This window comes from Miscanthus floridulus, chromosome 10, assembly GCF_019320115.1.
Source record: "Miscanthus floridulus cultivar M001 chromosome 10, ASM1932011v1, whole genome shotgun sequence".
NCBI lineage: Eukaryota > Viridiplantae > Streptophyta > Magnoliopsida > Poales > Poaceae > Miscanthus > Miscanthus floridulus.
Window position 1 is genome coordinate 134,564,266 of NC_089589.1, and position 71,943 is coordinate 134,636,208.

The following is a 71,943-nucleotide window of genomic DNA, read 5'->3' on the forward strand; positions in this document are numbered from 1 at the left end:
TCATGCGGTGGTTCTTGTCTGGAGGTTCCAACAAAGGGGACCAAGGAAAGGACACCACCCCACCACGGACGACGCTAATGAGAAGGACGGCGGCTTTCTAACACCAAACATCTGCCTTATGATCTCTAGAGGATCAGCGGCCTACGACTCCAAACGCCGCCAGAAGGTCGCGCGCCACGAGGTCTATATGACCGAATCGGCCACGCTTGCCTTCCTCCAATGGTCAGAGTCCGCCATAACCTTCGATCGGACTGACCATCCAGATAGCGTCCCACACTCGGGGAGATATCCGCTCATAGTCAACCCGATCGTTGGCCTGAAGCGACTGACCAATATACAAATGGATGGGGGCAGCGGCCTCAACGTCATGTACACCAAGACACTCGACGAGATGGACGTCGACTGGACATGCCTCTGCCCAACCCGAGCACCTTTCCATGGCATCATGCCCAGGAAGCAGGCCATGCCACTTGGGCAGATCGATCTGCCGTTACCTTCGCGGATCAGTTCAATTATAGGACTGAAACCCTCACCTTCAAGGTGGTTGGGATTCCTGAAACCTTCCATGCGATCCTAGGACGTCCATGCTACGCGAAGTTCATGACCATTCCCAACTATACATACCTCAAGCTAAAGATGCCGGGCCCCTGTGGGGTCATCACCATCGGCACCTCCTTCCAGCGCGCCTACGAGTGTGAGGTCGAGTGCTACGGTCACACTGCAGCAATCATTGCCTATGGAGAGCTCACCGCCCTCAGGGAGGAGGTCACCGAAGAGGCGCCCGCCACCAAGAAATCGACCGGGTCGTTCGAGTCGGTAGAGGGCTCTAAAGAAGTCCTCGTAGACCCTAGGAGCGCTGAGGGTAAAACGGTACACATTGGAACCATGCTTTCCAATGAATAGGAAGGCGTGCTCATCGGCTTCCTCCGCACTAACAGAGACATCTTTGCATGGAAATCCTCAGATATGCTAGCCAAGCATGGAAGGTTCCAAGCTGGTGAAGCAACGCCCGCGTCGCTTCGATGAGGAGAAACGCAGGGCCATCAGTGAAGAAATAGCAAAACTGTCGGCCGCTGGATTCATCAAGGAAGTATACCACCCAGAGTGGTTAGCCAATCCCGTTCTTGTATGAAAGAAGAGTGGGAAATGGAGGATGTGTGTAGACTATACGGGTCTCAACAAGGTGTGCCCAAAGGATCTGTTTCCTTTGCCACACATAGACCAAATAGTCGACTCTACCTCGGGGTGCAAAACCCTCTACTTCCTTGATGCGTACTCTGGGTACCATCAAATCATGATGAAAGAGTCTGACCAACTCACGACATCTTTCAATACCCCCTTTGGATCGTTCTGCTATGTTTCAATGCCGTTCGGTCTGAAGAACGCTGGGCCACGTACCAGCATTGTATGCTCAAATGCTTTGGGGACCTCATCAGGCGGACCGTTAAGGCCTACGTTGACAACATCGTAGTTAAGTCCAAACGGGCTGACCACCTCGTTGCCAATCTTGAGCAGACCTTTGCAAAACTACAAATGAATGGCATCAAACTCAATCCCGAGAAATGTGTTTTTGGGGTCCCGAGGGGCATGCTGCTCGGCTTCATCGTCTCCGAGCGTGGCATCGAAGCCAACCCAGAGAAAATCTCAGCCATCACAAGGATGGGCCTGATTCAAAACATAAAGGGGATTCAACGAGTCACAGGGTGCCTCGCCACACTTAGCCGATTCATCTCATGCCTCGGCAAATGAGGTCTCCCCCTTTATCGCCTCCTAAAGAAAGCTGACCGCTTCGAGTGGACATCCGAGGCCTAGGAGGCACTTGACATGGTCAAACTGCTTTTGACGAAGGCCCCGATCCTGGTTCCTCCAACCGATGGAGAATCCCTCCTGCAAGTAGTTGAGTGGGAAGAAGAGGGACACGACCTCAAGGTGTAATGCCCTGTGTACTTCATCAGCGAGGTACTATCTTACTCTATGACCCGCTACTCCCAAATCCAGAAGCTCCTATACACAGTCCTCATCACCAAGAGGAAGCTACGCCACTACTTCAAGTCACACCCCATGACGGTCATGACGTCGTTCCCCCTCAGCGAGGTCATCCAAAGCTAGGATGCCAAGGGAAGAACTGCAAAGTGGGCCCTCAAGTTGATGGATCAGGGCATTACATATGCCACCCGAATAGCGATCAAGTCCCAGGTCTTGGCCGACTTCATCGCGGAATGGACCGAGGTCCAAACACCACCGGCGGCCGTCGATCAAGAGTATTGGACGATGTACTTTGATGGATCACTGATGAAGAAGGGTGCTGGCATGGGATTAGTCTTCATATCACCCCTTGGGGTTAGCATGAGGTACATGGTTCGTCTCCATTTCCCGTCATCCAATAATGTGGCTAAGTATGAAGCGCTCATCAATGGCCTATGCATTGCCATCGAGTTGGGCATCCGACGCCTCGACATTAGAGGTGACTCCCAGCTAGTTGTCAACCAAGTCATGAAGGAGTCAAGCTATCATGACGCCAAGATGGCTGCATACTGCCAAGAAGTCCGATGGCTGGAGGACAAATTCAACGGCCTTGAACGCAATCACATCCTAAGGCGCCTCAACGAGGCAGCCGACGCGCTTGTGAAGGTGGCATCCGGCCGAGAGCTGGTACTAATAGGTGTCTTCGCCAGCGACCAACACAAGCCCTCAGTGTGCTACTAAGGGTTGGAGTAGGCCAACGACGGTCCATCCGATCCAGCCTCGGGGGCTAACCAACCGATGACTCCGTCCAGCCCTGAGGTCATGGAGCTTGAAGATAATCCAGCGATAGAGCCCAACCCTCTGGTTGATTGGAGAACACTCTACCTCGACTACCTGCTCTGTTGCATGTTGCCGACGGACAAGATAGAAGCTTGACAACTCGTGCATCATGCCAAGTCCTTTGTTCTTGTCGAGGGCAAACTCTACAAATGAAGCCACACTAGGATCCTGCAGCTCTGCATCCCCATCGATCAGGGGAAGCATTTGCTAGGCGATATCCATGGTGGGGTCTGTGGTCACCACGCCGCGCCTAGAACCTTGGTTGGAAACGCATTCCGATAGGGATTCTACTAGCCCACTGCAGTAGCCGACGCCGAGCGGATCGTGTGCACTTGCGAAGGGTGCCAGTACTATGCTGGGCAAACTCACCTCCCGGTCCTGGCACTCCAGATGATCCCCATCACATGGCCCTTCGCGGTCTAGGGGATTGATCTGGTTGGGCCTCTCAAAAAGGCACCCGGAGGCTACACCCACTTGCTTGTCACCATAGACAAGTTCACAAAATGGCCGCCATGGCAACCCTAACAAAGGCACCTAGACGGGGGGCGCTGCCCACCGGAGAATGGCTGCCATGGTTGATGGATGTTTCTGACATCTCATCAAGCTTCATGAACTAGCCGATCTGAGCGGCTGCAAGGGCAAAACCCCCCATCAACACAGTCCTAGGCGGTTCCCCCACCAACAAGGCTCATTCGGAGAAGATTCGCTGGAAGAGGTCCCCGTACGGCTCCATCCTGATGAAGGCCTCGCGGACGATGATAGAGTCGATGATGCTCAGCACCCTCCAGTGTGCCTCCTCCTTCGACAGAAGCTGCCCCTTCTCGACAAAGACGGCTAGCACCATCTCATCTATGTTGGATGACCTCCAACTCGACATCACGCCCCAGATTCACGAACAGATCTGTGAGTTCTCCCCTCCCTCGCAATACCCTCTCTCACTTAAGAACCGCTGCGACATGTGAATGCGCTCGGCGAAAAGGAGAAAGGAGGAGAGGTAGCAGCTCAAGAATAGGCAAAGGAATGGGGACGATAACCCCCTCCCTCCCCCTATTTAAGGAGGAGATGCAGCAACTGAAGAAAGGTGAAAGGTTGGGATGAAAAACCCTCTCCCTTCCCCTATTCAATGCAGATGGGAAATCGATGCTGACGGGAATTCAAGGGGACGCGTCTAGACCGACGGGACGCGCTCTGATAGACGAGATGTCGCCTGGTCAAACGGGACATAGCCTGGGCATGGCCCACCACTACCATGCACCGGGCGCGAGAATCAGGGCGCACCCACATGCAGGTGACTCTCCACTTCCCCAGGCAGGACCTAGAACAACCCAACGATGGAACCTCTATCAAGGGGAGCCCAACGGGCCTCCTAGGTCGATCGGACTACCCAGGCGGACGTCGAACGAATGGCCACTGAAAGATAAGCACCTTTGTTTATTTACTTTGCATGTCAATTTTACTACTGAGCCTTCAACCCTAGCAACGGTGGGGGCACGGACATCGCTCCGGGGCTACCGAGGGTGTCTACTCATTTAGACATTCTCTTCGCCTGACCCCTCCTTACGTTAAAAAACCGGAGGCACCGGTCGTGAGCGAGTTGGTCCCCTCCGCCTGCACCACCTGTAGGTCAACACAGACTACGCTAAGGGCAACCTTTAGGAGATTGAGCTTGTCACTCTCCACCGAAAGAAGACTCCTCGCCTTGGTGAGATCTGTGGCCAGTCCGGCAGTGGCACCCTCGGCCTCTAGCTTCTGGGCTCTCGTGGTCTCTAGCTTGGCCTAGAGGGAGTGGATCCTCTGTTGTGCTTCGTCATGCTCTCGGATGGCCCAGTCGTGCTGCCCGTAGGCCGTGCCGTGCTTCGAGTGGAGCCTCTCCATAGTATGGCATAGCTCGCCCCGCTCCTCGCGCAGCCGGGCGACCAGCTCGGTGTCTAGTTTTGACCTCTGCTTTAGGGCCGCGGACCTCTCCTCGGCCACCAGCCTAAGATCCCGCACCTTCTTGGCCTCGGCTTGGAGGTCAATGATCCCCTGGTGGGTCTCGGCATCCCACTGGAGCAGCTCATCCCACTCCTTCTGCACCCTGGCGGCCTCCTCCTAATCCTGCCGTGCCCTCTTCGATAGTTCATTGAAAGACTTCTTGGCGAGATGCGCATCCTGGCGGGCCTCGGCCTCCCGCCATCGAAGATTGTCCACCTCCGCGACAAGGGGAGTCAGCTCGGCCATCCTCTAGCGGAGCTGGGTGGTCGTGTCCCTGTGCAGCCATGCCTCATCAATGAGGCAGTCCCAATGCTCCTTATTCTCATGGAGGAACCAGGATTTCTCCCGGCTATGGGCAATAAGCGACTGAAAGAAGACGGTGGTCAGAAAACAAAAATAGATGAAGAAAAAAAGAAATCGGGAGGCACGACCATGTGAATACCTAGTCGGTGGGAATGATGATGTCTCGAAGGGCACCACTGGCCTAGTTTAGAGCCTCCAGCACAGTCGTGAACCCCTCATGGAGCTTCTCCCACTCTATGCCCTCGGCGGCATCATCGAGGGTGAAGGGTTCCAACGACGAGTCCCATGGACTCACCCATTGGAGCAAAGGCTCATCCCACACGGGCGGGTGGTGTCCCACCAATGTTAGGGCCAAGGACAACTCCCTGCCGGTCTCCTCAGCAATCGCCGCAACATTCGAGGTTCCCTCGGCCATGACCCCCTCTGTCCCGCCCACGGCGGGCGTCGTCTTTGGGGCCATCGATGGCATGGCACTCGCCGCTGCCTCAGGCGCCGCCACCACAGCTTCTAGATGTGACCTAGCCATTAGAGCCACCATCACCTCCACCTCCATCGGTGGTACCTCATTCGGCTGCGCCAAACCTGCCGTGGTCGATGCAATGGGTGCGGCTGACGTCTCTGCCCGCCCCGACGTTGGAAGCGATGTCACTTCCATCGCTAGTTGCGCAGCAACCTCCAAGCGTGCCCCCTTGGCCTCGCCAACCGCTTGACCCACCGAGCGCACGGGCACCACCACGGACAGTGCCAGACCAGTCGACAAGGCTGTGACACCGGCTCCGCTCTCGCCCGAAATGGGAGCGATGTCTGGTGATGGCCCCGCCTTGCCTGAAGGGCCACAGTCTTCTTGGGCACCAGCGCTATGGTAGTGCCCCATCCGACCCACCTCCTGATGCTACAGAAGAAACAAAAGGCGTGGGTCACTAATAAAAATAGAGAAAAATAGAGAAATCGGTGACTTACATCGATGTTGGTGGGCGGTGGAGACGTTTGGGGGACGAACCCCCAGTTCCCTGCTCCCCCTCGTCAGGGCGGGACCATTTTGAGCCCATCCCCGGCTCCCCGGCTGGGGGGCTCGCCTCCCTCGTATCTGAGGGCACAGCGGTACAGCCACCCCCCTCTCTCGACACCATGGACACGGCAGTGGATCCACCAGCTCCCGCCGGTGCCTCGGGCGCGGCAGAGGATCCGCTCGCCTCCACCGGCTCTTGGGGCACGACAATAGGTACGACCGCTCCCACTATCACCTCAGGCACAGCGGTAGATCTGCCCACCCCTAACGCTGCTAAGAACGGGCTGATGGTCTGGCCTGTCTCCTCCTCCAGCCTCACGGCCTCACCTTCCCTTACGTGGAACAGGAAGGGTCCCTGCATTGACGAGTGGGTACCTATCAGCGCATCCTCGCCTCCTAGATCACCCCACTCGATGTCTACGACTACCTCGTCATCTTCCTCATCATCGTCGTCATCATCATCATCAGCATTGTCTATCTCTTCACCTTGCTCCCGTGCCTGTTGCTTCTATAGCTTCTTTTTCCTCTTGAACTCCTTCGTCTTCCTCTCCCACTTCACCGCGGTATGATTCGCTGCCGCCATGAGTGGGTCCTTCGGTAGCGGAGTCGAGCTATCCATAAAGACAAGCCTCTTCGGCTGGTCCCACTATCCCAATGTCAGCATCAAGGGGGCAGAAGTTCAACTTAAAAAAGAGGCACGGGGAATGAGAACTTACGAAATCAATATACCCTAGTTCTGGCCGCATTGGAGGATGCCCCGGCACTGGATACATGAAATCAAGGATGATGCTGGCATCATCCTTTGAAGGCTTCGTCACCTCCTTGATGCGCTACGCCACTTCGGAGGGGGAGCGCTTCATTGGCAAGTGTCATCCCATCGAGTGACGCTTCGAGCGCCATCAGGTACAGGGGAAGCGCGTGGCTCATCAGCAGCGCCACCCTCTATGAATGGTAGGCGCCGATGATCCCTGACCCCTTCATGCCCCTCTCCTTCAGAATTTGGAGGGCGGTGAGATGGTCCTGGATTTTATTCTTGTCTTTATCTAGGACCCCCACTTCCACGGGTCTAGGACCTCTTTGATAATGCACCCAGAGAATGCTGGCAAGGGGGCGGCTGCGTCGTCCTTGATGTAAAACCAATGTGAATGCCACCCCTTGTTGGAGGTCGACAAATGCATTGACGAGTATTCATTTACCTGATTGTTGCGGAGATGAATGCCGGCACATCCCACCGGCACGCTCAGCTGTTACCTCTTCTCCCGCTTCTTCAAGAGGTTGACGGCGAAGAAATACCGCCATAGGTCGAAGTGGGGACTAATCCCCAAGAACCTCTCACACAGGGCGACGAATGCCGCAATGTGCTGGACCCCATTGGGAGTGAGGTGCTGCAGCTCCACCTTGTAGTAATGCAATAGCCCCCGGAGGAACTTGTGGGCGGGGATGGCGAATCCCCACTCGTGAAAACAAGCGAAGGACACCATGTAGCCTTCGTGCGGTGATGGTGCATCCTCATTGCTGGGCAGCCGCCACTCCTCAGCGGCGGTCCGTGGGCAAAGGAGGCCACAGCGAACGAGGCCCTCTAGGCACTGAAGGGTGATATCGGATCTGCACCATGGCTCCATTGAACAATTGGGAGGAGGGTAGATGCAAGCTTGATGATGGCTGTGATGCGGGTGCAGGAGGCTTAGGCGATTGGCGATGGAGGTTGTAGATGCAAAGGCGAGGAGGCAAAGTACGAAACCCTGGGGGCGAACCCCTTGGTTTTATAGGGGTGATGAATGCGAGAAGGGTAACCGTCCTCCTAGATCTCCGTGCCAACCATGATACACCACCACGTCACATCGCGGGATATGCGCTCTCAATCCCTATCCTTTCCCACCAAAGTCGCGCCGGACGTTTCAACTTCCCGGGTAGACTAGGACTCTTTTCCTGCAAAGGGGATACGGGTCAAGAAGCATTTCTCCAACCCACCTAGGCCCAGGAGTTTGAGGGCTAGCCCAATAGTTTTGACAGCCGTCCCAACGAGGGATGGGTCCACGAGCGGCCAAAACTCAGGCGCACGAGCCTCAAGGGAGTCTCGATCCATGATCAAATCCCAACCAGGCTGACCCCGGACGAATCCCTGAGAATGGGATACCGGGGTTCCCTTTAAAACTACCTAGTTTTCAAAACACCAAATCTCACAGCCATACCCGCGAAGGGTCCAAATTACCCCCTGGTCGATTCTATCCGAATCACCCAGGGGCTACACCCATCGGGTGCGCTCGCGCGCACCCTCTAGCGAATCGAAATACCCCCCGGGTGACTCTATCCGAATCACCTGGGGGCTTGGGGGCTACACCCATCGGGTGCGCTCGTGCGCACCCTCTAGCAAGTCAAATCACCCCCTGGGCGATTCTATCTAAATCATCCGGGGGCTCGGGGGCTACTGTCGGAGACCGATTACTAGGGTACCCAAAGAGGTGGAACTAATAACCGTCAAATGCTGATGGTTTCGAACAGGCAAGAATGCAACTACACTTCTTGCACATACGACCGAAGGTTAGCTGTGCCTCGCACGGCCCTGACAGGTTGGCTCCTCCTCACCTGAACCTCCAGGGCTGGCTCCGCCTCGCCCGATCGATGAGGGCTGGCTCTGCCTCACGCAACGACCAAGGGCAGGCTCCGCCTCGCCCGATGTCTAGGGCAAACTCTGCCTCGCCCGACGATTAAGGGCTGGCTCCACCTCGCCCGATGACCAAGGGCTAGCTCCGCCTCGCCCGATGACCAGGGACTGGCTCTGCCTCGCTCGACGGCTGAGGGTTGGCTTCACCTCGCCCGACGTCTGAGGGCAGGGTCCACCTCGCCTGATGTTTGAGGGCAGGCTCCGCCTCGCCTGACGTCCTAGGGCTAGCTCCGCCTCACCCAACATCTACACCCTACCCCTTCATAATGATGAGCACAGGGTAAGACAGGACACTTAGGTCAACCGCAATACCGAGGACCATGCCCTGCACGCCTGTAGGAAAGTACCGTGTGGATATGACGGCACAGGCACTTTAAGCCCTCCCAGGCATAAATAGAGCCCGAACAGTGTTGCAGGCGTCGACTTTTGTCTTACAGTGTTGTGGGCGCCGCCGTAAGCCCTCGGACGTGGATCTTGATGCAAGCATATGACAACCACTATAATCTAGGGTGGAACTCACATTGTCTACAGTAGCAAACATGTGGTCACTTCCCCGTCTGCCCCCCGTAGGGTCATAGCTTGGAACCCTGGTACACCGCACCATCCGCCGAAGTAGGATGGGACACGACCACTTGCTGAACGAAGCTAGAGCATGGCCCTATCAAGTTCAGCGAACGTACTATCCCTAGCACCATCTACCTTGTCAGCAGGGCAGGCTCAAGGGAAAAGGAAAACTCGGCACCTTCGAAGGACTTTCTCTACCCCTGGTTTTCCCTCTTTCTCCCATATGTAATCCTTGCAACCCTTGGTCTATAAAAGGGAGGGCAGGGCACCCCACTAAGGGGATGGATCATTTTCACACACAACACATCACACAACACACAACCAAGCAGCAACCGAGCTCTTTGCATCCTTTCGACCTTTCCATCAGAGACTTGGGACCTATCCCTCTCTCGACCATTTATACCCCTACTACGAACCTTTTTCTATGCTAATAACACGAGCAGCAGTAGACTGGACGTAGGGACATTTAGCCCAAACTAGTATAAACCTTGTGTCCTTTAGCACACCATCCGGGTCAAACGTGCAACAAATATAAATTTACTAGTTGGTGTTTACTCGAAACACCGACAGGCACATTGCCGGAACTAGTATAAACCCTATCTCATTGAGTGCTAGGCCACATCCGATCACAACGCACGACAAAACTATAAATATTTACTTGTTGGTCACTTTTCGCATTGACAGTAGGTTCTTGTGGTGTCCAAATTGTGTGGACGAGGTTCGTGCAACACCTCTTAGCTGCCGAACCACCAAGAGTTGGTCGACACAATGGGGATGTAGCGTGTTCGCAAGCACGTGAACTTCGGGAGAAAATTGGTTGTCTCTTGTCCTTTTGTATTCTCTTGGTGATTGATTAAGTATTCATCTTGTGATTGGTTCACTCCTCTACGCGGCGGTATAATCACCTCACTTACTCATTTACATTCCCTTGAACAAGCTATAGCAAGCTCTTTAGTGTAGCTAGAATTGAGAGCTTGCTTTGTAGCTTAAGTTCATCTAGTGGAGCTCTTTATTGTAGCAATTGTGAGCGCTCCTAGTGAGTAGTGACTTAGTGGATTGTGTGCCTAGTGATCATAACAACTAGAATTGTTGGATATGTGGCTTGCAACCCTTGTAGAGCTAGAGCAAATTTGCTTTTCGCTATTTGTCATACTAATCAAATTGCTCTGGTTGGTTTGTAGATTTTTAAATAGGCTATTCACCCCCCCCTCTAGCCATATTAGGAACTTTCAAGTGGTATCCGAGCCGTGGTCACCATTTGATTGAAGGCTTAACAACCTCAGTGTCAAATTATGGCTCAAGTTGTGTTCAACCATGTGGGGGGCAAACCACCATTCTTTGATGGCACAAGCTATGATTATTGAAAAAGAAAGATGAGGATGTATCTTGGTTCAATAAATGATCAAGTATGGGTTGTGACCGAGAATGACTATGCTATCATTGATCCCGACAATCTCACCAACCAAGACAAGACCAACAAGCATTGCAATACAATGGCTCTCAATACCATATAGAATGCCATTGATTCCAAGGTGTTTGAACAAATCAAGGATTGTGAGAGAGCTAATGAGGTGTGGAAGAGATTGGAGGAAACATATGAGGGCACACCGGCGGTGAAGAGTGCCAAGTTGTATATTCTCAAGGACAAGTTGACAAGCTTAAAGATGAAAGAAGATGAGAGCATTCCAGAGATGTTCCATCGATTGCAAGTAATTGTCAATGATTTGAAGGCATTGAGAGAGAAGATCAATGATGATGATGTCTCTCATCGGTTCTTGATGTGCTTACCTCCAAGATTTGAGATGTTGAGATTGGTTATTATAAGAGGAGGATTGAAGGAGATTACCCCTAACCAAGTACTAGGTGATGTCATGACATAAGAGACATACCATGTGGAAAGGGAAGGGGTTGACAAGGATGACAAGAAGGAAGAAGAAGACAAGAGGAAAAAGAGTGTATCATTCAAGGCTAGCTCATCATCCAAGAACAAGGGCAAGTTCAAGAAAGAATCAAGTGATGATGAGGATCTTAGTGACATTGATGATGAGGCCATGGCTCTATTTGTGTGCAAGATGGGCAAATTCATGAAGAAGAAGGGCTATGGTGCAAGAAGGAGAAGAGATCACACCAAAAGCAAAGAATATGTGAGAAGGTGCTACAATTGCAAGAGCTCCCGATCATGTTGTAGAGGATTGTCCCTACAATAGTGACAATCTTGAGCAATCACTTGTTGAGCTCAATGCCACTCATGAGAGGCTAATGGAAGCCCATGAGAAGCTTGGCAAAGCTCACTCTAAGCTTGAAAAGGATTACTCCTCTCTCATTGAGCAAGTCAAAGTGGAGGAAGCCAAGAAGGAGCAAGTGATTGTTTCTTGTGATGTGGGACTAACATGTGATATTTTTTATGAATCTTTTTATAAGCCCAATGTTGTTGCTCCCACTAACCCTTCTTGTAGCACTTCTACTTCAACTTCACCTTTGAGTGATGGTTTCACTTGTGATGCCTCACTAATGGTGGAAAATGAGACCCTCAAGAAGGAGGTGAATGAACTCACTCGTGCCTTAGGCAATGCATATGGTGGAGATGCCCGCTTGCTAAAGTGCTTGGGTAGCCAAAGGTTTTCTCTCAACAAAGAGGGATCAGGCTATACCCCCAAGAAAGGTAAGGCTGTCTTTGTCACTCCTAAAGCTAGCTTTACGAAGGGCAATGGTCGGTTCTACAATAGATGCAAGCAAGTTGGGCATATAGAGCAATATTGCAAGACTAACAAGAACAAGCAACCTAATGTATCCTCAATTAAATTTGATTCTTGTTACATGCTTGTTAAGGGTACCAATGGTGTGAAGGTTAAGTTCATTGGTACACCAATTGTGGGCCCAAAGAAGAAGACCATTTGGGTACCAAAGACCTTGGTAACTAACCTTCAAGGACCCAAGCAAGTTTGGGTACCTAAAAGGAATTGATCTTCTTTTGTAGGTCAATTATAAAGCCGGAGGGAGGCATTGGGTGCTTGATAGTGGGTGCACACAACACATGACTGGTGATCCAAGAATGTTCAATTCAATCAATGAAAATAAGAGCAGTGGGATTGATAGTATCACATTTGGTGATAATGGCAAAGGCAAGGTCAAAGGTATTGGTAAGATTGCAATATCCAATGACATGAGCATATCCAATGTGTTGCTAGTAGAGAGCTTGAACTTCAACCTATTATCGGTAGCTCAATTGTGTGATCTTGGTTTCAAGTGCATATTTGGTGTGGATGATGTAGAGATCATAAGTGTAGATGGCTCTAACTTGATATTCAAAGGATTTAGATATGAGAATCTATACTTGGTTGATTTCAATGCTAGAGAAGCTCAGTTGTCAACATGTTTGCTCACTAAGTCTAGCATGGGTTGGTTATGACATAGAAGGCTTGGTCATGTTGGAATGAAATAAAATTGAACAAGTTGATCAAGCATGACTTAGTTAGAGGCTTGAAAGATATCACATTTGAGAAGGATAAGCTATATAGTGCATGTCAAGCAGGAAACCAAGTTGGTAACACACATCCTAAAAAGAGCATGATGAGCACATCCAAGGCATTTGAGTTGGTGCCATCGACACCCTGTAAAGAAAAGACAGGGTTTCACAGAGTGCACCGGACGCTGGTCACGCAGTGACCGGACGCTGGGGTCCTACGTCCGGTCAGTGGCGCGCAGTGAAGGCCATCCTCGGTCTCTTGACCAGACGCAGGCTATCGGACTCTGGCTGAACACTGTTCAGCATCCGGTCATGATGATGTGGAAGCACACAGAAAAGTGGGCGAGTGATCGGACGCTGGGCGAGTCCGGTCAGGCATGACCGGACGTGTCCAGTCGCGAGTGGAACCTTACTGGAAATGACCGAAAGCTGTTGTTGGTGAGTCCGGTCACTTCGAGCAGCGCGTCCGGTCACAACTTAAATGCACTGATGACCATTGAGATCGGGCAATCAGCATTTGAAGCAGGGGACACATGGCGAAGATCTAAGGACCGGACGCTGGGGTCCTGGGTCTGGTCTATACGACCGACGCGTCCAGTCGCCCCAATTTTTAGTGGACTGAGGAGCCAACGGCTCTATTTTGTGGGGGCTTCTATTTAAGCCCCATGGCCGGCTCAAGCTCACTCTCTTGGCCATTTGCATTGACATAGCAACCTTGTGAGCTTAGCCAAAGCCCTCCCACTCATCTCCATCATTGATTCATCATCTTTGAGAGATTGGGAGAGAAACCAAATGCATTGCTTGAGTGATTGCATCTAGAGGCACTTGGTGTTCGTGTTTCGCTGCAGGATTCGCTTGTTACTCTTGGTGGTTGCCACCACCTAGACGGCTTGGTGCAGTGGAGGAGGATTGGCATGAGTTGGTGATTATTCGTGGCCATCTCCGGTGATTGTGAGGGGACTTGTGCCTTCCCCGGTGGAGCGCCAAAAGGTAACCCTAGTGGATTTCTCGTGTCATTGAGATACCTCACTTACGGGTAGGTTCTTGCAGTGTCCAAATTGTGTGGATGAAGTTCGTGCAACACCTCTTAGCCACCGAACCACCAAGTGTTGGTCGACACAACGGGGACATAGTGTGTTGGCAAGCACGTGAACCTCGGGAGAAAATTGGTTGTCTCTTGCCCTTTGGTATTCTCTCTATGATTGATTAAGTATTCATCTTGTGATTGGTTCACTCCTCTATATGGCAGTATAATCACCTCACTTACTCATTTGCATTCCCGCAAACTAGCTATAGCAAGCTCTTTAGTGTAGCTAGAATTGAGAGCTTGCTTTGTAGCTTAAGTTCATCTAGTGGAGCTCTTTACTGTAGCAATTGTGAGAGCTCCTAGTGAGTAGTGACTTAGTGGATTGTGTGCCTAGTGATCACAACAACTAGAATTGTTGGATAGGTGGTTTGCAACCCTTGTAGAGCTAGAGCAAATTTGATTTTCGCTATTTGTCATACTAATCAAATTGCTCTAGTTGGTTTGTAGATTTTTAAATAGGCTATTCACCCCCCTCCCCCCTAGCCATATTAGGACCTTTCACCAGGGTGAAGTTTGGATTCCCTTGGATAGTGGAGATCTTGAATCTATAGTTCTTTGCACTAGCGGCAAGTTGAAAGGTGTGTCGAAGGTTGGTTAGGCGGCCATACCTGGCGAAGGGTTAGGCTGGCTTTGATTTGCTGAGTGGAGATGGTTGGATGTGTTGGGTTGGGGCTGACTTTGCTGCATGCTTTGTATCTCTGCCCCGTAGGATTGCCAACTGTTGCCAGATGTCTGCTGCCTATAATGATGTCTGGGCTGCCCTTTGGTTTGCAGCGAAAGTTGCCGCCAACCTATCTGTTTCTTGTTGTGTGCTTTGTAGTTGAGCTTGAAGTTGTTGGAGCATTTGCTCGGGAGTGGGGTCTGAGGCTGGCTAATCTTCGCCTGTCGGAGGCTGATCTTCGACCGTGGGCTCTTCTTCAACTTTGTCTTCTAGGACGCTAGTGTAAGCACTACAGACGCTATGCCTGGGTCATCCCCTCATCGAGGGCTCTGCGGGAGTTCTAGCGGAGGCTGCTCTCTTTCTTGCCATCATGGTTTTGCTCGGCCAATATGCGGTGGGCGCCAATGTTGGAAAAAGGGATTTCCAGCAGGTGGGACAAGGAAGGACTAATGGAGGCCTTCGCCTGGCCGAGTGCCCTGGGCGAAGGCGTGAAGTGTGGAGAGTGGCCCCAAGCCTAATTAGGGTTTCATAAATATATTCAACCACCACCCTTTGTATAGAGTTTGATTCCCCTTTTATAGGGCACTGCTAAGGCTACTCTTTACAATTCTTCCCCTTGTCGGTTACAGTACATCCTCGGAATATTCCTATACTAATACAAACTGCTAGGGGTACTTTGGGTGCCTTCTTCTTCAACCGCCTTTGCTTGATGGGCCGCTACCATGAGTCTGTTTACGGCCCATGTCTCGGCACCGCCGCCCTATAGGAAGTCCCTCGGCTCCTAGAACCTTCGCCTGTTGTCAACGAAATATGGTTGGCAGTCTACCTAGGGGTATGCCCAAGGTAGTAGATTGTCGGCAGACAGATGCACAAGCTACAAACAAGATGGTAACACAAGGCAGACACAAGGTTTTATCCAGGTTCAGCCGCCGTGAGGGCGTAATACCTACGTCCTGCGTCTGATTGTATTGCTATATGTCAATGAGAGATGTTTTTTAGAGGGGTCCCCTGCCCGCCTTATATAGTCTGGAGGGCAGGGTTACAGATCTGGAAACTAATCCTAGCCAGTTACAATTGCCATAGGTGGCCAGATAAGGATTCCTATTCTAACCGACCAGGATCTCGCTTGATCTCCAAGTCCGTCTTGATTCCTTGCGCGGGACTTCGAGCAGATCGAATAGGCCACGCGTCATCTCCTGTTGGGCCAGACCTCCTGGTCCGAGCCAGCCCAAGCCTAGCCATAAGGGTATAGGGGTTAATACCCCCACAGCTAGTCCCCGAGCTCCATGTATTCTGACGCGACACGCCTTACTAACCTCCTCCGAACAGTGAGGTTTGAGTTCTTGACACCTCCGACCACCGTTGCCGCTGGAGAAGTAGGTTGTCCGAAGAATGTATGGTGCTCTTTAAAAAGAAAGAAAAAGATTTCCATCCTAGGAAGTTTGCCCACTTGTATTTTTGAAAAGAAATGTAAGTGCGACTTGAAGCATAGCGTCCTTGACCATCAAAGGCGTAGGGGTCGAAAAACAAACACATTCACCGCAAGGTGAAGTGTGCCCACTTAGTCCCCGAGCCTGGTAGTAGGTGACATAGGCACATGGTACCAGGTCTAAAAAGAATTCCCAGTTAAGTTGAGAATCCAATCGTCGTACAAGCGATACAAGATGCACCGGCAGGTGCATCGTACCGATGTAGTCCCCGAGCTTGCTGGAAGGCAAAGCATAAGCCTTGTAGCAAGGTCTAAATAAATGTCTCTCAACTGTATGTGAGTACAGATCACATGTAGCCGAGGAGAGTAGTCTCCGAGCAGTGGTCGGTGCAGTCCCCGAGCACGGCAGTAATCCTGATAAGCAGTCAAAGCATAAGAGTCGTTTTAACAAACACATTCACCGCAAGGTGAAGTGTGCCCACTTAATCCCCGAGCCTGGTGGTAGGTGACACAGGCACGTGGTACCAGGGTCTAAAAAGAATTCCCAGTTAAGTTGAGAAACCAATCGTCGTACAGGCGATACAAGATGCACCGGCAGGTGCATCGTACCGATGTAGTCCCCGAGCTTACTGGAAGGCAAAGCATAAGCCTTGTAGCAAGGTCTAAATAAATGTCTCTCAACTGTATGTGAGTACAGATCACATGTAGCCGAGGAGAGCAGTCTCCTAGCAGTGGTCGGTGCAGTCCCCGAGCATGGCAGTGGTCGGAACAGTCCCCGAGTACGGTAATGGTCGAGGCAGTCCTCGAGCATGGCAGTGGTCGAGGCAGTCCCCGAGCACGGTAGTGGTCGAGGCAGTCCCTGAGCACAGTAGTGGTCCAGGCAGTCCCCAAGCACAGTAGTGGTCGAGGCAATCCCCGAGCACAGTAGTGGCCGAGGCAGTCCCCGAGCACAGTGGTGATCGAGCAGTCCCCGAGCTCGGCAGTGGTCGGAGCAGTCCCCGAGCACGAGATATGTAGCGAAGAATCGAATACCTCTTGTACTATTTATTTGGTATATATATTTTTTATCTTCTTACTCTGTCAAGTCCAATCTAACACGTATGGTCAAAAAGCAGATGGGTATAGTATGTCATACTGCCTTCTTGTCCTTTCGAGGAAACAGCCGCCTGGCACCTATAAGGAGGTGCATCAGTGTGGGCCCTCTCACACTAGCAACGAAGAGGCGCGTACACCGGTAACGAAGAGGCGTGTTTATTGGCGTAGATCTCGAGGTTGCGGAAACAACCATCTGCGGCGCGTGCGCACGTCTCCCAAGAATCTTGGGCGGACGAAACGACGGAACTCTTGGTTATTTATAATATAGAACTGGTAAGTTACTTTTTACCGATCCCCATTACCATTCGCCGCCGTAGCCTTCTTCTTTCTCTTGCCAACCCTAATACCTCCGGAATCACCACCAATCACCCCTCCACCTCCATCAACGAGGGCGGATTCATGGCGAAGAGTGACGCCCAGAAGAAAACCGGAGTCATGGCGAAGGAGTGGTGGAAGTCAAGAAGCAACGAGCAGACCATCGAAGACCTCGTCACCATGGGAGTACTCGACAACAAAGCACTCGCGGGATGGCGCGCGCCGAAAGGAGAAGGGTACCCTGATCCACAGCTAGGTGAAATTGTGGTTTTTGAAGATTTTTTCAAGCGGGGTTTTGGGGTTCTAGTGCACCCTTTCCTTCAGGGGCTCTGTTTGCATTACAAGATTGGGATTTGCAATCTGCATCCCAACTCGATTCTTCTTGTTTCCACCTTCATTCATCTTTGCGAAGCATATGGTGGCTTCCAGCCCCATTTCGACTTCTTTCGCCATCTTTTCTGTCTGCGGAAGAAAGGGAGCGGCGGCTCAAAGATAGCCGGAGGTGTGTACCTCAATCTGCGTGACGGGATGAAGGACCGGTACTTACACTGCCTCTGGAACACATCGTTGGTCAACTAGTACAAGAGGTGGTTCTACATCCGCGAAGAGCCAAACACAATCACATTGTGCGACGTGGGGTTGATTCTGGAGAAGAAGAACAGCTGGTCGGAGAAACCCGAGCACTTGGAACAGATCTCAGCACTTCTTGAGATGATTCCATGGACGAAACTGGATGGTCCAAGCATGGTCGGGAACTTCATCAGCCAGAGGATCTAGCCTTGCCAGAGGAGGATACATCCCGGCTACGAGTACCAAGGAAGCGCAGACCCAACTCGGACCAGGCAGGAGACGCTTGACAAGATAGAAGTCAAAGCCAGGATTGGAGAGCTATTCAACTTAGCCGATCCAAATTACGTTAGGTTGAGCGACATCGAGCACGCTTTCAAGCTGGCCCGACCTCCCCCAAAGGTAAATTATGCTGCCTTGTACCCGTAGAGTTATATTGTAACATAAACTTACTGTGTTGTCCCCTTTACGTTTCCCAGATTAATGGTCATGACAGAGCAGTAGTGTTTGTGTCTCCACCCCCTGGTGTGGATTGGCCTCATGTTGCTGACCCAACCATCCAGACCAGCGCCAGGATTGAGGACATCGACTGGGCCGTACTCGGGGAGGAGGCAACGGCCATAGCTGCTGGCAAGCGGCCAGCGACCAGCAAGCGTCGTCGGGCCATCTTTGCACTGTCAGATGATGAAGCAGAGGATACAGACATCTTCTGACTTGTCCCTCGAAAGAGGAGGAGACAACTGGAGTCGACAGAGCAGGGTGGCTCCTCCGTACCAGTGGGGCACGCCTCACCGACCACGGCAATGGAGAGGACAAGCGGCATAAGGGTCGAGCGTCAAGCCCCGGTGCCGGTACTGGTCATGGAAAGAGACCCGCTGGCACCCATAGAGCACATGGAGCAATCACGAACGAAGAGACGCCCCTTCGCCACAGCATTTTGTGGTTCCAAGCTGTAAGTATCTGTAACCTTGATGTAAGCTTACAATTCATATTGAATATTGTTGTCTTCTGAACTTATCTCTAATATATTAGGTCGGCATCCAACGAGAATCTCGACCAACTAGCCGGTTGCAGCATGGCTCCACCAGTGGTGGCGGAGAAAACTGCACAGCAGCCGGCTACGGAGGAACCTGCAGCAAAAAGTCCATCGGAGCCTCAGCAGACGAGCTGCCAGACTACAATCCCCGAGCAGTTGGTCGAGGGGAGAGCCGAGCCAAGTACAAATGCTCCGAGCACCAACCCTGCTGAGGAGGACACTTCGACGCCAAGGGTATCCGACCAAACCGAGGAGCAGCAGCCGGAAGTGGCACAGAACACGCTTGCCGATGCTACGGCTCATGGGAAAGTCATAGTAATCGCAGAGACTTCAAACTCCAGACCTGCGCCACTGCCCGAACAACAGGCCGAAGAGGACGAAGTAGAAGAGGTCCTAGGCCGTCCCCAGGACAAACGACAACATGTATACGTGTCACGCTGGCGAAACGACCAGTGGGTTGTTCACGAAGAAATCCCAGAGGTCGAAGAGACGGCGAAAGTTGAACGGGCCGCAAAATGTCTGGTGACGGAAGTCTAGGTATGTTTATCTTTACCAATTGATCCTACTGTCCAGTCAAACTGTCAGACTTAGCTTGTTTACGTGCAGGATTTGATGAAGACCGCAAAGTACCGGAAAAAGTGCTTTGACCAGATTGAGGGGATCACAGCAAGCAATAGAAAACTGACGGCCGAGGTGGAAAGCTTGCACCTCCAATTTGAAGCTGCCGACCAGGATAGGACAGAGCTAGAGGCGCAGAAACAAAACCTGGTCGTCCAGCTCAATAACAAAGAGCAGGAAAAACGAGTAAGTTGTTACTTCATCACAGCAAGTACATGAGGCGTGATTTTGCATTGTTGGTAGTAACAACTATAGTGCAGGCTTGGAAGCCAAAATAGTCCGTCTCCAAGAGGAGAATAGCCGTGTGGCCGTAGAGTGTGGTCGCCTGACGGAGGAGAACAAGAAACTGGCACACAACCAGTCGCAACTCCAAGACCACACAACCAAAATGAAGGAAGAGCTGAAAAGTAAGTATTCCAGATCACCTTGCTCATTCTGTTGCCCACGTTACCTTGTCGTGGCGTGACATTTTAATATCTTGTGTGGTTTGCAGTTTTGAAAGTCAATGCCAAAAAGCATCTGGAAGCCGTGATAAAAGATCGTGACGGCTGGAAGGCACAATGCCTAAAGATCACCGAGGATCGGGACACATGGAAGGAACGGTGCCAGGAAGTGGCAACTGGCATTTTGCCGTCCTCAACCTTATCGATCGAGCGCTTACAGAAGAAACACCAAGGATGCCGCAGCTCGGACTGGTCGAGAGATGCCGAAAAGCATGGGAGTGGTTCCAAGAGTTCGTGAAGGAGGCAGGTGAGTACACAGGCGCACATGTGCTAAGCATGGTGCGTGCCCACTACCCCTTGATCGATCTCAAACGCCTAGAAGCTGGGTATCCAAAGGAGGTAAATCCGGACAAGGCTGAGGAGCTTCGAATGGCCCAGCTGAACCTGTCTTCGAAGATAATTGGCGATATTAACCTGTGTGGAGGTGGGACAGCACCTGTACAGGGGACGCCATCAACAAGCCAGCTGGAAATGCCCTCAGCTGTGAGCCAACCGGCGAAGCCCACGATCTCGACCAGCCAGGCATCGACAGGGCCATCCTCTTCAGCTCGACCAATACAAGAGTCCCCAGGACTCGAGCAGGATGTCAGAAATAGCGAGCCGCAGGTGCCGCGTGCCCCGACCAGCCAATAGGATAGGCTAGAGCTGTGGAAGAAGGATGTAGTTGTGTTATTGTAAACTTGTACCTCTTCAGGCAAGCTTGTAATAACGTAACTGTATAAGCTTATTTGTTTTGTATAAAACGTACTTAAGCTTGAAACTTATGTTGGCGTAACTAAGTGAGAACATGCTAGCGTTCTGTTTAGTTGTACCAGTTTACTCGACACGTTATCCTGAAAAGTTTGTACGGCCCTAATTTGGCATGTGGTCGGAGTGTGAGGTGCATGACCTGTGCACACGTAGACGCGGACAAGTCAAACCAGGGGGGACCTGCCGATCTCCCATAGCGTAGAGAGCGGATCTCATGCACGCGTTGAGAGGAACCGGAGATAGGGCCTACTCCAAAAAACCCGTAAAGGAATAGTGGTCGGCTTTGACTGGCTAAGTTAGAATAGCCGCAAAATTCGAAGTGACACAATCATAGTGGTCGAAGAAATCATAATAATTTTATTGAATTAAATCGAAAGTACAAAAGGAGTACATATCTCAGTGGTTAAGCATAAAAATGCCTAAGCTTGTCGATGTGCCATGAATTTGGTATGTCCGTACCATCCAGGTGAGCTAACCTGTAAGATGTTGGTCGTGTGACCTCCTTGATCATGAAAGGCCCCTCCCATGGAGTTGCAAGTTTATGGACACCAGCCTGATTCGTCTTCCACTTCAGGACCAGGTCCCCGACCACGAAGAAACGCTCCTTAACGTTCTTGTTGTAGTACCTGCGCAAAACAGCAAGGTATTTGGCTGTACGTATGCAAGAATCGAGCCACTTCTCTTCTGCACTATTTACTTCTAGCTCCCATACTTCGTTGGCCCTGCCTTCGTCGAAAGTTCTCTACCCGTGCTGATCTAAAAGCTTATATTCTGCTGGGAGGACTGCCTCAGCGCCGTAAACCATAAAGTATGGTGAGACGCCGGTGTTACGACAGGGCTGAGTTCTGAGGCCCCAGACCATGGCATGGTAACTCTTTGAGCCATCTTTCGGGAGCTTTGTCATTTTCTCTATACATCCTCTTCTTCAACGTGTCCAAGATCATACCGTTTGCCTGCTCGACCTGTCCATTAGCTCTTGGGTGCGCCACCGAGACGTATTTTACTACTATGCTCCTTTCATCGCAGAAGTCCCAAAAAGCGTTCCCGGTGAACTGGAGTACCCAGATCAGTGATGATGCTGTTGGGTATGCCTGAAACGGTGGATGACCTGGTCGAGGAATGCAACAGCCTTTTCTGAGGATGCCTGTACCAGAGGCATGTACTCTATCCACTTAGGAAAATTTGTCGATCAGCACAAAGACACATGTAAATTTCCCAGGAGCCGGTCTACAGGGCCCAATCATATCCAGTCCCCAGCATGCGAAGGGCCAAGAGGCTGGTATCGTCTAGATCTCATGTGCTGGTACATGGATTCTCTTGGCGAAGAACTGACAACCCTCACAGTGTCGGACTAGCTTCTCTGCATCAGCTACCGCTGACGGCCAATAGAACCCTGCTCGGAAAGCCTTGCCGACCAACGTTCTCGAGGCTGCGTGGTTACCACAGGAGCCGGAGTGGATTTGGTCCAGAAGAAGTTCCCCATCCTCCCGGGTTATACACTTCATCAAGATTTCCTCCTTTGCGTTCTTGCGCCACAACTTGCCATCGACGAGCAGATACTGCTTGCTGTGACGCATCAGGCGCTCGTTTTCTATCCGGTCAGTGTAACCACTGCCATCTGTCAGGTACTTTTTGAAAGGCTCTCTCCAGTCAGGCTCATGCGTGGTCGAAGGTAGCTCAGTGGTGCTCGACGCCGGAACCGTGGCCACTAATTGCTTGTCTAGAGGCTTGTCGACCGTGGGATCCCCCTCCTTGATGGAAGGCGTGAGCAGGTCTTGGACGAATACGCCATGTGGGACTTTGGCTGGGGATGATCCTAACTTTGACAGCGCATCTGCTGCTTGATTTTTGTCCCGGACCATGTGTGTGTACTCGATGCCATAAAACCTGCCTTCTAGCTTTCTAATTGATTTGCAGTACGCATCCATCTTTTCACTAGTCGTGTCCCAGTCCTTGTTGAGTTGGTTGATTACCATAGCCGAGTCTCCATAGACATAGAGACATTTAACACCGAGCTCGACCGCAATGCGCAAACCATGTAGGCATGCTTCGTATTCGGCGACATTATTAGATGCTGGGAAATAAATCCTAAGGACGTACCGAAGCTGCTCTCCGGATGGTGACATGAAAAGGACTCCTGCTCCTGCGCCGTCAATGTTGAGAGAACCGTCAAAGTACATCTTCCAATACTCGTCGGGCCCCTGAGAGGTAGGCGTGCTTAAGTCTGTCCACTCGATGATGAAATCGACGAGTGCCTGAGACTTGATTGTAGTACGGCTTGCGAATTCCAAGGAGAAGGGGCATAGCTCCATTGCCCACTTTACGATGCGCCCGTTTGCATCCTTGTTGCTAATGATATCTCGCAGAGGGTACTCGGTCATGACCACCACACGATATCCGTCGAAGTAATGTCTTAACTTTCGAGATGTTATCAGTATGGCGTAGATCAATTTCTGGATTTGTGGGTACCTTGTCTTGGATTCATTGAGCACCTCACTGATGAAATAGATTGGTCGCTGTACCTTGTAGACGTGGCCGGGCTCGTCGCGCTCGACCACCATGGCAGTGGAGACCACTCGATTAGTTGCCGCAATGTAAAGCAGGAGTGTTTCGTCTTCCCTGGGAGCAGTGAGGACCGGAGGTGACGTAAGGTATTGTTTCAGCTGTGTGAAGGCAGCGTCCGCTTCCTCCGACCACTCAAACTTCTTGGATGCTTTGAGCAGTTTAAAGAATGGTAGTCCCTTTTCGCCTAATCTTGATATGAAACGGCTGAGAGCGGCCATGCATCCAGTAAGCTTCTGAACATCCTTCACCTTTTTGGGCGGCTTCATGTCCAAGACAACCTTGACTTTCTTCGGGTTAGGGCGTATGCCGTCGTGACTGACGACGTTGCCAAGTAGTATGCCAGAAGGAACACCAAAGATACACTTCTTTGGGTTTAGTTTCCATCGAAATGTGTTGAGGGCTGTAAAGGTGCATTGTAGGTTGTCAACAAGGGTATGTGCTTCCTTGGTTTTGACAACTACATCATCAACATAAGCCTCGATGAGGTCGTCTTTTATCTCGTCTTTGAGGCAAGCCTGTATAGCGCGTTGGTATGTAGCCCCGGCGTTCTTGAGCCCGAACGACATGGTCGTGTAACAGTAGGCGCCGAAAGGCGTGATGAAAGACGTCTTGATCTGGTTGTCCTTTTTTAGAGCGATCTGGTGATAACCAGAGTAGCAATCGAGAAAGGAAAGCAGCTCGCAACCGGCGGTTGAGTCTACGACCTCGTCTATGCGAGGTAAACCGAAGGGGTCCTTAGGGCAGTGTTTGTGGAGATCAGTGTAATCAACGCACATTCTCCATTCATTATTCTTTTTGCGTACAAGAACCGGGTTGGCTAACCACTCCGGATGATACACTTCTTTAATAAATCCGGCTGCCAAAAGCCGTGTAACTTCTACCCTAATCGCCTCCTTTTTGTCACGAGCGAACCGTCGTAGCTTCTGCTTGATAGGTTTGGCCTTGCCGTTGACATTCAAGGAGTGCTCGATCAGGTTCCGAGGTACACCGGGCATGTCGGCAGGTTTCCATGCAAACACATCCACGTTGCTCCTCAAGAACCTAACGAGCGCGTCTTCCTATTTGGGATCCAGGTTGGCCCCGATAAGGGCCGTTTTGCTGGGATCACTGTCGACCAGCTGGATCGCCTTGTGCTCCTTGGACTTGACGTTTTTGCGTGGAGGCTCGAGCTCTGGGATCTCTAGGTGGTCTGCGGAGGTCTTCTTGGCGTCAAGGATGGTCTCGGCCATGCGAATAGAGAGGTCGTGGGCCTCTGCTATTTTAAAGCTATCGTCTTCACAGGTATAAGCTGCGTACACGTTACCCCTGAGTGTTAGAACTCCTTTCTCGGTAGGCATCTTGAGCACCAGATACCTGTAATGAGGTATAGCCATGAACTTGGTGAGCGACGGTCGACCAAGGATAGCATGGTAGGTGCCGTCGAAATCAGCGACCACGAAGTTGACATAGTCGGTGCGGAAGTGGTCTGGGGTCCCAAACTGCACAGGTAACGTGATCTGCCCGAGAGGTGTAGAGCTCTGTCCGGGGAGAACACCCCAAAACTGTGCCTCGTATGGCTTGAGATCAGCTTGAGTTATCTTCAGGGCTGGCAAACTGTTCTTGAATAGTATATCAATGGAACTGCCACCGTCAATCAGCACCCTGTCGAACTGAACCTTGTTTATACAAGGATCGAGAACCAGAGGAAAACACCCTGGCTCAGGTATTGTAGCCCATTGGTCCTTTCTGCTGAAGGAAATCTCGCGGTGAGACCAAGGAGGAAGCCGTGGATCGGTGAGGAGGCTGTCGATGTTGGCCACGTTTAAATAAGCACGGGCGAGCAGCTTGCGTTCTCGTTTGGTCTCAATGGATACTTTGCCTCCAATGATGGTGTGCACACGGTCGGTTGGCTTGACATACTTGTGGCGAGGGTCTGCATCATCATCGTCGTTGTCCTCATTGCGCTGTTCCCCTACGTCGTTAGGCTTGTCGGACGTATCCAAAGCCTGCGTGTAGATAGACTTGAGAACGCGGCAATTCTCCATGGTGTGATTTGACTTGGGATGGAGCTGGCAGGGCCCTTTTAATGCTTTGGTATAGTCTCCTTCATAGTTACGACGTCCGCCACCTTTTTGACGGTGTTGACCTCAGCGTCGTCTTCTCGAGCACGCTTGCCCCTGTAATCGTCACGGCGGTTACGCCGCTGATTACGTTGGTCACGGTGGTCGCGAGAGTCATTGCGCTGGTTGCGGTGGTCAAAGTTGTCGCCCCGACCACGGTTGTCGCGGTAGTCATCGCGGTGCCGGGGGTGGTCGGAGCGTGGAACCCTTGCTGCTTCTTCGACAATTATCTTTTTAGCGTCGTCGGCGTCTGCATATTTCTTAGCAGTGGCCAGGAGCGCTGTAACTGATTCTGGTCTCTTGCGGAGGAGCTTGTCCCTTAGGGCATCGTGGAAGTGGAGACCGGTGACGAAAGCCTCGATTGCCTCGTTATCGTAGATTGACGGGACTTTGATGCGCATGTCCGAGAAACATCGGACGTATTCGCGCAGTGGCTCATCTTTGCGGTCTCGAATCCGCTGCAGGTCATACTTGTTGCCGGGTTGTTCGCAAGTAGCAATGAAGTTGTCGATGAACGCTTGCTTGAGCTCTTGCCAAGAATCAAAGTAGTTCACCGGTAAACTGACCAGCCATTGGTGGCCCGCATGGCCGACGGCGACTGGGAAGTAGTTAGACATGACGTGCTTGTCCGCCATGGCTGATCTGCACGCGGTTTCGTAGACATGACCCATAATTCGGGATTCTCCTTGCCGTCATACTTCTGAAGTTTTTCAAGCTTAAAGTTCTTGGGCCATATGACTTGGCGAAGGTGTGGAGTAAACTGCTTCAAACCCGGAGGACCGTGGGTAGTATCATATTCCATGCGACGATAGCTCTCGTGGGATGCACGATCGTTGGCTCTTCGGTTGATGCGATCGCGGAGATCGTGTTCTCCGAGGGAATGGCGGAGGTCGTTATTGTCGTCACGGCGACCTCGATTGCCACCTTGGTTAACCCTACGGCGATTGTCGCGATTGTCTCGGCGGTTGTCGTCTCGACCACCATCGTGACCATCGTGTTCGCCTTGACGGTTGTCTGATGGGTCGTTGTTGCGCGAGCCACGTTGGTTGGGTGGCCATGAGTGGCTTGAGTACTGGCGGCTGTGGCTTGATTCGACTGAGACAGATGGAGCCCGGACTTGATTTACAATCTCTGCTATCTGAGCCATAGCAGCCGTCAGGTAAGCTTGTATATCATCACGAACTGCCTGAACTTCCGGCGTATTGGGTAGTCGTTGCATCGTTGCCATAGCAACAGCCACGTTGGCGCTTGGAGTCCTGAAGACCTTCTTGTCCCCTACCCTGTCAAAGGCGTTGTTAAGGTCACGTGGCTGGACCCTTATGCGTCGTGCTTCCTCTTCTGCCACGGCTTCGATCTGTCGGCGATTAAACCGATCAATATTGCGTTCTTCGCGTGCCAGCCTTTCTTGTTCTGTTTCGCCAACTGCCGGCGGCTCATCGTTACTGACAACATGGATCAAGTCTCCTCGCCTTGGTGGGAAGGACGGGAATCGCGAAAAAATCGGAGCGTGGTCTGGGATATCCAGATCGTATTCAACGCCCTCATCGTCATGATGCTGGAGCTCGGTGTGGACGGAGGCATCGGATGCGGCGCCAGACGTGGAGCTTGAGCCACCCTCTCGAACAGTGTGGATCGATCCTTCTTGATACTCGTCAACCCGGACCATGTTGACAAAGTCATGTGTCTTTGGCCGAGGTCGATGCACGAGATGCGGATCCAAGCGGCGTCGTATATTGTACGCGTAGCTGGAAGCAGTGTTCCGCAGGCCGTAAGGCTGAGCCTGGTGATTCTCCGTCGAGGCTTTATACTCGGAGAGCCGAAGACCTGTCGCGGGGGCTGGCTGGCGTCGAACGGAGCGCCCCTCAGGAGTAGATGTGACCACGAGATCCGTACCGAGACGTGCAGGACGACTGGCCCGTGCTGGTCGGGTAGATCTATTGTGGGTAGTGGCTACCTGCTCATTAGGTTGATTTTGAATTGAACTTACCAGAGCTAGGGTTTTAGAGAGTTTGGTGCTGACCCGATCGATGGAGTCGAGCAGGTCGGTGTTGTCGATCTGCCTCCCTTTGTGGCGTGGAAGCAGACGACGAGTTATCGGTGTAGTTAGAGCCGGATCCGTAGTGCTCGGAGCCTGATCCGTCTTGGTCAGAACCGGATCCACCGTGGTCGGAGCCGCAACTGATGTAGATGAAGAAGTAGTCGACGCAGATTGGATCCGCGCCTTCTCCGTGGTCGTGGCGACGAAGTCATCGGAGCCAGTGGTCCAGGTGATCTGGCCGATGGTGAACGTGAGGTCGCTCGGCGTAGCCACGGAACCGGGGATGATGACCATCTTGCTTGTCTGGAGAGCTGTATGCACACCCCCTACCTGGCGCGCCACTGTCGACGAAATATGGTCGGCAGTCTACCTAGGGGTATGCCCAAGGTAGTAGATTGTCGGCAGACAGATGCACAAGCTACAAACAAGATGGTAACACAAGGCAGACACAAGGTTTTATCCAGGTTCGGCCGCCGTGAGGGCGTAATACCTACGTCCTGCGTCTGATTGTATTGCTGTATGTCAATGAGAGATGTTTTTTAGAGGGGTCCCCTGCCCGCCTTATATAGTCTGGAGGGCAGGGTTACAGATTTGGAAACTAATCCTAGCCAGTTACAATTGCCATAGGTGGCCAGATAAGGATTCCTATTCTAACCGACCAGGATCTCGCTTGATCTCCAAGTCCGTCTTGATTCCTTGCGCGGGACTTCGAGCAGATCGAACAGGCCGCGCGTCATCTCCTGTTGGGCCAGACCTCCTGGTCCGGGCCGGCCCAAGCCTAGCCGTAAGGGTATAGGGGTTAATACCCCCACACCCGTACCTTTGCGCCAACTCATGTAGCCTCCGCGGGTGTCGCCTGAACCTTCACCTTCGGCTGCATCCGGGCGCCTTCGCCGTAGCTTCCGTACCTTCGCTCAGGGCGTCCGACCAGGCGGAGGTTCGGTCCTTCTTTTCCTGCACAATGCTCACAGAACATGGTTAATCGTTAGTTCTTAGCGCCACTGCGATCCTTGAAGCCTCCGCAACTCGTAACCGTGTCCCAACAATTACGATTTAGACTTGTTTACTACTGGGATAGGATCACCGTACCCCCTTTATATAAACGAGAGGATCACGACCGATTGACGATTCCAACTTCCAATCGTGAAAAACAAACCAACACCCCATTTTGCCCTAACATTCTCTCTACCTTGTTGTTCATCACATCTCTCGACGAGATTTGGCGACGTTCTAGGTGACCATGCTGATCCTACGATAGCCTCTATGTGCTCCTCCCTGAGGGGTCTTTCTGGGAGGCATTCAAGAGTCTACCGGGCGAAGGACAGGCTTCAAATCAGCCTAACCGGCTTCTCGGTTGGGTTCATCGATTCACTGTGTTCTTGCTGCGATTAAAGTCGTGTGCGATTGTGTGCTAGCCTTTGCTTATGTGTGACACAATAAGCCATAAGCCATGAAGCCTTGGCTCTCTCGCGAGTAATGGTAGTATATTCTAGTAGTAGAGGTTACTGACATACGCGTGCACACACCAGAGAAAGAGAGGGTGACCGTGGTTTCTAGATCCACAATGAGCTTGTCCCAGAGCCGGCAATTAGACATCTTTCTTAGGATAACTAGGACCGATGCAAGGCGTAGGTATTTGGTTTTCCCCTCCTAAAATTTTGCCTGTCACGCCGGATGCTTGACACTAATTAGAAATATTAAACAGACTAATTATAAAATTAATTGCATGGATTGAGACTAATTTGCGAGACGGATCTATTAAACCTAATTAGTCTATGATTTGACAATGTAGTGCTACAGTAACCATGTGCTAATGATGGCTTAATAGATTTATCTCGCGAATTAGTCACGGCTTCTATAATTAGTTTTATAATTAGTATCGAACATGCGATGTGACACCCGATGTGACATCTCATAAACTTTAGTCCCTAGATCCAAACACCGACCATGTAGGTTGTTGGGGTTTAGTCCCACATCGTGTAGCGATGGTGGGGGAGCACAACATATAAGGCGGGAGAACCCTCACCTATCAGGCTAGTCTTTTGGGTTGAGTAAGGCCCAAGGCCTTATATTTTGTAGCTCCGGTGGACCTGTGACCTGTGGGAGCGCAGGCTCGTGGTAACGAGCCGGGCCGGCTGTAAGCCAGCTCCAAGATCGAGAACTCGGTGGTCACCACCGGTTCCAACAATTGTTGATGTGTGACTAAGGGGGAGATTGTTGGGGTTTAGTCCCACATCGTGTAGCGATAATTGTTGATGTGTGACTAAGGGGGAGATTGTTGGGGTTTAGTCCCACATCGTGTAGCGATGGTGTGGAAGAACCATCACCTATAAGGCTAGTCTTTTGGGTTGAGTAAGGCCCAAAAGCCTTATATGTTGTCAGCTCTGGTGGACCTGGGACCTGTGGGAGCGCAGGCTCGTGGTAACGAGCCGGGCCGGCTGTAAGCCCGCTCCAAGATCGAGAACTCGGTGGTCATCACCGGTTCCAACAATTGGTATCAGAGCCGGTACCCGTGGTCTGAAAAGCTAAACCCGATAAAAAATCTCGAGCGTTTTGTTGGGGTTTAGTCCCACATCGTGTAGCGATGGTGGGGGAGCACAACGTATAAGGCGGGAGAACCCCCACTTATCAGGCTAGTCTTTTGGGTTGGAAAGGCCCAAGGCCTTATATGCTGTAGCTACGGTGGACCTGGGACCTGTGGGAGCGCAGGCTCGTGGTAACGAGCCGGGCCGGCTGCAAGCCAGCTCCAAGATCGTGAACTCGGTGGTCACCACCGATTCCATAGGCTGCATCTGAGTCCGGCCAAATAAGGCCTTGTTTAGTTCTTCCCCAAAAGTTTACATCATATCCCATCGAATATTTGGACACATGCATGGAGTATTAAATATAGACTAAAAAAATAAGTAATTGCACAGATTACGACTACTTTGCTAGATGAATTTTTTAAGCCTAAGTAGTTCATGATTTGACAATGTGGTGCTACAGTAAAATAATGTGATAATGATGGATTAATTAGGCTTAATAAATTCGTCTCGCGGTTTACTGACGAATTCTGTAATTTGTTTTTTATTAGTATCCGAACACCCCATGCTACAACCCCATGTAACACCCGATGTGATACCTAGTCCTAGATTTAAACAAGGCCCAGTGTGGATGTAGATCCTTTCGTGTATAAATAGTGTTCAGTCACTGTCAGACATGCAATCCATCCATCCATGTGGTATCATCTTATTGTACAGGACTGTAGTACTATCAACATTACAGAAACCGTTACAGAGTAGCTACAACCAAGCTGTGAGTCAGATGCAATCCAATCGTTATCTAGTAATAATGGCACAAGAATGTTTTTGTAGCTGCCTGAACCTTTTTTCATTTTTAAAGAAGAAGAGCTGCCTGAACCTGCACCTGCAACCACAAGTCCACGAACTGACAGTCATATGGCAGAGGTTTCTTCAACAACCAGTGCAGTACAGTGACTGCAGTTCATGTTCATCTGGCTAGGTGCTGGAAAATAGGAGCATAAACAGAGTTCTTTTGTTAGCAGAACAGAAGGCAACAGCACAATGCTCGAAAATCAGATGATTTATTTTCATTCATCATCTGCTATTCTGCTGGTGCTGGGCGTAGTTAGACTATTAGAGAAGTTTGACTTAGACAAAGCTAAAACAAACTACAATTTGAAACACATGGAGTATACAGTAAAGATTAAGAGGCCATGGGCGCATGCAGAAGGCTGGCTGGGCAGGAAGGTGTTGTCCATCTTCTCTTCAGTCTTCTCGTCCTGCTCATTCATTGTTCACCAGAAGCACGGGCCTCCCCTCTGCAAGTGAACCAACAAAATCAACATTAGAAGAAGCGAAGACAGGTCAGTGTTGCTTGTTGCTGGTGAAGAGGCAGGAACCTTATCACCAGCATTCAGCAACAGGGGACATTAGAAGGCATGTATATACCACCATACCCTTTGCACTGAGGAACTTCTCCATGGCGGCGATGACGTGCCTGCCATGTGGGTATCTCTTCAGGTTGTCTGGATTGTTCCTGGCCACGTCCAACAGCAGACCCACCTGCTGTTCCTCGGCCGTCACCACCATCTTCTGGATGACAAAGTTTGCGTATCGACTGATCATCATGTCCTGCACACACACACATATTTTCTGAATCATATTCTCTGTATTTCCTGTATAGTAACAAGTAGGAAAATCTGCCACAGGTAACCAACCACGAGATGGTCGACGTGCTGGCTGCCGGCGGCGCCGAGGATCTCATTTATGATGAGCTGCCGGTCCTCCTGGCTCCCAAACACAAGGCACTTCTCCAACACATTGGACGCGAACTTGTGATAACACATGCTCACCACGCGCCTGTCAAATTTCCTCACTATCATGGATCGCTGCGCCTGGCCTCCATGCTCCAGCAGGTGCTGCACCACGTAGTTTCCGAATGCGTCTGATGACAGCTTGTTAGCAAACTCGATAATCTCTGCTGTCAGCGTGTGGTACACCTCAGCGTTGTCACAATGGGCCAGCACTTTCTGGGAACAGCAAGCAGATGGGGAAAAGAACTGAATCAGATCAGATGATGATAAGGTGAGTTGAATTAGATGCATGATGGCACACACAACACTGAAAACACAAATGATCGATGAGCAACCATACCTGAATCACACGGCTTCCATAGGGATGGATGGATAGTGCCTTGGCCTTTCCGCATAAGCTTCGGAACATAAATTGGATATGCTTCGGTGGCAAGCACTCTGCACATTTCTGAATCACATGGCTGGCGAACTGGTCGCGAACACATTTGAGCACTTTGGTTTTAAGCTCTTTCGCTATCACGATCTTCTGATTGTGCTCCCCTAAATCCAAAGCCTGAAACAAAGACAACAAGCAGAGGTCATAAAAAACATGAGTGCAGCCTTACAAGTTACAGAAATACTCCATATGTTACATATACAAGGCTATATAGTAAAAATCATTTCTGAAATTATATAATATTGGCTAGCTCACCTTCTGGATGACTCGGCAACCATACATATCACGGCTAAGGGGAAGCACATGGCCAATCAGACGACTGATGAGCTCACGTTTGCTGGACTGTAGTCCATGCTCTAGAATCTGAAGGTGAAACAAAGATATTGAGTGAGAAATTTAATTTCTACAGGAGTTCATGCTCAACTTATGTCCTTGTGCATGTGCTTCATAAATTTTAGTAAAAAAGAAACAATGCCAGCATACATAATATATTGCATCAAGTTGGAGAAACTTAAACCTTCTGGACGGCATGATTTCCAAACACATCAACACCAACCGTACGGACACAAGGCATGATTTCCTCATAAACCATAACGATCTGTTGCGGAGTTGCCACCTCGATCGCCTGCTGTACAAAGCAGCTCCCAGTTACCTTGTGTGAACACACAAGGGAAGGCGGCGCCGAAAAGGCCCCCTGCTGTGATACTGTAGCCGTTGCAGGTGCAGGCGCAGCACGGCTCACCAGCAGCACTATAGGAACATGCAGTGGCCGGCGTAGAGTCTGTCCTGTCAGTGTTATCTAGTTACTGTTACAGCATGTGGGCTGTACTAGGACTAGATAGATAGAGTTGTATAAATAGACATATACGGCAACTCAGTAAACAGAGTTCAGATTTGTCATCTCACAGACAGGGCTTCGGCCAACGCTGGTGTCTTGTATTGTGCGTGCTTGCTCTGTTCTCCCTTCTTTTTCTAGCTCCAGCCATAGTGTGTGGGACGGACAATGCTTTTTCGTGGTCGGCACGGCTAGTGGGTGCTCGACAACACTAGCGGGTGCTCGGTAAGACCGGCGAGTGGTTCACTCGCCTAAGCCGGTGATCCTGTGGGCCAACAAGTGGTATCAGAGCTGTACAAACGCTGTCGCCAGTCTAACCAATGGCGATGACGGGCGGTTCAGAGATGGACGACAGCAGTGAAACTGCTGTGGCTGCCCAGCCACGAGAGGAGGTCGTTGTTCGCATGGTGCGGGAGATCAGTGGCACCAATTGGCCGACGCTGACTCGCACCAACTATGGAGAGTGGTCGGTGACCATAAAGGTCAAGCTCAGAGCCTGACGACTCTGGAATGATGTTGACAAGGGCACCGACAATGAGAAGGATGACATGTCAGCATTGGAGGCTATCCTCGCTGCTGTACCGGTGGAGTACAGGGAGCCGTTGGGGACGAAGAACTCGGCTAAGGAGGCGTGGAAGGCTATTGCGGCGATGCGCGTCGGTTCCGACCACGCAAAGAAGGTGACGGCCCAGCTTCTAAAGCAGGAGTACGCTATCCTCAAGTTCAAGGATGGTGAAACTGTGGATGACTTCTCCCTCCGCCTGCAGAGGCTCATCAGCAAGCTAAAGAGCCACGGCGTCACCATCGACGAAGAGGAGGAGGTCTCCAAGTACCTCCACTCCATACCGGCAAAGTACATCCAGATCGCTCTCTCCATAGAGACGATGCTGAACTTGTCCACCCTCACCATTGAGGATGTGACAGGACGTCTGCGGGTGGTGGACGAGCGCCTGGAGCAGGCGACAGTAACGAAGGACAGCGGGAAACTCCTGCTGGCGGAAGAGGAGTGGGCTGCTCGGAGGAACTCCAGGAAGGCAGCCTCCTCCAGTCGCGGTGGCAAGGGCAAGCACCACGGCAGGGCTTCTTCGGAGAAGAAGCAAATCGACCCCAACGTCTGTCGGTGTTGCGGGAAGATGGGCCATTGGCACGGGAGTGCCCAAACCGCAAGCAGGAAAAGAAGGCTCAGGCTCACCTGGCGCAAGCCGATGATGAGGATGAGGCCACTATCCTAATGGCGACGTTCTGTGCAATGCACGACGTCGAGGCCGAGGAGAAGGAAGAGGCGACGATGGTGGAAGGACCTGGGAAGGCCCTGAAGACCGTCAACCTCGACGAACCGTGCGCCCAAGTTCACCTCGGGCGTGTGGGCGCCGACCAGGAGCAGCGGTGGTATCTGGACTCTGGTGCCAGCAACCACATGACGGGCTCCAAGGAATCCTTCTCCGAGCTCGACAGCGATGTTACTGGTACGGTGAAGTTTGGTGACGGCTCAAGGGTGGCTATCCAAGGGCGCGGCACCATCATCTCAGGTGCCAGAACGGGGAGCACCGTGCGCTAACGGATGTATACTACGTCCCGCAGCTGCGTTCCAGCATCATCAGCATTGGTCAGCTGGATGAGCACGGTAGCGAGGTACTAATCAAGGACGGCGTCCTTAGGATCAGGGACCGGGAGCAGCGACTTCTTGCCAAGGTGAAGAGGTTCCTGAATCGGTTGTACCTGCTCGACCTGAAGGTAGAGCAGCCGGTGTGCCTGGCTGCAAGGCACTCCAAGGAATCGTGGATGTGGCATGCCTAGTTCGGACATCTCAGCTTTGATGTGCTTGGTCAGCTGGAGAAGATGGTCCAAGGGCTACCCCACATCAAGCACCGAGGCGAGCTGTGTGACAGTTGCTTGGCCGGGAAGCAAAGGAGGCTACCTTTCCCAAAGGCGGCCAAGTATCGCGTGAAGGAAGCTCTTGAGCTCGTCCACGGCGACCTCTGTGGGCTGATCACGCCTGCTACATGCGGTGGTCGGTGGTACTTCCTCCTACTGGTGGACGATTGCAATCGCTACATGTGGCTACAGCTCCTGACGAGCAAGGACGAAGCGGCGGCGGCGATCAAGAAGTTCAAGACGCGCACGGAGGCCGAGAGCGGCAAGAAGCTCCACGTGCTGAGGACTGATCATGGTGACTTCGGTGGAGTTTGCTGCGTACTGCGTGGATCAGGGTGTGGGGCAACACCACACCGCGCCATACTCGCCACAACAGAATGGCGTGGTGGAGCAACGGAACCAGATGGTGGTCGGCATGGCTCGATCCATGATGAAGGCCAAAGGCATGACGGCGAGGTTCTAGGGAGAGGCGGTGACCATGGTGGCGTTCATCCTCAACCACGCTTCGACCAAGGCCCTGACGGGCAAGACGCCATTCGAAGCTTGGTATGGGTGCAAGCCGAACATGTCATTCCTCCGAACATTTGGTTGCATCGGCAACGTCAGGAAGATGAAGCCGAACCTCACCAAGCTGGAGGACTAGAGCACACCGATGGTGTTCCTGGGCTACGCGGAGGGTACCAAGGCGTACCGGCTCTACGACCCACGTAGAGACAAAGTGCTTGTCTCGCGCGACGTCGTGTTCGACGAGAAGGCGGCTTGGGACTGGAGCAGTCCGAGCATGGGGGAACCTGGCGGCTTCACCAACACCTTCGTCGTCGAGCACTTGGTCATCCACGGAGGTGGAGATGCTGGGGAATAGGTGCCGAGCACTCTGGGAGGGGGCCGAGCACTCTGGCGGTAGAGTCGAGCACTCCTGGGGCAGTGTCGAGCACTTCGGGAGGGATGCCGAGCACTCCGGGAGGAGTGTCATGCACTTCTGGAGGGATGCCGAGCACGCCAGGAGTGGTGCTGGGAGGTTCTGCAGTGGTGGCGACCACTTCAGGATGGGTGCCGAGCACTCCCGTGGCGGAGCCAAGACGTCTTGCAGTGGTGCCAACCACTCCAAGACTGAGGCTGGGCACTCCTACAGTGTGGCCGAACACTGCAGGAGTTATGACAAGCTATCCAGAAGCAGTGCCGAGCACTTCAGGTGCTATGCCGGGCACTCTGGCGGAACAGGGAACTCCATCGATGCCGATCGAGTTCGCCTCACCTCCAAGTGACATCATTGAGTTCGTGGACGCCTACTACGAAGGTGAGGATGTGCGGTTCCGCAGGCTGGACGACATCATCGGCGGCACAGGTCCCTCAGCACTGGCGGGTTGGCTTCTCAATGACACAGAGCTGCTACTCGTCAGTGCAGAGGAACCACCCACGTTCACGCTAGCCGAGCGCGATGGAAATTGGCGACGGGCGATGCTGGAGGAGATGAAGGCGATTGAGGAAAACAAGACTTGGCAGCTCGTCGATCTACCTCTAGGATGTCGTCCGATCAGCCTAATGTGGGTGTACAAGGTCAAAAGGTACGAGCTCAGTGCCATTGTCAAGCACAAGGCGCGCCTCATCGTCCAAGGCTTTGTTCAGCATGAGGGCATCGACTTCGAGGAGGTCTTTGCACCAGTAGCGCGCATGGAGTCGGTTCGTTTGCTACTAGCCTTGGCAGCAGCAAAGGACTGGCGCGTCCATCATTTGGACGTTAAATCGGCCTTCCTCAATGACGAGCTGGCGGAAATGGTCTTCGTCAGGCAACCTCTAGGGTTCGCCGTCAAGGGAGAGGAGCGGCATGGTGGAGTGCAAGCCATGCCTGACTCCAATGGAGGAGCGGCTGAAACTGACGAAGGCTAGTACCGTGGCGAAGGTAGATGCAACACTCTACCGGAGCATCGTCGGCGGCTTGCGCTACCTAGTCCACACGAGGCCGGACATTGCGTTCGCCGTGGGCTACGTCAGTCGCTTCATGGAGGATCCCAGAGAGGATCACTGGGCTGCGGTGAAGTGGCTACTGCGCTACGTCAAGGGGACAGTGAATCATGGGATCCTCTTCCCAAAGACCAGCGGAAGTAGGCTGTAGCTCACTGTGTTCAGCGATGCAGACATGGTAGGGGACATCGATGGACGACGGAGCACCTCTGGTGTGCTCATCTTCCTCGGGTCGGCCCCAATTTCATGGCTGTCGCTGAAACAAAAGGTGGTGGCGCTATCTACGTGCGAGGCAGAGTACGTAGCGGCGGCCACAGCGGCATGCCAAGTTGTGTGGCTACGCCAGCTGCTGGACGAGCTGACCGGCGTGGAAGCTCACCCACCAGCACTGATGGTGGACAACCAGCCCGCCATCACCCTCGCGAAAGAATCTGGTTCTGCACGACCGGAGTAAACACATCGATGTGAAGTTCCACTTCCTCAGGGACTATGTCGATGGTGGGCAGATCGTCATCGAGTTCGTCGAAACTGGTCGGCAACTCGCGGACGTCCTCACCAAGCCGCTCTGATGACTTCGACTCACGGAGCTGAAGGAGATGATCGGCATGGAGGGGGTACAAGGGTTAGCAGTAGGATTAGAGGAAGATTGTTAGCTAATCTACTGTTACCTTGTGTGAACACAGCAAGGGAAGGCGGTGCCGAAAAGGCCCCTACTATGATAATATAGCCGCTGCAGGTGCAGCCGCCGCACGGCTCACCTGCAGCACTATAGGAACATGTAGTGGCCGGCGCAGAGTCAGCTCTGTCAGTGTTATCTAGTTACTGTTACAGCATGTGGGTTGTACTAGGATTAGATAGATAGAGTTATATAAATAGACATACACGACAACTCAGTAAACAGAATTCAGATTTGCCATCTCACAGATAGGACTTCGGTCAATGCTGGTGTCTTGTATTGTGCGTGCTTGCTCTGTTCTCCATTCTTCTTCTAGCTCCAGCCATAGTGTGTAGGACGGACAACGCTTTTTCGTGGTCGACACGGCTAGTGGGTGCTCGGCAACACTAGCGGGTGCTCGGCAAGACCGACGAGTGGTTCACTCGCCTGAGCCGGTGATCCTGTGGGCCAACACTGCATGCAAAAGTTGATTAAAGCTAGGAATTGAAGGTAAATCTTATATAGTGCAATATTGGAAGGCTGAAACTAATTAAATATTTATGCACACCAGGAAGCTGCTACTTGGCCCTTGATGTGCATGAGCCTCAAGGAAGGGTTCGTCACCGGAGCCACCATTTGCTCCTGGTGAATAGAAGGGATCGTATTGTTCAATCTACTAGCTCCATAATGCTGCTGGACATGAGAGGAGCCAGCATAAGGAACTCTTTGTTGTTGAACAACCGTAGTACTGGTATCTGCCTCCACTAGATTGTCCCCATGATTTGACACCTGCGCATCATAAGCACGGTGGGTGTTCTGCTCCTGGACAACCAGCTGGGGGAGGCTCCTAGAAGTGGTCATGTAAGGGACATTGCAAGCACGAAAATATGCTGCATGGACCCCAATCAAATGTTCATATATATTCATGGCATCCTCGCTCAACGGTGTAGCTTCTTCATGGTCTTCCTCAACATTCCCTGGGGCACCTAAATTCTTACCACCAAAGACAGAAGCAGGAGCAGCAATAGCCACAGGGTTTTCAGTAGTTCGCTTCACATTGTTATCCTGCGCACACATTCCTTGTGAAGAAGAGGAATGGATGCCTCCAGGAAACAATGTTGGTAGTTGCCTCCTGGCCTGTATATGGAGACACGGTTGCAGTGTTGTGATCGCCTTTGAATCAACCTGACGAGGAAATTAACAACATTGGTTCAGATGCTCAGTACCAGATATAGTGAGAAACTGAATCTTGATGGCGAGAACAAGTTCTAGCGTGCATACTTGCTATGTGTTACCATGAATGTAACCATGCACACCACATAATGATTCATATCCAGTATAGAATCAAAGAAAAAGAAAAATCTCCTATAGTAGATGAACAGTTCCCATAATAAAAAAGAATAAATCCCAGCCTCTTATTACCATAATAGAAATAAATCTCGAAAAGCAAAAAAATAGGTAGGATAACCTATTTTCCAAAAAAGTATTTTTTCAAGGGACAATATCACTGTTTGTAAGCACAAAGCGTTTTTAGAGTAAATACCTGCATGTAAACACTCCATATAGACAACGAAGGTCACCTATTAGGCAACCTTAGAAGAATGACTTGTGATGAATCCACATTGGATTGCGCAAATAGATAACCCCGCTGTCCCCACCGCTCAACCCCCACGCCATCAGGATGGATTAGATCTAAAATAATCAGAGCAAGGAGACTTCTATGGTCCATAGGATCTATACATCTTCGATCGATGTGGCCAGTTCCCGCAAAAAAAAATAGATCGATGTGGCTAGTAGGACAGTTACCACATCCTCTCATTTGTCAGATCCAAGATACACATGGTAGGAAAACATTAAGTGTTATAGTGAACCCAAATCATAAACCGCTCTTGCTTATGTGATTCGATTGCCTCATCTACTACTTGGTTAGATATAGAATCCCCATGGCTACGAAAACTATAGGGGTACATCAAACTCAGATATAAGATCACAAAGGTATATTTTGAGATACACCAGGCCTCAATCTTAGATCTTTGATCACCAACAGGGTCTTAGGAAAACTATTTGTTACCAACAAGAAAAAATCACAGGTGAACACTCTTATAGTGATTTAAAAATCCTCATCTTCCAAGGCCCCAACTTTGAGAAGGTGGTGTAACATATAGTGATTTACCTTCTGGTGGCCTTAAAGGTGCCATGTTGTTAAGAAAAATAAAAGAATGTAAAGATAGTCCACGCTATAGATCTGGTTGGGGAGGTGCTAGCAGGGCAACAAGGAATACTCCGGGAGTATGTGTGTTATGGCGGCGGGATTGGGGGGAGGTGTGATTTAGGAATGGGAAATGGGAAACTTTATATAGCATAACCCTAGTTATGATGGTGCATCGTAGCAGGCCGAGCTTATTGACAATGATCAGCTTGGGCTAAAGTTTCTTCTAGTTGGGCCTACCATATACTAAAGCAATGTAAACCCAAAACCAAATTTGCCTTTGAAACTAACTGGGCCAGATATTGTAGAATCATTACGTTGATGGTCCAAGGGACATTAGAAAATTTTGGATAATGAGCCAAATGGCATACATCAATCAAAATCCCATCTCTTCTTTCAGATAAACATCCTCAGTGCCCTACAATGTTGACCTCTAGTGATGTGCCCATTCAACCAAGGTTGCCATATATTTTGGGAAGAATCCTTTATCCTAGTAGGAATCAGAATAGTCAACCACCTCCAAATGAGCACATAAATGTACAAGCCTAAAGTGATTGTAGGACCAATGTATGTCTTCTCGGTTTTAACCAAACCCTATGACATCTTTAATGTGTGATGTATGCTTTAATTATGAAAAGCCCACCAAATAGCTTTCACTAGCATAGGCATGACCCTCTATCATACATCCTAGTCAACATTTGATTTGGTCAAATGCCACCTTGTAATCCTTTACTTGCTATTATTTTCCAAATTTGTCACGTGTTTGGAGCGAGCAAAAAGCTTGCTTTGCTAGGCAATTTGCTTATCTCAACAAGGATTTCTTTGTCCACTAGGACCAGCGAAGCAAGCACTTGTATGCAGGTAATCTTTGGTGCAATTACCAAGTCTATGAGTCAAAGGTGGATGGCCACAATGAGTTCGACAACACAAAAAATCATCGTGCACTAGTTCCACTGGTCCCCTTGTTGGATCAAGTTAGCATGGTGAGCTTCATAACTAGGATTGTAGTACTTGTGTCTTGAATGATGGTCCAAGATGCTATGGTTAAGCTTCTCTGGGTGGGATTGACAAAATACTAGTGATGCCAAAAATGAACTCTTTTGGCTCCTCAAGATAGTCTACATCCTGTGATGCTAGTTGAGTTATCGACCACCAAACAAACCAGACAGTGGCCTCTATTTTCTACAAGCTTGGCACTACGATTACCAATGGAAGGTGTGCTCATAAAATTTTACTTTACACAAGTGAGAACGATAAAGAATATGATGTGGTTCATTAAAGTAGACATTGGGTGGAGGATTGGATTGTGCTCCTCCTAACGCAATCTAGTGATCAACAACTAAGTTGTGGTCCTTACTTCTAGAATTGAGAAAACCTCTGCCAGCATGGAGGTACTACCATATGAGTCACTTGGTAGGGCGTTGGAGGAGGAGCAAAAGCATCGGCGAGGAAACCAAATAAGTACACACTAAAGCATGCTTTGCTTTGCTATGCAACTATAAGGTAATCTTGATTTGCCAGGCAAGCTGAGTAAAGGTTCCAAACATACACCTATGTATTTTTCTAGGGTATTCTTGATTGGTGAAATGTTTAGTGTTTTTGAGATAGCATGAGTTAAACCCAAGGTATTATCAAATACTCCCTCCGTCCATAAAAGAATACAATTATGGGATATGTGCCAGCCAAACTAGCTTAACTTTAATCAAGTTTGTAGTGAATAGTATAAACATTTATGTCTCCAACTAGGTTTACTATGAAAAGATATTTCAGAAGTAATTTAATGGTATTTATTTGCTAGCATAAATGTTGGTACATTTTTATATAGCTGTGGTCAAACTTTAAATAGTTCGATTGCTTGAAAAGTGAGAGTTGCATTCTTTTGTAGACTGAGGGAGTAGTTCATCTTGTATTCAATGAATATCTATATTATGGTAATGTGTTGAATATAGGGGTTTAGGTCTTGGGCCACGTAGAATAGTTCAGCTAGCCTATAGTACTCTGCTTTGTATCTTTTTACTCCGGCTATGGTAGCATGGATGACATAATGAACGGTCTCTACCTCTATTTTTGCAATTGGTGTGTGTCTTGATGTTTCCCTTTTGGTAGGGTAGGCCTTGCATACAGCAACAACAGATGTCAGGTGGGAATAATCATGAACAATGAGTGGTATGAGTGTGCATAGTGTATAAGATATTTGGTACATTAATCGGGACAACCAAATGGTCGTCTTCCAATGGTTGTCTCAGAGGGTCACCTCAATCACCACCTCCCTGGTCCTCGTCTGAAGCTTCCACCACCATTTGCGGCCATCATTCATTTGACTTCCTCATTATAGTACCAACTCACTACACTACTATTGCAATAGTTTTTGGAGGCGACCATTTTGGCTTTACTGAGGAGGGCAAGGAAACCGCCTCCAGCAAAAGTGTCATAGTTCATCAGCCTTTTCAGAAGCAGTCGGCTTAAGGCAACCACCTTTGTTAATGAGATTAATAGAGACGGACATCGTAATTCACATCTCCGTTAGTATATTAATAGAGACGGTTGTACTAAGGCGCCCACCTATGTTAATATATTAATAGAGGTAGTTGTGACTGCCTCCATCAATGTATTAACAAAGGCATCATGAGAATGAGGGATGGTAGCTGATGAAGATGGAGGCTTATGTAGACATCGCATGATAGTGAACAACAAAAGGAATTTCTAGCTGACATTATCTCTCTTGTGGTGCTCACATTCGTTCTAGGACTTCAGGGGTAGAGTGTCCAGGTACAAGCTAGGTCGACACCACCACTGGCATTGGTGATGCCTTTGTTAGTTCCCTCCTCTCCACGTTGGCAAGGAAGACTCCATCTTCCATGTAAGATCTATCGATCTTGATTTATCATGAATGGAAAATCTATTTGTTTTGCATGTGTTGTTAATCATGCCAGATTCATTTCTTCCTATAGAACGAGGAGAAGCTTCGTGAGGTGCTCGAGTTCTCCAACATGTTGCTAATCACGGCCTTGTCATGAAGCACAGAGAAGAAGCACGCAAAGGCGTATTGCATCTTGTTCAGCTAGTGGAAGAAACAATCGTCCGAAGAATGCAATTGGACTGGTGCGTGTGGATGTGTAGTGACGTCGCCGTTGCTGCTTTTTTTGGAAGGGAGTTCCACATGTAGGTGACTTAATCACCCATCTATGGAAATAGCTTTTTGGATAAGGAGGACTACAACAACTCTACAAAGTCCTCGTTTACATAGACCATGCATCTTTTAGAGGTGGTCTGTTCAACTACCTTAGCACCCTATGGAAATAGAGATTATAGTTGTGCCACCCTTTTCTGGACACTGGTTACCACCACATCGCCATATTGCCCTATCATCCACTCCCTACCTCCTTAACCCTACCCCCACCTGACCTCGCCATCATGGTGCCCCCAACCTTAGTTCCCTTCCGCACGGTCTTTGGGGTGGGGTGGGGAAGAGGGGAGCAGCTGTCAAACACTTGACTTAGTGGCTCCTCTTCATCTTCTCCTACGATCAACGACTCAATGTATGTCATCATGCTGCGGTTAACATACACGGTCATGCATTAAGCTTTTCTTTATAATTTTCTTGAAGCAACATATACGACATAAATTGAATGACCAAGAGATGTGTCGGCACCCACACACAGGCGACTCAAGAGGCCTAACTCTAACTGGCCCTCTCACGTCTTGTCAACTCCAGAGCAGGCCGCCAGCAGGGCCATGCGACTAGCTGGGATGGCAGCAGTGGGGCCTCTCCTTGTATTTTGGCGGCCTAGCGGCACAGGCTGTGGTGGGCTGGCTGGGCATGACCTTGCTCAAGCCATATGGGGCTCAGCGGGGCCGCCTGGTCATGGCTCCAGCAGCGCTGGCCAAAGCCCGCCCAGGTGCAAAGTGGTGATGGTGTCGGGATCTCCTTATTATTCCCCTCCGCCATCTCCTTCCTCCTCGTAAAGAAGCATCGGCGGCACCGGCCTAGGCTGCTGAAGGGTCTGGGCAACCGAATCTAGAGCCCTGGCAGCTAGATCCGACGCCCTAGGGTGGGGGGGCACCGGTGCTGGTGGCCATGGTGGAGGCGGTGGTACTAGCTTGGGCCACTGGGTGCTCTACCCTACTGGCTAGATCTGGTGCCCCTTGGGCTAGGGTGGCTCGCATGGTGGTGGTGGCACGCACACCCGACGATGACTGGTGGTGGCTCTGGCAACGTTAGCTACTGGTGCTAGAGCCAGCGACAACGGCCGGCAACGGCTTCGGTGTATGGCAGTGTGACGCGTGCGGTAGGGTAAGCCTGATTTTGTGTTGCCTGGTCAAAGGGGATGGTAGGTGACATAGGCTAGGGTCTGGGGTCTTCGTCGATGCCCCTTTAGATGGGTTTCTGTGGGATAGTAGGGAAGCGACGACGACGGTGACAGTAGGCTAGGGTCTGGGGTCTTGGCCATACATTTGTGTTGGGGATCCTTTGGGCGAATGCCTTAGTGACGGTGACGCCCGTGGGCACGCTCTCCCTGTTCAGGGCGTCGTGTTCCCCTAGCACTATCTTCCTTGTGTGAAAGCCTGGTCCATCTTGGACGAGCTACGTTGGCGTTCTCGCCGTCATGCCCTTCCTGAAGGCGTCACTTTTGGAATTCGTCTTGGCCACGATCGCCTTTGGATGATGCTCTTCGCTTCTCAGTGCCCATTTTACGTGTGGAGGGGGGACTTGATGCATGAAGTCAGAGCTGCTGCGTCAGGGGATGTGGCTTGGCAACGATGACACGAGGCGAGCCACCCCTTCTTCATCGACCGGGATGCTTCAAAGGTCTGGCAAACGACGAGGGCTGGGCAGAGGATCAAGATAGGAAGTCGGAGCTACTCTTTGGTTTGAGCTTGACAACGATGACCTGTTGTGGTCTCTCGCTTCGAGCCGCCTGTCTATGTTCATTAGGTTCGTCTGGGGTCTGCCATGGGAAGTTGGAGCTACTGGCTGCTTTGCAACCACGCTCGGCAACTATGACTCATGGCAGTTTTGTTCACTTCGCGTCTCGTGGGTGGGTCAGCCCTTCGCGTGTCCTGTGTTGACACCGCGTTTGGTTACTGGCTACCCTTCTTGCTCTTGCCTTTATCTCAAAAAAAATGACCAAGAGATATCAGGCAAGCACGCTAGAGTAATCGCACAGAGGTGTGCCAACTTACCGGCTGTCAGGAACAGAGAAAAAGAAAAGAACCAATTTCAATTTGATCAAAACAGAAAACGTTACTCAATAAGGCTGTCTAGCAGAAAATTTTGTATCATGGCATTAATACATTAGCAGATAATCAAGAAGTAGGAACGTAGATGACAATATATACAATCAGCAGGGAAAGTAATTAATAAGTAACAGCTAGCGCTAGCAGGACATAAATGAAATCAAAGTACATATGGAGTATATATCTAATAGATCTGGCAAAGAATTAAATCAAATCAAAGATGACAATAAATATAATAGCTAGTAGCATTACAGCAGTAGGGATATATACACACAAAGGAAAGGAATTAATTAAAAATGAAGAAGGATATACCTCCAGCGGCTTTGGCTGCTGGCCATCCGCAGAGAATAACTCATGGAGCTGGAGGCTGCCACTGTTACGGCCTGTCTCCTCCGGAAACAGGCAGTAGGAAGGAGCTTCCGCCATTGCGCCTACAGCTGATTGCTCGTGCATAACCTCCTTGTGCCTGTTATCACGTCCAGCACCAGTGGTGCTCCTCCTTGATGAACTTCCTTGGCATGGATCCATGGATCACTTCACTATAATAAGAAGAAAATCATGCATATCTGTTTAATAAACGCACATACTGCAGACAGGGTAGGAGCATATATACAACCAAGGATGGAAAACAGATGTATATATGTTGGCATGAAACTAACAGTTGCAGAGAGAGAGAGAGAGAGAGCACCTGATTAGTTACAATTTATAAAGAACACGCGATCTGATTAGTTAATACAAAAAATATATAGCTAGGAGGACAAGTATATATTATCAATCGTGGGTCATGCTGAGATTGTAACTACCTGTACTACCACCTACATAGTAGATCTAGAACAGAGAAATCGAAACAATAGTACCAGCGCGCTCTTTATTTATACAGAAGGAGCACAAACCTCTCAGAACAGGAAACAGATCTGAAATTCTGGACAAAAAGAAGAACCGGAACACAGTGCGCTCTATATTTATACAGAAGGAGCACAGACCTCTCAGAACAGGAAACAGAGCTGAAATTCTTGACAGAAAGTGCCAATGATAAATCGCAAATAAGAGGATATACATATAAATACGCACACATCGAATATATGGATTAACATGATTTGAAGATGACTCACCTCTCGATCTGTTCGAGACTAAGAAAAAACCTGCTAGATCGGAATTTAAGAAGTGAATAGCTAGAATAGAATAGGCTCTAGCTTTCCTGGGTACTGCTGATTTATTCTGCTGCTAGCCTGCTACTACTGGTTAATAAAGGTAGAGTAAAGTTCATGGCCGGTCATCGAACTTATAAGTGTGTGTCATCCCAGTCCTCGAACTCAGAAAGTATGTAATTTCAGTCCTTCAACTTTGTTTGGGTCTCGTATTCATCCAAAAGGGTATGGATTCGAGGAACAGCCATGAACTTTACTCTTTGTACTATGGAAAACAATAATAGTAATTAAAGCAGTAGCACTATATGACATAATCTGGTAGTTGTGGCTTGGATTTCATCATCAAAAGAGAGAAATGTGCAAGTAACAAGCACACCATGCGTGACAGATCAGTTACTAGTGGAGGCTCAGCCTGGGCGTTCGGTACTACCGAACCGAACCGAACCGAATTTTTGGTTCCTCGGTTCTTCGGTTCCCAGGAAAGTCGGTACCGATCGGTTCTTCCAAAAAATCGGTACCGACGAAGTTCGGCTTCGGTTAGTTCGGTTCGGTTCCGGTTCCGAACCGAACTAACCGAACAACTCCGGCTTCGGTCGGTAACATGGTTCGGTCGCGGGAGGTTGCCGGAGTTTCGGTTAGTTCGGTCGCGGGAGGTCGGCCGTCGCAGGGGGGTGCCGGGACTCCAGGTCTCCGGGAGACGGTAGTTCGGTTCCTCGGGTAGTTCGGTTAACCGAGAGAAGGAACCGAATTAACCGAACAAAGTTCGGTTCTCAGGAAATGGGAACCGAACAGGGAACCGAGATTTCGGTTCTCGGTAAATTCGGTTCGGTTCCTCGGTTCTTCCGTTCGGTTCTCGGTTCTCGGTAAAATTTGCCCCCACTGAGTGGAGGCGACGACCAGAGAAGAGAGCAGAGACCCTGCATGCATGGCTGCAGGTTTTCGTAGTAGTAACGGATATGGCTAGTGGCAGAGACCACTGTCAAGGCGACCTGCCATAGCCACAGTAGGCTACAAGATTTTGGCCGAAATTCACTTATTTCAGTGTTTCCAGACTTGCAAATATAATGTGTGTTACGGTTCAATATTTCATTTTTATATGCAAGTTTTAAAGAACCCAAGAATCAGTTCCAATGTCTAATATAGTTGAAAGCAAATTCTTTGTGCAACATGAGCGTCAACAAATTGATTTCTAGTTGCTGATACCCTTGTCATATATTTTATCTATGAGATTATTACTAGTAGGCCCCACCACTTGTGTTCTTTTTTTTGTCATATTTTTCTGTGACTTTACATGGTTGGTATTTGAAAATTATTTGTGGTAACTGATAACTGGAAAATCTAAAATATCAAAAATCTATCAACGATAGAAAAAAATAGTAAGCCAAATCTAAAAGGATCGTGGTATAAAAAATATTTTTCTATGATTATTAGCAGGGGCTCTACTTCTACAAGAAATCAAACTTGCAACCTATATAATGTGTGTACCCTTTTAAAGCATCATGGTAGATGACTTTTTTTAAGATTATATCTATATCTATATCTATATATATATATATATATATATATATCTATATCTATATCTATATCTATATCTATCTATATTCTTATCTGTATCTGTATCCGTATCTGCATCTGTATCTCTATCTCTACCTCTATCTCTATCTCTATCTTTATCTCTATCTATATCTATAGTATTAAAGAATGTTATTTGTGTTGTTCATCCGTCACCCTCATTCCCCTCCTGGTTCTAGCTATCGGTGAGCCCTGACCTCGCGTCGTGTGCCACCGAGATTCGGCTATAGGGATGCAAAAGGATTGGACACGAACCGATATTGTTGATATCATATTTGTTTTCATATTTTTCCTCGAATTCAGCGTCAGACACGAATAGCTAACAACTACGACGATTTGTCTCGGTTATGAATACGAATAATATATGTCGAATACGGGATGAGTTCGACACGGATACTGTCAGCTATGAATATTTCTCTGGATATTGAGTAAAATCGCATCCATATATATAAGATTTGCTGCAGTCATTTGACCACTCTATGAGTCCTAATTATAACCAGATTATATGTGTAGAAGCAAATTATCAATAGTTCATATACAAGTCGCATTGTCATGTTTTTTGAAAGTTGTGTTGCATTATTGTCATAGCTTACATAATGTATGCATACCTAAGCCGATATCTTTTGTGTAGTTGAGTACATATACAAAAATCATACAAAAAATAAGAAAAAGAAAATGAGCTGGCACATACAAACTAATTAGACTTGACCAAGCAGGCTGTGGTGTTGTGTGCTTCATGGGCTTGGGCCAACACATCCTGCTAGTCGTGTTGGGCCTGTGCCGTGCGGATGCGAGCAGTCAAGTCTCAAGACTAAGCAGCGTGCGAGTATGCTAGTTTTAGTGCCACCTCGATGCCCCAGCTAGCGTTATGGGAGCAAGCTTCCTATATGACTATGACGCCACACTGCTGGGCCACCCTCAGGTTCAAAGGATGGATAATAATATTGTATTATTATGTTAACACATTTGCACATTTATATTTTTATTTATTTATTTATTTATGTTTATATTTATATATTTATTTCAAATTTGAATTTGAAAATTGTTTAAAATAAAAACTTTAATGTATATATATATTTAAGAGTTTAAATTTATATATGGATATCTTTTTGGATATCAGTCAGATATCTGATATCCTGCAGATATTGATGAGATTGTATTTGCATTCATTATCAGTGTAAAGAATTCTAATTTGTATTCGATATATGAGAAGTCATCTGTACCTCTGACAAAAAAAATCTGTAAAAATCTGTATCAGCATGTCAATCGCTTAGGACAGAAACAGAAGGACGATTGGATAATATTTGTACCATTTGCATAATATTTGTACCGTTTGCACCCCTAATCGGCGAAGTGCCGAACCGAAAGGAGCACTATTCCTTTGGATACACACATCACCCCTCTTATCACTATCCAAGGGCCAATTGAGCTCGCAGCATTTAAATATAACGGGGAGCTTATTCCTAAGCTATCCTTTTCCTCATATAATGGGGAGTAGATACCTAATCATTTTTAGGAACATTGGTGTTGTTATACTATGTACTCGGGTAGCGCCGTCTTTATTAAGCAAAAAGGCCCAACCCAACCAAGATGAAGTGGGCCAGGGGAGCTATACAGGAGGCCCAAATTGGATAGGATACTTCGTTTACGTGGTGGACAAGGCATACCAAGGTATACTTAGCAACCAATTCTATCGAACTAGACCTTCTTATAACAAGCTAGGTGTGGCACAACCTCTCAAGTTATGTTGATTTATGTGCAGTGTCATTGTCTTGGAGACTTCTGACCAATATGCTTCGGACTCAGACAACTCCAGTAGTATGTATGGTGTCCTCGAGGGATCCCGAAACATCAACTTTGTTCAACTGTTGAGGATCATTATAGATAAGCATTGCAGTATTACAACAGTTGATATAAATATTTTACATCAGAGTAAATGTGCGGAAGTATTACAAACCATTTATTTAAGTCTTACAAACCATAAGTTTTTTACTTATCAGATATAGTAGGGTAGCATGTACTAACATAATATACAACACACAACAAAAGATCATCCTGCCCATGTATGAGAGGTAAAGCACAACACTTACTGCTGGCTATCTTCTTCCAGAACCGTCATACAGCATGGGCAAAAACCACTTGCTGCTGAGGTTCACCTGTAGCAGGGGTTAACAAACCTGAGTACTAAATTGTATTCTGCAAGACATAACCGGAAAAAAGAAAAAACTCGAAGGGTATGAAAAGATTTAAGGGATACAAGATGGTCCATAGCAAGTATCAAAAGTAACTTTGCATAAAAGCTTACTATTGATGGATCCTTATTTTCAAGTTTTAGCTCAAATTAAGTCATTATCAGTAATCCAGGTTTGCACTATACTAATTCAAACACTTCATTACGTCTCACATCTCATGTTCATAAGTATCCTTCCCATTAATTAAGTATGATGATGGTGCGAGGATCAAAGGTACTTCTTATCTAGGAAGAGACCGTGATTTAAATCGATTGCAACCGGCTGGGTGAATCTAACCACACGATATATGCAGTTCCAAAACCTACATATATCAACCATTCTCTCGCATCCTCCAAAACACCGAGAGCATAGTACTCCACCACCCAGGTTCCATCCCAGGTGGTGGGCTAGTAGTCGTGTGTACAAGGTACTCTCGCCATTTCTCCACATCCAATGTGCGGTTATTATCAAAAAAGACATCGAGTGAGAATATTCTAAGAAAAAAGCTACAACTGCACCAGCTTTGCCGCGTGTCCACTATGTGGAAACCTCAGAATAGTCACCATTCGAGGAATGCCTTGGCTTGGCTTTTCTCGGTTTTTTTATCAGGTTCAGGACGTTGAGATCATGATCAAGCGTAGTATTAAATTAATTTCATTTGTCCTGAACGTATGGATTAAGTCACCGTACATTGACGAGCACGTATAGAAAGCGCAGTCAGTCAATCTATACACACACATGGACAAGTTAATTATGGCGCCGGGTTGCTCATGGATTGCTCACAAGGCGGCAGCATCGTCGGCGGCAGGAGGAGCGAGCGAGGCGCGGCAGAGCGGGCAGGTATCATGCGCGCGCAGCCACTCGCTGACGCAGGCGGCGTGGAAGTAGTGCATGCACACCGGCAGCACCCTGAGGGCGTCGCCGTCGGCCAGCTCAGCCAGGCACACCGCGCACGCTGCCTCCGCCGGCCACCCGTCCGCTCTCAGGTACGTGCAAACCAGCGGGCCCATCGCCCGCACCATCTCCACGGCCACCGCCGCCGGCGCCGGCGGCTGCTGACGTGGCGCTACTACACCGTCCCCGCTTCCGATGCCGACCGTGCGCACACGGCGGCGTTCGGCGTCGCTCGGTGCTCGTCGTCCACTACTGTCGTCGGCTGCGCGTCCTTGAGAGAGCGGAGCCAGAAGTGGAACAGCTTGGCGAGCAGGGCGATGAGGCCCAGGGTGACCACGGCGGCGGCGGCCACCTTGTAGAACGGCGACATGTGGTGCGATGGCCGCTGCTGCGTGTTGGAGTACGGGTTGCCGCCGGTGCTGGTGGCCATGGACGGATTGATTCGGCACTCAGGAGTGACGAAACTGCAATCCTGCTGATGAGTTGTGGAATCAAGGAGGGCCAGGCAGTCGTCCTTTTTGTTTGTTTATATAGGGAACCTGAGCTAGCTAACGGCAAAACGACGACACCGACGTGGCTTGGTGCTGAAGCGAGAAAGCCTGGATCTCTCCGATTCCTAGAATCCCACGATCGTGCCGCCCGGCCGGAGCGATCTTTGTGATCACTAATTAACTACACACATTTTTACTCCGGACAAATATGTGCTGGAAACCACCGTGCAAACATGAAAACCATTTTTAAAAATGTGTCTTAGTAGTTCCAATATTTTTTAAATTTGATATATCCATAGCGCATACAAATATGTACTTATGTGAAAAAAAGTTGGGATAGTGGCAACCAAGCATAATCTTCCTAATAAGCCTTCATGATTTAGCCCAAAAACATGCTATAGTTTTAAAAGCAAGAATCTATAAAACGAATTTGACATCAAGAGAAATAAAAATATCTGAAACTAATTTAAAAATCTTCCTGTCCTATGTCCAAAAATGCAAGAAATCCCCGCCATGCGCCATTACTCTGCTTCCATGCAAACAAACGAAGCAGAGCAACCAGCACTCTGCTTCGCCTTCCTCCTCCTTTCGTTGCTCTGTTCCTCGCTACGCTTCCAGCGACTGGAGCGGCGCGCTGCAGCCGCAGCCGCAGCCAACGCCGTCGGTGCTCCAAGGAGATGGTCCGAGCGCTGCTACACCCTGACGAGGATCTCCTCGAGCGAGACGGAGAGCTCGAGGTGGTGGCGCACGGACGCCGAGCTAGGTGTTGGCGTGGGCGACGGCGTGGGCGTTGTCTCGGCGCGGCACATCGGGCAGCTGGTGCTCCCGCGCAGCCAGGTGTCGATGCACTCGGCGTGGAAGTAGTGCATGCACTCCGGCAGCACCCGCACGGCCTCGCCGTCGTCGAAGTCCGCCAGGCACACCGGGCACGTCGTCTCCTTCCAGGCCTCCTCCTTGCGGTACCGGGACACGACCGCCGCGGCGACGAGGTGCGTGCGCGACGTCGCGCTCACCTCCACGCTGACGCTCGCCTCCTCCTCGGCGTCGTTGTCCTGCTGGTGCCGCTGCGCGTCGGCCGAGGTCGTGGTGACCACGCCGACGACGCGGCGGTGGTGGTGCTGCCTGCGGCGCCGCCGGTCGGCGTCGTGGCAGCAGTTGACGAGGGCGCAGTGGTACAGCAGCAGCACGGCGGCCACGCACAGCGCGCTCACCAGGGCGATGAACGCCGGCGACCTGTACGCGTCGCTGCTCGTCAACCACGACAACGACATGGTGGCGGTGCCGACGGATCTAGGAGAGGCCCTGCAGCTGAGGCAGCGGCGCCATGGCGCATGGTCGATTTGACAGGGCGTGATCGGAGCGCCCCCCCGTGCAGTGCCTTATGAGCGGCAGGGCAAGCGGCCAAGCCTCGCAGCGATGGTTACGAAGGATCTCTCAGCTGTTGTTGTCTTGCCGTCGGATGCCATTGATGGAATCGTCTATGGCCGTGTCCTTGTGCCTTCGTGTCTCCTTGTGCTTGGAACTTAACAGCTCGGTCTTCTTCTACTCATCAGTGGCCAGGCCAACATACTTAAAAGATCGATCGATACATGATCCACTGTGTTGGGTCACTAATGACACGACTAGAGAATCAGGACCAAGCTAATACAACTGCTACAGTAACAGCTGTCACGACTAATTGCAGCCCTAAGCACTCTGCTTATTCTCTGACCATAAGTGCAGGTCACGTGGCATGGAGGATGCATCTGGCCGTAGACGAGACGACCCAAGAGGCAGCCAAGGCGACGGACGCTAGAGGTGGCCGGCGAGGACGCTGTCGGGCTTGGGGCAGAAGACGACCTTGATCTCTCCGGGGTCGACGCAGTCCTGGGGCGTGACCTCGACGTCCGTAGCGTTAGTCCTCGTATCAGGGCACAGGTGTTTGAACAGCGCCGCCTGGGTCGCGCCGGCGCCGCACCCTCCCCCTGGCGCCCGTGCCGCAACAGGGCACTCGGCGGCGAGGTCCACGGCGCATCCCAGCGTGGGGCACCGCCGCCCGCGCCGGGCGCCCTCCGGCGGCGGCATCCCGTGCGGCGTCACCACGACGGCCACGTTGAATCCGTCCACCAGGCTCACGCTGTACGCCGCGGCGCCGCCCGGCCCGCCCACGCTCACCTGCGCCACCGTCACCGGCGGCGCGTCGCCCGTGGCGCACCGGAACGGGGCTGGCGGGACCGTGTTGCCGTACGCGTCGACCTCCTCGTCGTCGTCCCCGCCGGCGCACCCCGTCCGCGCCACCACGCGGCCTGACCACACGCCCGGCGGGAACGCTAGCGTCGCTAGGCCGTCGCCGTTGCCGTCCAGCCGCCCCGCCGGCTCGCCGTCGGCGTCGGTGGGGATCGAGGGCACGCCCGTGTTGGGGGTCACCAGCGGCCAGACTGGGTACGGGCAAAGGTTGTGGAGGGTCAGGTTGGTGGTGGTGGTGGTGGGCACTCCCGGCGACGGCGGCTGACGGGCAGCGACGGCGACAGTGGCGAGAACCAAGGTCATCATCAGCGCTCCTATCGTCTTGGAGGACGGCGACATGATGGCCATGGCTGCTGGTGGAGCTCGATGGAACTGTACGTCGGCGTCGCAGTGACGGATGGTATAAAAGAGGGAGGAGGTGGATCGGGAACGGTGGTGGTTAAGTCGCAGTAAACGCATGCATTTGCATTTCGTCGGCACGCATGGCGCCGCCAACTTTCATCACTCATGCACTTCTTCACTTTGCATTGGCAGGAATTGCGTGTGCAAACGACATGACACCGGGCCCACCCGTCAGGGTCTCGGGGACATAGTGGCACAAGGGCTTATTTCAGGCCTCAGAAATCTGCAGAAAGCCTTTCATCTTCCACCAGCGTGCATGGGCCCATATGTTTGTCTTCTGGGCTTGATTCACGAGCTGCAACAGTCTCTGTCAAAAATGATTAGGCCCATTCGTGACAGGACAGACAGGACACAACGTTGGGGGATGGATATCAAGTGAGGCCGGCCCATTACCTCCCACCAGCGCGCCAGTCACTAAGCCACCCCAGCCCAACAATGTACTAGTAGGCTTGTAGTCACTACAATATAGTGTTTGGGCCATGTTTGGTTTCAACTTTGCAGAATCATGGTACTGGTCGTAGTTGGTTGGGTTCTCTAGGGTGCACCTGGGTTCAAAGTCCTTAACTTCACATGGGTACTCGTATTTTTCTGAATTTATTCCAGGATTTAACGACGCTCTGCTTTATTTAGTTTGTTTTTCTTAATGAAATTGAAATTACGTCACTATCGACATCGAGTCATCCATGGTGACTTCATGAATTTTAAGATCGGCCGACTCAGTCTTTCGAAGGTGCTCATAGGGATAGGGTTTTCGTACGCGTGTTCGTAGGGTTGAGTGCGCGTGCATGTTGTAGACCTCTATGTTGTACTGTATAATTCTAAAAAAATCCATTGCAATAAAGCAGAACAAGCTAGTTCAAAATAAAAAGAAAGACAAAAAGAACAACAAGCTTAATTAAACGATTTCTCCGAAAAAAACAAGCTTAATTAAACGGTTTCTATGAGGTAACATAAAAAATGGTAAATAAGTTTTGGGAACTTGACGTTGTACTGTGTAATTGTCAGGTTCATAAACCTGGGGTCCCCAATGGACCCGCTTCCCTACAAAAACTCGGCCCAGCAGACGGCATAGCGACAACACGTACCTCCCGGGCCGGCCCAGATACATAATGACAGGCCGGGACAACGATCCGGTTCCCGACCGAAAGGCATGGCCAAGGTGTGGACACAGTCCGATTCCGACCTCCTTTTCCGACCGGAGATACGCTGGACCTCTGCTCGCGACTCTTCTCCGACCGATACGGTCGGGGCCAACTGGGAACGACCGACCGGGGATGCTCGCTCGGTGTGGGCCCGGGGATCAGGCGGAGCAGATAAGGTAAGGCGCTCAAGTCAACCGCAATACCGAGGACTATACCCTGCCATACCCTACGCACCTGCAGGACGGTGCCACCAGGCCATGCTAGATGGTCACTATGCAACCTTCTAGGCATGTCAGAGCACAAACAATATTGTAGGCGCCGACATTTGCCATACCAGGCGAACACGGTAGAGCCCGCCACATGCATCTGGACATAAACAGTATTGTGGGCGCCGACGACCGTCTCGTACCGGATAGCATGGGCAACAAGACTAGATAGCACACATATTTATTATCTCTCTTTCTCTGACTTGTAAGGCCATCCCTTTCGACTATAAAAGGGGATGGGCTCTCTCCTAAAAAGCTCTCTAGCTCTCCTCCGAAAAGAGAAGCTAGAAAATTCGAGGACTCGATGAACTGAGGACACGAATAACTCAATAGCTCTAAAACTCTAAAGCCACACAGAGCATACGCACCAATACTTAGCGCACGTTAGAGCACCCGTCACTCTCTTCTATTCGGTTCAGAGTCCGACCAGGTCTTTAACACCCCCCCTTGTGGGGGTATGGCCCCTAAGACATGGGCCGCACCATCGGAGGTGGCCCAGCCCACAAGATCAAGGCGTGTACGGCGCTGCTCGGCGTGCACCGCAAGATATTGTATAGTACCAAATAGGCTACTTTACTTGTAACCCTACCCCTCTAGAGTATATAAGGAGAGGCAGGGGTCCTCTACTCGACATCATGTATTCAATACAATACACCAAAGACACATGACATAGGGTATTACGTCGATCAGACGGCCCAAACCTGTCTAAATCGCTGTCTCTACGCCTTGTGTCACCATCTGGTTCCTGATTACGCGCATCCCCACCGGCAAATCTACCATCGCGGGATACCCCTCGGTGGACTGCCGAGTATATTCTGTCGACAGTTGGCACGCCAGGCAGGGGATCCTGTTCACTTTTGTGGAGATCCATGCCGGTCCACGACAACGATTCATCGCTGCTACACCAGCCCCTGCGACAGCAGATCCGATCTCGGAACCACCTCCGAGGTCGTCTTCACCAACAACTCACCGCCCGCCAGGTGTTCGCCGTCAATGCCAACCAGATAGCACCATACATCGCCGACTAGACACTCCGTCCAAAGCTAAGTCACGCTTTAATATTTTCCTAAATATTCTCCAATCTCCGTATATCGCCATGATGTTTCTCTAAACTGTTTTCTCCATGTTTGCTCTCCAAACGATTTTCCGAACCCCTGAACAGTCATATTGATGCTCGGACGCCTCCAAAGACGGCCCTATCTCCGGCTCCTCCCTACACGTGCTACGGGCTCCACGCTCTGCATTATGGGTGGTCGGCAGCGGCTCCTTGGTCACGCCTATTCCTCCTACATGTGCACGGGCTCTACGCTTGATGTTATGGACTATGGGCTAGCTAGGGTTGGAGACTCAGCTATACACTAACTGTTCGGGCGGTTTATATTAAACATAAATATATTTTCACGCCAACTGATCGTCGAACTGCATATGTCGTTTCATCACCATTGCTGCTTTTTCTCCGGAGTTTATTTATTTGTGCATCATGTACTACCCGTTCTACATGTTTGTATTACAGGATCATCGTCCAGGTGATCGGACCACCTGGTGCTCGGACTTCTCCACCGATCAACTGGTTGGACAGCTTGGTTCATGGACTCCATCGCCGATCAGTTGATCGGACTGTTCGCCAGTTGTTTCTACTCAATGTTCACTTCATCGCTGACCAGTTGACTAGACTGTTCGCCGCTCGTGCTTCATCGCCAGCTACGCCGGTTACTCCTCCGCGCTCGGATTCTTCGTGCTCGTGGACTAAGTGGGCACACTTCACCGCACGGACGTCGTCAGCTATGTCGGTGCTCGGACATCGCCGCCTACGCCGAGGACTCCTCAGTGCTCGGACGTTGCCACCTACGCTAGGGACTCCTCGATGCTCGGTCATTGCCAGTGACGCCGGGGACTCCTCGCTCCTCGGTGCTCGGACATCGCTGCCTACGCCGGGGACTCCTCGGTGCTCGGACGTTGCCACCTACGCCGGGGACTCCTCGCTCCTTGGTGCTCGGACATCGCCGCCTACGCCGGGGACTCCTCGTTCCTCGGTGCTCGGACATCACTGGCTTCGCCGGGGACTCCTCGGTGCTCGGACATCGCTGCCTACGCCGGGGACTCCTCGGTGCTCGGTCATCGTCAACGACTCCGGGGACTTCTCGCTCCTCGGTGCTCGGACCTCACCGCCTACGCCGGGGACTCCTCGCTCCTCGGTGCTCGGTCATCGCCAGCGACACCAGGGACTCCTCGCTCCTCGGTGCTCGGTCATCGCCAGCGACGCCGAGGACTCCTCGCTCCTCAGTGCTCGGTCATCGCCAGCGACGCCGAGGACTCCTCGCTCCTCGGTGCTCGGACATCGCCGCCTACGCCGGGGACTCCTCGGTGCTCGGACATTGCCGCCTACGCCGGGGACTCCTCGCTCCTCGGTGCTCAGACATCGCCGCCTATGCTAGAGACTCCTCGTTCCTCGATGCTCGGACATCACCAGCAACGCCGGGGACTCCTCGCTCCTCGATGCTCGACTCCTCGCCGCTTGGTCATCGCCAGCGACACCGGAGAGTCCTCGCTCCTCGGTGCTCTATCATCGCCAGCGACGTCGGGGACTCCTTGCTCCTCGGTGCTCGAACATCGCCGCCTACGCCAGGGACTCCTCGGTGCTCGGACGTCGCCGCCTATGCTGGGACTCCTCGCTCCTCGGTGCTCGGTCATCGCCCACGACACCGGGGACTCCTCACTCCTCGGTGCTCGAACATCGCCACCTACGCCGGGGACTCCTCGTTCCTCGGTGCTCGGACATCACCAGCGATGCTGGGGACTCCTCGCTCCTCAGTGCTCGGTCATCGCCAGCGACGCTGGGGACTCCTCGCTCCTCGGTGCTCGGACATCGCCAGCTTCGCCGGGGACTCCTCTGTGCTCGAACATCGCCGCCTACGCTGGGGACTCCTCGGTGCTCGGTCATCGTCAGCGACTCCGAGGACTCCTCGCTCCTCGGTGCTCGGACCGCACCGCCTACACCAGGGACTCCTCGCTCCTCGGTGCTCAGTCATCGCCAGCGACACCGGGGACTCCTCGCTCCTCAGTGCTCGGTCATCGCCAGCGACGCCGGGGACTCCTCGCTCCTCAGTGCTCGGTCATCGCCAGCGACGCCGGGGACTCCTCGCTCCTTGGTGCTCGGACATCGCCGCCTACGCTGGGGACTCCTCGCTCCTCGGTGCTCGGTCATCACCAGCGACGCCGGGGACTCCTCGCTCCTCGGTGCTCAGACATCGCCGGCTACACCGGGGACTCCTTGGTGCTCGGATCTTGCTACGTCTCGTCGGTGTGCTATCAAGCTGTTCCATGCTGTTCGGATTAGGGTGCTGATCTTGGGCAGCACGTCTGGGTCTTGATACGCGCATGCCAGATGACATCGGCAAGCTTTCATACTTCTTTGACCCTGCTACAAGATTCATTCTTTATCTTCCAGTAGGCTCGGGGACTAAGTGGGCACACTTCACCTTGTGGTGAATGTGCTTGTTCTCATCTCGAGGCTACGCCCGAGGACTGGTTGCCTGCTCGGCTGGTTTTCTACTTTATGACCCTAGCACCACGTGACTACGTCACCTACTGTCAGGCTTGGGGACTAGCTATGGGGGTATGGCCCCCAAGACATGGGCCGCACCATCGGAGGTGGCCCAGCCCACAAGATCAAGGCGTGTACGGTGCTGCTCGGCGTGCACCGCAAGACATTGTATAGTACCAAATAGGCTACTTTACTTGTAACCCTACCCCTCCAGAGTATATAAGGAGAGGTAGGGGTCCTCTACTTGGCATCATGTATTCAATACAATATACCAAAGACACAGGACGTAGGGTATTACGTCGATCAGACGGCCCAAACCTGTCTAAATCGCTGTCTCTGCGCCTTGTGTCACCATCTGGTTCCTGATTACGTGCATCCCCACCGACAAATCTACCATCGTGAGATACCCCTCGGTGGACTGCTAAGCATATTCTGTCGACACCCCTTCTCATTCCTACTCGTTTGTAACTGCACAGCAAACTTCGAGCACCTGGGCTCAGGAATAAAGTCACCGACCGACTAAAACTGGCCATAGGGCATGTTGCCTGAACCAGTATAAATCATATGCCATTGAGTGCTAGGCCACATCCGATCACAACGCACGGCAAAACTACAAATATTTACTTGTTGGTCACTTTTCGCACCTACAGTTGGCGCCGTCCGTGGGGAGGACGTCATGCGTTCACGCTTTTGGTCATCTGATGGCCCCACCTTTCCACCATCTTCATCATTGTGGGCTCGAGCGATACGATTCGTTTTAGCTTGTTGGAGTTTCCTGTGCTCCCACCTGTTGGGATGTGGGTTCCTCCTGTCTTCCAGCTGCTCTAGACTTTCCTCTTCGGGAGTCTGGACATCATTGCCAACCGGCTCAGCGTACTATGCCTCTGCGAGGAAGTGCTCGTCCCGGCATCCACTAGAGGAGGAGCGCTCTCCACCAGCCCCGGGCCACTCGACGACCCCAATGTCGAGACACTCGTGCTTCGCCTCAAGCCCATGCTGGGCTCAAACCCCACGGTGAGTGATGTACATTGTGTTCTTTACTCACTGTTTAATACCTTCTGCTGACTCTCCGGAGGGACACCGTTGTCCCCATCACGACCGCCATGCGACCAGTTCCCCTATGGCTTCGCGTCCCCCGCGAACGCGTGCGCGTGGGGTATCCAAAGGATGCTAATGCCGCCCCTCTCACATTTGAGTTCGTGGGGATGGTGGGCTACGCTCCCGCCTCCTTTCACGATCTCCTTGATGATGAGGTCATAGCATCGGTGATGTCATGGCACCTGGCCACCCTCTGTCCTGGGAGTGCGCTATGGCGGACGCCCCAGGACAGCCACCGGTGGTAGCGGAGTCTCTATAGACTCACACCCCTCCGGACCCTCGTGTGAAGGCCCTCACATGTGCGCAGGAGCATGGCGAGGAGTTACGACAAAGGCGACAGCGTCAGCCGCCACCTGTGCTGGTGCGCTCGGCGCAGCACGCTGCGCCACATGCACGTCACCCCACGAGCGACGCTCGGGGCCGTAGCCGTCAGGTCCAGCGTAACATCCTGGACGGAGGGAACGATCCCCCTGAGTTTGCTCGGGCTGGCCAGAACATCGCTGTTGTGGCGATGCTTCTGCGCGGCCTCTCTGAGCCTGTCAACCCCTAGGAATAGGCAATCCCCTAGAACCTCCAGGCACTGGTGGAGACCGATGTCGTTCAACAGGTGAAGAGCTCTGCGTCATGACACTGGCTCGTGGCCTCTTGCCCCACCTGGGGACTGGGGCCGCACCAGTCGAATCGCTCCATCCACTCACCAATATAGTTGCCAGGCGTGGGGCAGGAAGCCGTGGCTACACCACAGCCCAACCCGGTGCCCGCTCCACACTGGCCACCTATGCGCGAACGGCTCGTAGGGTCATCAACAATCGACGACATGCCCGGCACGATGATGACGTCCATCAAGTGGCGGCTAGAGCAGGTGGCACAGGCCCCCACCTGACCATCGAGGGATGTGGGGACACGTACCCTAGGCATGGCGGCTGACCGAACGACCGGAGCCCTAGCCTAGATGGCCCAGGACCACGGGTCTTCGGTCGTTGCATCCAGAGAGCGTCGTTCCCACAGCACTTCCGACCAACCACCAACATCACTAGATACACCGGGGAAACAAACCCCAGTATATGGCTTGAAGACTTCCGGCTCGCTTGCCTAGCTAGAGGAGTGGATGATGACCATTTCATCATCCAGTACCTCCCCATCTGCGTGGGGGAGCATGTTCGAGCATGGCTCGTATTCCTTTCGTCCGACAACATCTACGACTAGGTGGATCTCAAGAGGGTCTTCGTCATGAATTTCCAGGAGACATATGTCCATCCTAGGAATTCCTAGGACCTCAAGAGCTGCTAGCAGGAGCCCAACGAGTCCCTATAGGATTACATCCGCAGGTTCTCAAAGCAGTGCAACTTCCTTCCTGATGTCGTCGACGCGGACATCATCAGCGTGTTCCTCTCTAGGACAACCTACAAGTCCTTGATCCACACGCTCAGCTGTGTGAAGCCCCGTACCACCCGTGACCTGCTTGACATCGCCACGAACCACGCCTCTTGCGAGGAGGCAGTCAGGGTGGTCTTTAGTGCTGGTCGGGACAGAGGCAAGGCCAAGCATGAGGACCAAGGCGAGGGCCTCTCCACACAAAAGGGGAAGAAGAGCAAGAAGGATCGGCGCTGACCGACCAATCCAGCTTTGGTCGCCGCAGCCGATCATGTGGGCAAGTAGCCCCAGCAGGGCTAGCCTGACCGGTTGAAGGACGACAACGGCAACATTCTCACCAACACATGGAACATCGAATAGTTACATCATTTCTTCCCCTAAGGCTTGGTCTTACCTTTTCTTTCCATTCAACGTTTGCTCCTACAGCACCCTAGCCCGAGCACTCTCGGCCGAGGTCACTCGGGGGCTCCACGGGGGTGCGATACCACCCTTCTTTTTTACTATCTTATAGTAATACTTTTCGCCCAAATGAAAGGGCGTCACCCAAATGAAAGGGCATTCTGTTCCCTTTATTACCCTATGTAACTTGTGTTTTAACCTCCCGACCGATCACACCCCGTCACGACCTACGGTTATGAGCAGCTGAGCCTCGTAGGCCATGCCTAGGTTCTTAAGGTTGCAGCCTTTAGGTCAATGGGCAGGTGTGAAAAAGAAAGGACAAAAAACAAAGCTACACAAGGGTAAAAACAAGGGCGAATGGGACCAGCTTCCCCTCATGAGTGATTTCATCACAAAACGGACTCAAAATATTCACGAATGTAAAACTGTTCACACGGGGGCTCCCCCACGAACTCGTCTTTTATATGAACTGACTATTTCTACTTTAAACTCTATTTTGGCCCCCCGGCGGCATCGACTGATGGTACGGTCGATGAGGACGAAGGCGGCTTGCTTCCGGTCGGGACGACTTTCGGCCCTGTTGGGGGCGGGACGACGCTCGCCTCTGACCTGGTCTCCACTCCTTTCATAGGCTGGATGACATCTTCCCGACACACATCTTCAGCCACGCTCGAACGGCGAGCCTCCATCACCCATTGTGCGGTGACCTGCTCGGCGACCATCTGTGCATGTGGCACCAAACTCTCCCCCAGCGTATGGATTTCATCGGCGCTCCACCCATTGGCGTATCCTCTGCAGATGGCCGTGAAGTCCAGATCGGGGTGATGGGTCACTACTAAGGTCAGCACCCCCGACATCCCATAGAACATGCCGTTGGAGATGAGCGCTCGAACTTCATTTGGGACCTCTGCCAGCTGGACAGCGGGTGTAATGGTGCTCGGTCTTGAGTCGAACACCTCGGAGATGACCACCTGCGCGATGTTGCGAATCTGGTCAAGCTCTCCCTCGAGAGTGCATCGCTCCTCAAGGGAGTAGGCTAGCGTCTTCGCGCCATGACCGATCGTCGCTTTGACCCTCTCCAGCTCATAGTCTAGAGAGCTGATCTTTCCACCCAATTCTAGAAAAAGATGACAAATTTAGAAGCAAAGGAAAGGAAAAATCAAGGCATCAACTGAGGGCAGAACATATACATACCAAGGTGGGTGCTTTCAAGAATGGAGAGCCTTCCTCTTGCCGGGTCACCCTCTCGAGCAGTCGAGCATTCAACTCCTCTGCCCCGAGCATCTGCCCTCGGAGCGCAACCACTTCTTATTCAATGTCCGACCAGGCCTTCCGCTCTTCCTCCAGAGCCTCCAAGGACTTCTGAAGCACCACATCGGCCTTCGCCAAGTGGACCTTTGCCACGTCGAGTTCCCACTCGGCAGTAGTCGCCCGCTCAACCACTCGTAGTTCCGCCGCCTATGCACCCGTCGCCTCGACCGCTCGGTATTGGGACTCATGGCGGACGGACTCCAGCTGATGCCTGAGCTCGTTGACCCACCACGACATCATTGCTTCTTGCTCCATCTAACCGTGCTCCTCCTGAAGAAATCGGGACTTACGGATTGACATCATTTCCAGATCCTACGAGACAAGAAGCAGGCATGCTGAGACAATCATTGAAAGGCCAAGGAGTCAAGAACAACACCAAAGACATAGAGAACTTACCTCTATAATGTGTGGTAGGTCAACTATCATGGCCTGATGGACAAGCTCAACCCTCTCCAAGGCCTCCTTGAGCCTCGCCTTGGTAAGGGCGAGATCAGACTCCATCGACAGTCCTCTCTCCCCGAGCAGGTGCTAGAGCTTCACCTCCTCCTCATCATGAAGGATGAACTGGGTCATTCCCAGCTCATTGGGGCAAGGCCACACTAGCTCGCGGGTTGCCCCCGAACCACTGGAAGATCCAGCCATCGCAGTATCATGCAACGACCGGATCATCACCAACTCCTAGGACGGCGGGATGGCCGGTGGCTCCACCCCGGTGTCTTCCTCGCTGGAGAAGGGGATCTCCACCGCAGGGCTCCATGGCCCACCGACGGATGCACTACCTCTGGCCTGGCCACGGTTCCTCCGGACCCCTCCAGCTCTGATCAGGAGGGCGAACCATGCGCTCCTCCGCCAGGCGAGGCAGGGAGCCTGGTTCCCTCCTCTCCTTCTCCATAGCCATTAGGGGAGGGCCTGCGAGAGTCACCTCCGACCTGACATCCACCATCACCACAGGGATCGCTGCCATCACCGCCACTACCGCTGCCATCGTGCTCGCAACCGGCCAGGAAGACGCAACCCCCAGTAAGGAAGGTCGCACTACCGCCAGCCTGCTTCCTTCACCGCTCATCGTGACCCGCTGCAGGCTAGGTCTCCACTCTTCTCGCACGGGAGGTGGGGAGATTCCTAGTTCTACTAGCCCCTGGTTGTTGTCAAACAAGCGCAGGTTAGTCACACTCAAAAACTCAACTATGATAATAAAAGGGAGCATGAATGCATACCTAGACAAAAGCGGCAGAGCCCTAAAGCCCCGACCGACTGACGACAAGCCGACTGTACGTGGACCGCTCGTGGGTTGCGACCCACGCCCCCTTGGCTGAGGGGGGAGCCGACCCGCCCGGTCCCTGATCGACCCGTGAACGGCCACGACCGCCAACTCGTGGCGAAACCACTGGAGCAACTGGTGGGCCATCTCCCCGTTGGGGGTCGCGCACATGCGCCGACCCCAAAGACGTAGGGGAATGATGATGTCCCCCCGACCGACCGACGTGCTCCACCACACTCGGAGCAGGGGGGCCCAAAGCCGACGATGCCTCTGAGGGGCACGGCGACTGCGCCCGCTTTGCATCTCGTTCGAGGGTGGTGTCTTCACTCACGGCACGCTTCCTCGACTCAGAAACATCGCCGCGCGTATCCGCATCATGCCCACCGCCGATGGATGCAGCCATGGGCTCACGGTGCTCCACCGAGGTCACAACAGCGCCCCTGACTCCTTCGTCCTCTGAGGCACTCGTGTCGTCACCCATCTCTGTGGGCTCCTCCGACTCGAGCTCCGCCTCCACGTCGCTCCGGCTCTCACCCCCCAGACTAGCCGGTTGATCTCCTTCTCCTTATTGAACCTCCTCTGGGCCTTCTCGGCTTTCTTCTTCTTCTTGGCAAGCGCAGCCTCCCTCTGGGCAGCTTGTTGAGCTGTGCCCTCTGCCCCCTCGGAAGATGAGGCTAGGATTTATAGCCTACGAGTCCCTTCAAAATGGGCAACTTGAAATCAATCAAAACATCAAAACAAGGATAAGGTCACTAGAAAAAAGCATACCAAATTGGATAGCTTCGCGGCATGAAGAGGTACGGGCATCCCTTCGAGGGAGTCTTTATCCCTCAACTACAGCACCCGATTGCATCAACTCCAGACTTCATCCTTTGGCAACTCCTCCGGCGACGTGCGATCGGGATCCATCGGGCTAGAGTACTCCCACATCGGTCGCGTTCTCTCCGCCAACGGGGCGACCCGATGGCAAAAGAAGGTATGGAATACCCGCAACCCATCGAGGCCATGATGCACAAGCCTCTGAAGCTTCGTCTCAATAACCTCCAACTTGTTCTGCCGACCAGCGGGACCCCATGACCAGCTTTCCCTCCTCTCTGGCCTTTTTCCAGTGAACATCGGGAATGGCGCCTCCACCGGGTTCTTGATGTAGAATCACTCACCATACCACCCCCGGTTGAAGTCACAGGGGGAGTACGCAGGGTAGGGGCTGATGGCTTTGGCTTCTTCTGCAAGGCAAATCCCCCAACCGACGTGATTCTGGGCGGCTTCCCCTCGGACAGGGCTCGTCCACTAAAGATCCACCAGAAGAGGTCCACGTGCGGCTCCATCCTGAGGAAGGTCTCATAGATGGTGACAAAGCCAGCGATGTGCAGTACCCCAGTCGGGTTGAGGTGCTACAACTCCAGGCCCCACTCGTTGAGTAGCCCGCGTAGGAACCAGTGCGTGGGATATCCAAGCCCATGCTCATGGAAGGCAAGGAAGGAGACGACCTCGTCGGCCTAGGGTTGTAGAATAACCTCCCCCGCCGCAGGAGCCCTCCAATGCGTCACCTCCTTCAATGGGAGCAGCCCCTTCTCAGCGAAGGCGGTCAACACCTTCTCATCCATATTGGAAGGCCTCTAGTTCGACATCGCGCCATGGATTTATGAATGAATCTATGAGTTCTCCTCTCCCTCGCTCTACCCTTCTCTCTCCTAGGAACTGCCATGACACACGAACAGACTTGGCGAAAAGAAGGAAGGAGGAACAACAGCGGTTGAAGGAGGGCGAAAGAACGGGAGGAAAATCCTCTCCCTTCCTCCTATTTAATACAGAAAGGCATGTGGCGGGACGTGGCCCCTGGCTGATGGGACGTGCCCTGCCCGATGAAACACCACCTAGTTAACGGGACATGGCCTGGGCAGGGCCCACCACTACCGCAACCCGGGCTCAAGAAGCAAGGCGCAACCAAACGCAAATGACCCTCCGCCTTCCCAGGCAAGGTTTGGAAGGGCCCACTAATAGAATCTCCATCGAGGAGAGGCCAACGGGTCACTCGAGTCGATCGGACGGCTCGGGCGGCTGCCGGGAGACAGGTAAGGAGCAGCGGGATGCCCCATGCGGGTTATGCTGACCCTGTCATGAACGACGGACACGGATCCCATTCGGACATATCCAATAGGAGCTCCCCAGACCCATCACTCGAGCCATCGAGGTAACTTTACCAAACCCCTTTTTTATTTTTCTAGTGCATGATCATTCATTCATCCATTCTCATGCATATATTCATACATTCATCCCATACATCCAAGCATTGCATATGCAACTGTTGCATCATAACGCTTCGTGTTGCATCAAGAAGCGGTAGTCGCCTCATTTGATAGGAGAGACGACCGACTAGGGTTCGAAGGCCGGCCCACAAAGGGCTCGAGGTTGCCTCGCATCAAACAGAGCCAGGGGAGAAAATGTAGATGAGCCCCAGCGGCCCTCGCCCAATCTGCTCAGAAGCGGACAGAGTCATCTCGACCTTCTTGTTCGATCCTTACCTCAAGCCATGCCCACAGAATCTCCATCGAGGGGAGGCCAGCGGGCCACCTGAGTTGGTCTCCGGAACGGCTCGGGCATCTATTGGGAGGTGGGTTAAGGAGTAGTGGAATGCCACATGAGGGCTATACCGACCCCATTATAAACAACGGACCCGGATTCCACTCGAACGTGGTCATTATTAAGCTCACCGAGCGCGTCACTCAAGCCATCGAGGCAAGCGACGTTAGCTTAATCCCTCCGGTGGTGAAAACCATGGACGGGGTAACGCACGAAACTAGATCGACACTTGGGTTGGTGCTCCGTCTGGCCCGACCCCTTGGCCGCACCAGACACTTAGGTTGGTGCCCGACACTTGGGTTGGCGCTCCGTCTCGACCGACCCCTCGGCCGCGCCCGACACTTGGGTTGGCGCTCCGTCTCGCCCGACCCCTCGGCCACGCCCGACGCTTGGGTTGGCGCTCCGTCTCGCCCAACCCCTCAGCCGCGCCCGACCCCTCGGCCGCGCCCGACGCTTGGGTTGACGCCCGACACTTGGGTTGGCGCTCCGCGTCTCGCCCGACCCCTCGGCCGCGCCCGATGCTTGGGTTGGCGCTCCATCTCGCCCAACCCCTCGGCCGCGCCCGACCCCTCGGGCGCACCCGACGCTTGGGTTGGCGCTCCGTCTCGCCCGACCCCTCGGCCGCGCCCGAGCTTGGGTTGGCGCTCCGTCTCGCCCGACCCCTCGGCCGTGCCCAACGCTTGGGTTGGCGCCCGACACTTGGGTTGGCGCTCCATCTCGCTCAACCCCTCGACTGCACCCGACGCTTGGGTTGGCGCCCGACACTTGGGTTGGTGCTCCGTCTAGCCCGACCCCACGGCCGTGCCAGACACTTGGGTTGGCACTCCATCTCGACCGACCCTTCGGCCGCGCCCGACGCTTGGGTTGGCGCTCTGTCTCATTCGACGGCGACCCACGATCTTACACCCACCGGGTGCACTCGTGAAACGAGTGTAAACAGCCTCTTCACGACTTCACAGAAGTCCCAAAAGGGCTCAAGGGCTCCTGTCGGGTTCATAAACCCAGGGTCCCCAATGGACCCGCTTCCTGGCAAAAACTTGGCCCAGCAGACGGCATAACGACAACGCGCGCCTCCCGGGTCGGCCCAGATACATAATGACAGGCCAGGACAACGATCCGGTCCCTGATCGGAAGACCTGGCCAAGGTGGGGACACAGTCCGACTCTGACCTCCTTTTCCGACCGGGGATACGCCGGACCTCTGCTTGTGACTCTTTCTCGACCGACACGGTCGGGGCCGACTGGGAACGATCGACCGGGGACGCCCACTCGGTGTGGGCCCGGGGATCAGGCGGAGCAGATAAGGTAAGACGCTCAAGTCAACCGCAATACCGAGGACCGTACCCTGCCATACCCTGCGCACCTGTAGGACAGTGCCACCAAGCCATGCCAGACGAGCACTATGCAACCTTCAGGCGTGTCAGAGCACAAACAGTATTGTAGGCACCGATGTTTACCATACCAGGCGAACACGGTAGAGCCTGCCGCATGCATCTAGACAAAAACAATACTATGTGCACAAACAGTATTGATAGCGGTGCCGTACAATTCTTTTTTAAGTCGGCTAGGGCAGTCTAGGAGTGGGAGTTCCACGGTTTTTCAGTTTACCTTGCATGCTTTACGGCTTATTCAATATTAGCTATGTTTGGCTAGCTAGTTGCCTAGTTGGCTAACAATTAGTTGAAAAATTGGCTAAATAATTAGCCACCTATTAGCTCTTCTATTTGGATGCACTAGAGCTAATTTTGACTATTTTTTAGTTAGCTAGGAATTAGCCCTTGTATCCAAGTAGGCCCTTAGTTGCATCACTTGCAATTGCAACTATCTGCAGTCATAACAGAGTCACCACTGAACAACCCCCATTTTGCAGAAAGTGTTGGGAGCCCTTTGGTTTGATGCGTACACACATGGAGTGACATTACTACTTATAGCATCCCGAGACATGCATGTACATTTCCTCATTTGCTAGCTCTTGTCAGTTGTCAGATGGAACCCTGTCCAAGCTGATGCCTCAACTCTGAAGAATTGCCAGCATCGACTGTATTGGTTTCGGCAGAAAGAGGTGAATTTAGCGAGGCCCCTCAGCCCTTCTTTTACATGTAAGTGACGGATCACCTACATTTCGTCTCTCTTTTTGTTTGTCTGACTTGTCTCAACATGAACAGGTGACCCAGTTCAGATTACGAGGAAACAGATTCTTCAGAAAAAACCATGTTGCATGCCATCTCTTCCAGATTTTACTTCCAGGGAATGGATGATCGATCGGAAGCGTTTCCGGCTCTGCAGTTACAGAGCCATCCAAAATCTCTTGCAGAGGCTACAATCCTTGCCTATAGGCAAACTTGTAACAGTCACTCGCATTTCTCTTTCTCCACTCCAGTGCTGATTTTTCAGAGCAAGAAAGAGATACATTGAGACAACAATTACAACATTATGAACTTGATTTACCTACAAATCATAGATTTCAGAACTTGAGAACAATTCTTGACCTTTGTTGTCGACTAGCCGAAACTGGAAAATCAGATGATTATTATTTGATCGACAGGTATGCAATATTTATTCTTTTAATTTAGTCGATTACATTGTATTGATTATTATTTTAAATGCTAATAATAATTTTCTTGGTAGGTTAATTCGGTTTGTTCTAACCCTACCATTTTCGACAGCAACAACAGAGCGTGCCTTCTCTGCAATGAAACTTGCTAAAACAAGACTTCGAAATAAGATGGAAGATGGGTTTTGAAGAAATTGCTTAATAACTCATATTGGAAAGGAGATAGCAATGAAGTTTACAACAGATAAACTTATTGATGACTTCGATACAATTCAGTCACGTCGAGTACCATTCACTTGAAGCATGTAAGTTCCTTTAATACTTTTTGTTTGTATAGAATTTTACATTATAGACTTGCTGCATGCGTAATTAACGGTGTTAGTGATATATGTAATATATGGTTAATCCCTAAATATATTGGGATTTACATTATATTATACTATATGTATTTTGGTAGTACGCCCCCCGCCCCCTCTATAAAATTCCTAGCTCCCCCCTGTTTCCACATGCATGGACAAGTAGCAGTAACAGACGTCTGAAGATGGTAGAGATGCTTAGTCACTGATGGTTGTATTGATCTTGCAAGTTCTTTGCCAAGGAAAGGATAAGCATGCCATGACCTTTTCACGCAGAAAACTTACTACAAGTTGGAGTTACGAGGACCGAATTATATTCTTTTCATAGGATTAGGATGTGTTGGGAGAATCCTCATCCTCTAGCTAGCTAATGGAACAGGTGGAAGTAGCCAAATGAACTACCGAGGACCTATAGAGAGCTAGTATTTATTTTACCAGCAACAATGCATGAGGATCCAATCGTTGTGAAGAATCATGGGCCGCAAAATCTGGCCATCATCACGGGCAGATTCCACCATTTGTATTTATGTTACTTGAGCCAGGTCGCTGACATGTCGCCACCACATCGAGGCAAGCAAGATGTGCAAATTGCAGTCTAAATTATTTTCTTTTCAGCAACTTTGCCGCCTGAAGTATTACCGTACCCATGCTGGAGTTCAAAACCAGCTGTGTATTGTGAGGCGGTTTTTCGCACCCGTCGCATGACTATTTTTGGGAAAGTATCTAGGACAATGAAGCATTCATTTGCAGGAAGTCAACAATATGTGTCATGGAATTAAAAAAAATGGAAAACAACGGTTGCCAGCGCATTGGAATATTGTATCTTTGTTCGTTTGAAAATGAAGAAAAAAAACTATGTTTGTGTTCTCTGAACTCCTTCGGGAATCAGGAGTGCTAGTTGGCATAAAAAAAACGCTAAATCTATGCGGCACTCGGGTGTTTTAAGCGCTCGTCTCACTCGATCACTCGATTTTGCTGGCCGTCCGATGTTGAGCCATCGACGGAGACGAGCGGTCAAGGCCAGGTCTGTTTCCTAGACTACAGGAGGACCCGTGACAGGTGCATGTGGCAGCTTTAGGTGCATGCTGATCCATGGTTCTGCGGGTGCATGCTGACCCGTGGTGCAGGTTGGTGCAGCTGGATGCTCTGGTGTGGTCCTGAGACGTCACATATCACCATACATGTATGTAGATTTATTTTTCTAATAGGATAAGATTACATCTCATTTCATTGCACCATATTTTTACTATTTCCGTTTGGTTGTAAATTCTATGTTTAATTGGTGTAAATTGACTATTTATGAATAAGAATGGTTAGAATTACTCGAACAGATTATTTTTTGTGTTTTTATTTTCTATATGTTTTATTTGGTTTCCCTTTGAAATTTTCTAAGGTAGCTTCCATAGAAATAATCTAGCTAATCTTTTTGTTTTGTCTATTTAATATTTTGCATTGTTTTTATATATTTTTTTTTGTTCATTTGATCTGGATCTGATGGTCATGAGAATCAAGTGTTGAATGGATCAAAAACACCAGATGCGCCATCCTACACTCGAGTGTCCAAGGCCCCTGGGACACCTGACCGCTGACTAGATAGACCACGGCAGGGGACACTCAGGCCCTGTTTAGTTCTAAAAATTTTCACCCTAAAGTGTCATATCGAATCTTGCGGCACATACATGGAGTACTAAATGTAGACGAAAAAAAAACTAATTGCACAGTTGGGTGAGAAATCACGAGACAAAACTTTCGAACCTAATTAGTCTATAATTAGACACTAATTGCAAAATACAAACAAAAGTGTTACAGTAGCCAAAGCCTAAAATTTTCGCGAACTAAACGCGCCCTCATAAACACGATACCATACCATATACTCCCTCTGTCCGGTCAAGGATGTAATTCTAGCTCCTTCGCCTTGTTCAACAAAGAATGCAATGTAGACTTGTAGGTGCATAGCGTAGCCAGGCAGTGGGTCTGGTTTTCACGTACGTCCACAGTTGCATGCCTCTTCTCAGTCA

At 51.2% G+C, this 71,943-nt stretch overlaps 2 protein-coding genes and 1 pseudogene across 2 annotated transcripts; 1 reads left to right on the forward strand and 2 right to left on the reverse strand.

Annotated features, from left to right (window-relative positions):
• Positions 1 to 408: 408 nt before the first annotated feature.
• Positions 409 to 1,026, forward strand: LOC136489726 (uncharacterized). The gene is made up of 2 exons (XM_066486287.1): positions 409 to 816; positions 904 to 1,026. The coding sequence occupies exons 1-2, from the start codon at positions 409 to 411 to the stop codon at positions 1,024 to 1,026; spliced, it is 531 nt and encodes a 176-aa protein (XP_066342384.1).
• Positions 1,027 to 31,454: 30,428 nt separating this feature from the next.
• LOC136489727 (pumilio homolog 3-like) lies at positions 31,455 to 45,500 on the reverse strand (annotated as a pseudogene).
• A 6,435-nt stretch (positions 45,501 to 51,935) lies between these two features.
• LOC136489728 (uncharacterized) lies at positions 51,936 to 53,983 on the reverse strand. Its single transcript, XM_066486288.1, has 2 exons — positions 53,213 to 53,983; positions 51,936 to 52,788 (listed from the first exon to the last, which is right to left on the reverse strand). Exons 1-2 carry the CDS (start codon positions 53,973 to 53,975, stop codon positions 52,103 to 52,105), a joined length of 1,449 nt encoding a protein of 482 aa, XP_066342385.1. The 5' UTR covers positions 53,976 to 53,983; the 3' UTR covers positions 51,936 to 52,102.
• Between the last annotated feature and the right edge of the window lie 17,960 nt (positions 53,984 to 71,943).

What these genes read in the sequence shown, in the direction of transcription:
- LOC136489728 (XM_066486288.1), bottom strand. Translation starts at nt 53,975, where the DNA reads ATGTCGCCGTCCTCCAAGACGATAGGAGCGCTGATGATGACCTTGGTT. An exon ending in GCCCGACAGCGTCCTCGCCG is followed by an intron (nt 52,789 to 53,212) that starts GCCACCTCTAGC and finishes GCCGCTCATAAG; the next exon opens with GCACTGCACGGGGGGGCGCT.
- LOC136489726 (XM_066486287.1), top strand. Translation starts at nt 409, where the DNA reads ATGCCTCTGCCCAACCCGAGCACCTTTCCATGGCATCATGCCCAGGAA. An exon ending in CGACCGGGTCGTTCGAGTCG is followed by an intron (nt 817 to 903) that starts GTAGAGGGCTCT and finishes TCCAATGAATAG; the next exon opens with GAAGGCGTGCTCATCGGCTT.